This window comes from Hyla sarda, chromosome 5, assembly GCF_029499605.1.
Source record: "Hyla sarda isolate aHylSar1 chromosome 5, aHylSar1.hap1, whole genome shotgun sequence".
Lineage (NCBI taxonomy): Eukaryota > Metazoa > Chordata > Amphibia > Anura > Hylidae > Hyla > Hyla sarda.
In genome coordinates this window covers 244219455-244291543 of record NC_079193.1, presented here as the reverse complement: position 1 = coordinate 244291543, position 72089 = coordinate 244219455, and positions in this window count along the sequence as shown.

Below are 72089 nucleotides of genomic sequence, written 5' to 3'. Positions count from 1 at the left end.
TGTATCGCGGGACGCGCCCACATGCGAGCCCCAGTCTGTCACTCACCTGGTGCTTCTCCTGCCCTCACCTCTCTGCTCAAACGTGTGTGTCTCTGTCCCCTAGGGCACGTGCGTGCTGGAGCTTTAAGATTTAAAGGGCCAGTGTGCTCATTAGTGTAATTCACCTGTGGCTCATTGATAAATTCCTCCACCCTCCTCACTTCCCTGCCAGATCTTTGATGCCTTGTGCCTGAGAGAAAGCATTCCTGAGAGTTGCCTTGCTGTGTATCTGATCCTTTGCTCTGTGACTTGACCTTGCTCCTCTGACGCCTGCCTATTGACCTCCTGCTATGTCCTGACTACGCTACTGTGCCGCCTGCCTTGACTTTCTGCTATCCTGACTACGAACTGCCTTATCCCTCCTGTGCCTTGCATCTCCTCAGCCGCCTGTGTGGTCGAGCTGTGCCAGGGGTAGCGACCTGGGTGCCGCCTGCCGCAGCAAGTCCATCCCTCTAGCATCAAAACCTTGTTTGCAGTGGCCTCGGTACACAGAGAGAATGTCCTTGTTCTAGCTGGCATGAGGGGGGCCTTACCTGTGTACTTTAGGTTGGCAGAGCAAAGAGCTAAAAGCTCCCAATGCTATTTTGGGGCACTGAGGGGGCCTAGTTACTACATGGGGTCACAGGGGGGCCTAGTTGCTCTATACGGGGACAAAGAAGGCCTAGCTGCTATACAGTACACAGAGGTGACCTAACTGCTATATGGGGGCACAGAGGGGCCAAGCTGCTATATGGGGCACAGAGGATGCCTAACTGTTACATGGGGGCACAGTGGGGCCTAACTGCTATATTGGTGTACAAAGGGAGCCTTAACTGCTACATAGGAGCACTATTACTACATTAGGGAATACTAATAGGGAAACTGTAAGGAGGTGAGGATGGTGCTGAAGCGAGGAGCCTTGTTTGTCTGGCAGATTCTGCAGAGAAGAGTCTTGGCCAGGAGAAGTCTTTATGATGCACAGGACAGATGTAGCAAAAAAAGGAAAAGTGAACTTCTTTAATCAGAGAAGATATATTTTCTGTGATTTACCAGGTGTAACAGAACTGTGATCACTTATATAGCACAGCTAGTATCTACCACAATATGGGCATTGTATGTGGGAATATTGGTCTTTGTATTGGTGATTTCATTCAGTAGCAGTCTGGTGGTATTAGTTATTCTGTGGTGGTAGTGGTCATGGTGTGGTGGCATTCTAGTATACAGGATTTTATCAGTAACAATATGGTAATACGTAACAGTATGATGGTTGTCAGGCCCAAGGCCTGATTATTAAAATCCTATATGTGTATTATAAATTATAACTGTGTGTGAGGTGTTATCCAAGACTTGGGGGGTGTTGGTCATTCAGACTGTGGGTTTGTGTATTGCATTTTATTGGGGGTCTGGCTGTTCGGTTTCTCCTTTGCAGTTATGCACTCTGGTCCCATCATATAATCAAACAGATAAGGGGTTAGGAAGAGAGAAGACCCCCTGGTGTGATCAAAGGGGAGGGGGGAATGGAAACTCCCTCCCAAGAAAGCAGATATAATATTTAAACAATGCTAGACTCAGGGTGTTCAATGCTGTGCAACAAGCTGACAAGACCATCCTAAGAACAGCTGGAACTCACTCTCATGGACTGCTATATCATCATGCTGTAAGAACTTCATCTTTTGTTTTCTGAACTTGTCTTGCAAAACTCTTTAAATAGTTTTATACCTGTATGTCATTTGTTTCTGTATATATACATATATATATATATATATATATATATATATATATATATATATAGCACTGTGATACCTTTTATCAGATTAAATGTTTAATTAATCAGCTCTGGTCTCTAAAAATATGAGCTCACCTTTCTGAAGGCAGCTCTGGTGGAAACACGTTTATCTAAGGGTTAATTTGGTGACTTGCTGGGACTAGTAGTGGATACCCAGAGGTCTGGCGGCTTTAACCCTTGCACCATCCCACTCTCTCTAATGTCTTGGCTGGACCGATAGGGTGTGATCGTGACAATGGTAATATGTACTGGGATATTATTCCTCCATGTATACTGGTATTCTTAGTAATATTGGTCTCAGTATACAGGATTTGGTCATCAACAGTATGATGGTAATATGTATAGTGATAATCGTTTGGTGACTGTATGACTTATTTAGAGGTAAACAATGTTATCATGCATGCAAAATTGACATATAAATTGACAATGAACACAATTTACATATATGTGTGTGTACTGTACATTTCCCTATGCTATGCCTGCGTGTTGTGGCTGGCACAATGACACAATGCTGTTGGGCTGGTATGCAATTATTTCCAGGGTTGGTTTCTATCCCCATTCTGGCTCTGCAAATAGTAAATGCATTAGTGGAACAAAACAGTGCTTATGGTTCTGTCATATGAAAGTCTCATTCTGCAAATCACAATACCACTGGCTGAAAATGTTAATACTGGGGAATATTCCAGCTCAGTCCATTTATATGCATGCCAAACCTTGTAAATCCTGGTGAGTGAATAGCCGAATAGTAACATACTGTACAGAGGCAGCTGAGGAGAAAGCTACTCCTATGGTCAGATGCTGAATTGCTGGCTACAGTACATACCAAGGATTAACAAAATATGCAAAAAAATCAGAGCCCAAGAAGTAACCACAAAATCTCCTTACTAACCAAACCTGTAATAACAGATTGTATTAATAATTTCCCTGTAAATTATACAAGTATTGTTATAAAGCCAAGCAAGGACTAAGTATTTAGGGAAAGACTATGATTGTGAATAGTACAGGAATGTCATAAGACAAATACTGAGGTTTGATGCGTTGTAACTCTTCTTGTGACACTCTTGTGACATTCTGTAACAAGAAGTTATTATTTTCCTGGTAATCTGCGGCAATGGCCCAATGATGGGTACATTTGCTTGGGAACATGCAGGCCTTGAGTTTTATCGCAACCACAAGCACAACCAATTCACATACTTTCTCCTGGTTTAATGAGAAAGCTTTTTCAGCCATAGTCTGCCTAGGAAATTACATAGGAAATAGACTGTAAACGCAGCTTGAACATGGACTAAAGGGCATTAACATTCTGTTCATTGTTGCATAATCTGACCCAGCTGCAAAAATGCAACAAAAAAAGTATACAATCTAATTGGGGTATTAAGGAATATAAAAATACAACTGTCTTCCAAAAACAGCACCACACCTGTCCTCAGGTTGTGTGTGTGGTATTACAACTTGGCTCCATTTATATTAAAGGAAATGCAATACCACAAACAACATGAGGACAGGTGTGGTGCAGTTTTTCAACTTGGAAAGTTTTTCTATTCCTGGATAATCCTTTTATGGTCTATTCACACGTACAGGATCCTGCACAGATTTGATGCGCAGAATTTGTAACTGAAGATTAGGTGTGTGTGCTCAGTCATTTAGTTTACATTGAAATCTGCAGCAGAAAATTCTGCGCATCAGATTGGCACATGATACTGTACGCATGAACACACCCTTAAAGGGGTACTCCACTGGCCAGCATGGAACTAAATGTTCCGAATGCTGTTTTTGCGCTGTGGGGGTCAGCCCCCCCCTCCTTGTGATGTCACGGGACTGTCTCACCTGTCTCACCTAAATTGGGACAGTTGGGGGGCATGGTGTTTTTACTCCTGTAGCAGCTTTTATAGGGCCACCATTTCAGGGCTTCAATAGCCCTTAAAGCTGTGTGTCACTGCAGCTGAATTGCACAGAAGCTATCTTAGGGAAAACCTGCTCTACTCATCTCTATGATCAGTGCATGGAGAAAACAGAAAGTTACAGCCAAGGCAATGCTGGAGTCTGAAGAGTTAAATAACCAATGGACCCCAGGTATGTAGGATTCTTACCTCCAGCATAGTGGAGTTTCAATTTGGGCAAGGCACTCCCCCTCATTAGCAAATTTGAAGATGTCATACTGAGAGGAGAACATTTACAGTTAACAATGTGTTTTTGGGCCATGTGCAGTGGTATGGAAGATTCATAGATGATCTCCTCCTCATTTGGAGGGGTAATATGTCTTTTATACCACTGTTCATGGATTATTTAAATTCCAAACATTTAATTTAAAGTATACACACAATGTTGATTTGGTCACTGTTAGTTTTTTGGATTTAAAGTGCACAGGAATTACTGGTCAAAAAATCCAGACATCTACTTTCAGAAAACCAATATCAAGAAACACAGTATTAAGGGCAGATAGTAATCATCCCCCACAGACGATCCATGCAATACCAGTAGGAGAAGTAAACAGGTTGAAACGTAATTGCACTTAACAAACCATCTACTTAGAAGAAGCACAGTCCCTTGAGAACCAGTTATACAAAAGAGGGTACAGTCGTGGCCAGATTAGTAGAGCTAGGATTGTGAATAGCAAGGAACGTCATGATTTACCATTATCAAAAGAAGACAGAATAAGAAATCCTCCTAACAAGAATCCCAGCAAACCAGTTTTGGCCATAACATACAACTCTCATTTCAAAATCATCTACAATATACAGTACACAAACATCTGCATTTATTGAAAGAAGATGACAAACTAGCGAATATATTAGCGCAAGGAGTCGCGATAGTACCAGAATGAGCTAATACACTTAGAAATAGTTTATTTCCGAAACTCAGGGTGTGAACACATGGCTAGCAAATGCTGGCTTTTTACATGGAGCCACCTGGTGCAAAACCTGTGGAGTGACTAAAGTTTGCAAAGAATTTGCAGATGCTGCAAACAGTCATGTACACAAAATCAAACAATACATGAATTGTAATTCTATTAATGTAGTGTACACGAGTGCACAGCCTGCAATTTAAAATATATAGGGTGCACCTCACAAAAGTTAAAAACTAGAATTAGGGAATACCTGAATGATGCTACGAGAATAGATGGCACCAGAAATAAATCGGGGGCATCCACACATTTTTCTGAAGTACCGTATATACTCGAGTATAAGCCGAGTTTTTCAGCACGATTTTTCGTGTTTAAAACGCCCCCCTCGGCTTATACTCGAGTGAACTCTCTGCCTGTCAATCCCTTCATCAGTGGTCTTGTTGCGGGCTGTCCATTTTCACCGGGGGGGCCTCTTCTTCGCGCTTCGGGCCCGGCCCTGGAGTAGTAACGTTGCCTTGACGACTACGCACAGGGACGTTCATGCGCAATGACCCTGTGCGTCGTCGTCAAGGCAATGTCACTAGTCTGGGCCCGAAGTGCAGAGAAGAGGCCCTCCCGGTGAAAATGGAAAGCCCGCAACGACTAATCCTCCCCACCAGACGGTCCCTGCAGCATTGATGGCCCGGACCAGCTCACCCTAACTTCCCGCCGAGGCGAGGTGAGTACAAAACAAAAGGGGGGAGGGGGGCTGGGTGATGACGAAGGTCGCAGTGGTCTTCAACCTGCGGACCTCCAGAGGTTGGGGCATGCTGGGAGTTGTAGTGTTGCAACCACTGGAGGTCCGCAGGTTGAAGACCACTGATGAAGGGATTGACAGGCGGTGATGATGAAGTGGGGGGATGATGACGGGGGTCTGAATGATTACATGGGGGGGGATCATGTATTTCCCTCCCTAGACTTATAGTTGAGTCAATAACTTTTCATGGGTTTTTGGGGTAAAATTAGGGGCCTCGGCTTATATTCGGGTCAGCTTATACTCGAGTATATACGGTATATGGTGGATAACTTTAAAATGTGTGGAATTGAGAAATTGAAGATGGCCATAAAAGGGGGAGATCTGTATGACAAGCTCCTTAGTCGTGAGGCGTATTGGCAGTTTACACTACAAACAAGAGCCCCGAACGGATTAAACAAGAGAAAAGAACTCATGTTTCACTACTAGCAGCCAGAATGTCCCAATAGATGTAGTTGCTAGACCTGAATTATTATGTGTTGGAAAACTACACAGGGGACACATGATCAATATAATTGAAACTTATATATACGTTTCCCCATTCATCGAATCATGCATCAGCACTTTGAACCTGTTATGTGTTTTAAATTATATATGTATTTTACATTCACAAGTTTTGACCCCTCCCTCTGGGTTGTGTATCTAGAGAAGGAGGGTTGCACAGGTGTTGTGGTGAACAAGAGTGTGCATGCGCTCGAAACACGTCAATTTGGAGTGTGTTACCGGCTAGGTGGTGTGATGTGTGTATCTCCTGCAACTTTTAACCATTTGGAATAAAGCATTGAAGTTTTAAAGGAATTGCTGGATCATCTACCATTCTTTACTGACCCGTATGACGCGCAAGACCAAGTGGAGGTGATTTGAAGAGGTTTTTTGCATGTAAGATTAACCCTCTCTCACTCATATACTAGTGATCCTTAAATTAACTCATTCACAACACTAGACTGTCAGAGATCCTTATATTAACCTCTTCACTGCCCTATACTACTAGGGATTTTTACATTAACAATTTTTCACTAGTCAGGGATCCACTTGTGACTAGATTCATCATTCATCTACACAATATAATGTAATGCACAAGAAATTCATTAACCCTCTGCAGAAGCTGCCCCCAGTGAACATAGTATATACTCGAGTATATTCCGAGTTTTTCAGCACCATTTTTTCATGCCGAAAATGTCCCCCTCGGCTTATACTCGAATGAAGAGGAAAAATTAAAAATCGCAGGCATACCGGTGGTGGTGGTGAGGGGATGGGCTGGGCCATCCATTGTCGCCCATCTATGCTGCAGGGATCGTCCGACTTCCAGTGGGGAGGGTGAGCCGGTCCAGGCCATCCATCTTGACCAGGAGGCCCTCTTCTCCGGGCCGGCCCTGGACTAGTGACTCTGCATTGACACCGCTGTGCAGGGTCGTCCGTGTGCAGCAGACGTCTGTGACGTCAGGGGCGTCCCTACGTGGCATCACTAGTCCGGGGCCAGCCCGCAGTGGAGAAGAGGGCCTCTCAGTCAAGGTGGATGGCCTGAACCAGTTCACCCTCCCCACTAGACGGTCCCTGCAGCGACATTGGACAGCTGCTAGGGAAGGACAGACAGAACTGCAACTGGGGAGGTGAGTGGAGAACAAGAGAGGGGGGACTGGATTATGACAGGGGGTATGAGGGGGATCTGGATAATGATATGGGGGGCAAGGGGGATCTGTATGATGGGGATGAGGGGGTCTGGATGATGACAAGAGGGATGGGGGGGTCCGGATGAGGACAGTGGAGTTGGGATGATGACAGAGGAGGGCGGGATGATGACTGGGGGGGGGGGGATGATGTATTTCCCACCCTAGGCTTATACTTGAGTCAATAGGTTTTCCCGGGTTTTCGTGGTGAAATTAGGGGCCTCGGCTTATATTCGGAATGGCTAATACTTGAGTATATAAGAAGAAAATATTATACGGCTGCACCGATTTTCACCTGGTAAGAAGAGTTAGAAACAGGATCACCTACACTATCTACCTGTACATTTAGGTTAGTACCAGTGACCCTACTGGACAAAAAAGTAGAAGTGCCATACCAGATTGCGGATTTTCTAGTAATATGCTATACTTCATACTTTTGGTTTATTTAAATAAATCGTACTGAGCATTATATAACTGTGGTTCATTTGAGTACCTCTATTTAGTTCCAACCTTTCTAGTTATACATTTCACCCTCCTAACTTTTAATTATTCCACAGTGTCTATTCATTAAGCTTTTTTAGTTGTACATTATTAAAATCAACCTTATTGTTTATATACTTTTTATCAACCTTATACTGTATACAGTAGAATCTCCCAATAACGGACACTCACGGGGAATAAAAAAAGTGTCCGCTATTGAGAGATGTCCCTTATTGGGAAAAAGGCTAAAAATTCTTCCTAAATGATGGAATGCTGTACGGTACTCAGTCACTGTAATTACCTATAAAACACAATAAAAAGTGATATTACAGTAGAATCTCCCAGTGTCGTTTAATCTACCCTTATCGCCCCCTGTATCATTTCATCACCCCTTTTATACCTTGTGAGATCTTATTCCCCTGTGCTTTGTGGAAATTATCCCCCCCCTTACCCCCTCAGGGATGGAGGGGGTAACATAGTAACATAGTTTATAAGGTTGAAAAAAGACCAGAGTCTATCAAGTTCAATCTATAACCCTAATGAGTCCCTACTCAGTTGATCCAGAGGAAGGAAAAAAAAATTATATTATATTATAGAGGTAAAAATTCCTTCCCGACTCCAAATATCACAGTTAGAATAAATCCCTGGATCAACTTTCTGTCCCTATAAATCTAGAATCCATAACCAGCAATGTTATTACTCTCCAAAAATGCATCCAGGCCCATTTTGAACTCTTTTACAGAGTTCACCATGACCACCTTCTCAGGCAGAGAATTCAACAGTCTCACTGCTCTTACAGTAAAGAACCCCTGTCTGTGCTGGTGTAGAAACCTTCTTTCCTCAAGACGTAGAGGATATCCTCTTGTTATAAATACAGTCCTGGTTATCAACAGATCATGGGAGAGATCTCTGTACTGTCCCCTGAATATTTATGCATAGTTATTAGGTCGCCCCTAAGCCTTCTTTTTTCTAAAATAAATATCCCCAATTCTGATAATCATTTTGGGTACTGTACTCCTCCCATTCTCCGTATTACCCTGGTTGCCCTTCTCTGAATCCTCTCCAGCTCCACTATATCTTTCTTGTACACTGGTGCCCAGTACTGTACCCAGTATTCTATGTGTGGCCTGACTAATGATTTGTACAGTGGTAGAATTATTTCCTTGTTGTGGGCATTTATGCCCCTATTGATGCACCCCATGATTTTATTTGCCTTGGCAGTAGCTGCCTGACACTGGTCACTACAGCAAAATTTACTGTTAACTAAGACTTCTAAGTCCTTTTCCATGTCAGTTGTCCCAAGTGTGCTCCCATTTAATACATAATCCCAGCCTGGATGTTTCTACCCTATGTGCATTACCTTACATTTATCAGTGTTGAACCTCATGTACCACTTCCCAGCCCAAACCTCCAACCTATCCAGATCCATTTGTAATGTTTAGTATCATCTGCAAAGATTGCTACTTTACTATTCAACCCCTCTACAAGGTAATTAATTAATATATTAAATAGAATAGGACCCAAGACTGATACCTGTGGTACCCCACTAGTAAAAGTCACCCAATCAGACTTCCAATACAGCGTTTCGGAGGGTATCTCCTCCTTCATCAGATTGGCATGCCAATCTGATGAAGGAGGAGATACCCTCCAAAACGCATTATTGGAAGCTAATAAATACAGTGCTTTGGCACTTTTTCTTCTACATTTTGTGCTGTATACTTTGGTCGGGAGCAGCGCCTCCATAGGGTCCATCTTTTTCCTTGGTTTCCTGTCTACTCCCAGTCTTTGCTTGATAAAGAGTTCTGTTTGTCTCGTAGCTAGTTTTATACTGTATCTTTGGTATCTGGAATTTTGACACTTTGGCTCTGCTCTCTGACTTTTCTCTCTGGTATTAGCATTTTTGTACTTCGGGCTCTCCTGGTTTAGACTCGACTCTCTGACTACGTATTTTTGTGTGTGCATGTTTAGTTTTGTTTTCTGTTAGTTGTGTGCCTCCAGCCTTTCACGACCTTTTGTCAGTTTTGAAGTTAATTGTTTTGTTCTTTTGACTGCCCCTCACTTATTTAGGAAGGGACCATCACCGAGGTTACGGAACTGTCGTCTAGGGCAGGTACGTAAGTAGGTATGGACAGGGAAGTGGGCGAGAATAGTGTGCACTCCTTCCCTGACGTGACACTCACTTTCCTGTGTCTGACTGTAAGGGTGTGTTCACATGGCAGAAGGTCCGTGCGGAGTCCCATTGATTTCAACATGACCTAAAACAACTGTCTTAAAGGTGTACTCTGCCCCTAGACATGTTATCCCCTATCCAAATGATAGGGGATAACATGTCTAATCGTGGGGGTCCAGCTGCTGGGACCCTCTGCAGTCGCCAGGCTGGTGCTGCAATGTTACAGACACAGAAGCCTGGCGTTGCCATGGCATGACATCACGCCATGGAGGGGCCTGGAGGGGCCATTGCGTGACATCACGCCATGGAGGGGCCTGGAGGGGCCATGGCATGACATCACAGCATTGCCCCTCCATTCATGTCTATGGAAGGGGGCATGACAGCTAGAACAAAGCCGTCACGCCCCTTCCCATAGACATAAATATAGGGGGAGTGGTGTCACAATCACGGAAGCCCCAGGCTTCAGTGTTCATAATGCAGCAGCGCTGCCCAGAGATTGCAGGGTTCCTAGTGGCCAGACCCCCCTGCGATCAGACATTTTATCCCCTATCCTTTGGATGGGGATAACAAGTCTATGGGTGGAGTACCCCTTTAACCTCTTAAGGAACAAGGACGTATGAGTACGTCCTTGGTCCCGCTCCCGTGATATAACGCGGGGTCCCACGGTGACCCCGCATCATATCACGGCGGGCCCGGCGTCATAGTGAAGCCGGGACCTGCCGCTAATAGCTCAAAGCTGAGCCACGCGGCTAAAAGTGAAAGTAAAAAGTGCCGGTTAGCTCAGTGGGCTGTTCGGGATAGCCGCGGCGAAATCGCGGCATCCTGAACAGCTTACAGTACAGCCAGAGGGTCCCTACCTGCCTCCTCGCTGTCCGATCGCCGAATGACTGCTCAGTGCCTGAAATCCAGGCATGAGCAGTCAAGCGGCAGAATCATCGATCTCTGGTTTCCTATGAGAAACTAGTGATCAATGTAAAAGATCAGTGTGTGCAGTGTTATAGGTCCCTATGGGAGCTATAACACTGCAAAAAAGAAAAAGTGAAAAAAAAAGTGAATAAAGATCATTTAACCCCTCCCCTATTAAAAGTTTGAATCACACCCCTTTTCCCATAAAAAAAACACAGTGTAAATAAAAATAAACATATATGGTATCACCACGTGTGGAAATGTCCGAATTATAAAAATATATCGTTAATTAAACCGCACGGTCAATGGCGTACATGCAAAAAAATTCCAAAGTCCAAAATAGTGCATTTTTGGTCACTTTTTATATCATGAAAAAATGAATAAAAAGCGATCAATAAGTCCTATCAATGCAAATATGGTACCGATCACGGCGCAAAAAATGAGCCCTCATACCGCCCCATAAGCGGAAAAATAAAAAAGTTATAGGGGTCAGAAGATGACAATTTTAAACGTATTCATTTTCCTGCATGAAGTTATGATTTTTTTCCAGAAGTAGGACAAAATCAAACCTATATAAGTAGAGTATCATTTTAATTGTATGAACTTACAGAATAAAGATAAGGTGTCATTTTTACCGAAAAATTTACTACGTAGAAACAGAAGCCCCCAAAAGTTACAAAACTGCGTTTTTTTTTTCAATTTTGTCTCACAATGATTTTTTTTTCTGTTTCACCGTAGATTTTTGGGCAAAATGACTGACGTCATTACAAAGTAGAATTGGTGGCACAAAAAATAAGCAATGATATTGATTTTTAGGTGCAAAATTGAAAGAGTGATGATTTTTTAAAGGCAAGAAGCAAAAAACGAAAGTGCAAAAACGGAACCCCCCCCCCGTTCCTTAAGGGGTTAAGCATGAGCCTCCCTTCTCTTTGCAGTAGTTACTAACCAAGAATGGAGCAGTTTTAGCAGATTAAAGGGGTTATCCAGGATTGGAAAAACATTGCTGCTTTCTTCTAACAGCACCACACATGTCCTTAGGTTGTGTGTGTTGTATTACAGCTCGGCTCCATTCACTTTAATAGAACTGTGCTGCAATACTTCACTCAAATTTAGGTTAAAGTATTGTGGTATCTGGAAGAAATCAGCTATGTTTTCCTAATTCTGGATAACCCATACAAGTTTCTTACAAGGCTAATGAAGAAAATGCTTCTAACTAAGAAACAGTGAGGGCATTTATATTGCTATTTATTTATCATTCATTTCATTAGGTTTATTCATTCCTTACGCAATACTTCTTTTGTATGTTTAAGCATCGCAAATAGTATTGAAACTGAAATAAATGTAAACACCGAAGGACATAAATAACAAAATTAAAGGACTATGTGATTCTCTAGCAGTTTAGGATTAAATAAAGTTGTCATCCTGTCAGTATGTAAACATTGCTATGATTGATCTGCTCAGTAATGATGCAACATTAGTGGCCTCTAAACTCAATTGGAAATCAATTTTATGGCACATAACCTACATCTCTGATCTGTTTCTAGTCCTCCATTTACAAGTACATTTTCAAGTCCCTTGTTGCTGCTGAGTTCTTTGTTGAGTCACGAAAAACGTAGTGTGAAAGCAAAGTACTTTACACATGTGGTAACTATTAACTACACTCACAATGTCACATTTATCAGCCGACTATTACATAGTCCTAGACTGGTAAATGTAGAGCACGGAAGTAAAGCTCACAATTTTGGTTCATAATAGATCAGGAAATATACTTTTACTAGCACATAGCAATATACATGCAGGGCTGTATTTACCACTAGACACTGGGGGGTCAAGTGCCTAATGGTTGGCGGTGCCAGCTGCAAGTCATTACATTACAATTTTTTTTTTTTTGCCAGACTTTTTAGTAAAACAGGAGTCTTTTCAGAAAAGAGAAATTAAAGGTTGAAAGCAGTTGGGAAAAAGAGAGAGACAGAAAGAAAGGAAGAAAGGGAGAGATGAGTGGTGATTGGTGGAGCCGTTGTCAGAAACCAGCACAGCCTGCACACACCACGGAACTGCCTGTGTATGTTCCCCTTAACTGCTTTACGTCACCACGATAGTCAGAACAGCTATGCAAAGGTGTCAGAGCTTCCTTTCTATTAAAGGGGTACTCCACCCCTAGACATCTTATCCCCTATCTAAAGGATAGGGGATAAGATGTCTGATTGTGGGGCGCCCACCACTGGGACCCCACTGCAATCTCTGCTGCTGCACCGCCGGTGCATGGAGCGAACTTTGCACTGTGTCTGATGAATAGCAATGTGATGCTGATGTCACGGCCATGCCCCCTTGCAGCGGTGGGTCCGCTGCGGTTAGACATCTTATCGCCTATCCATAAGATGTCTAGGGGCGGAGTACTCCTTTAAGGCTGTGTGTGCAGGCTGTGCAGATTAGTGGCAGCAAATAGAAGTCTGTGCTTACTTCTGCTCCCCCAATAGTACTCACTTCTTGCTACCAATAAATGGCAAGTTTAACCCTTTAAGGACCAGGCCATTTTACACCTTAGGACCAGAGCGTTTTTTGCACATCTGACCACTGTCACTTTAAACATTAATAACTCTGGATTGCTTTTAGTTATCATTCTGTTTCCGACATTGTTTTTTTTGTGACATATTCTACTTTAACATAGTGGTAACATTTTGTGGTAACTTGCATCCTTCCTTGGTGAAAAATCCCAAAATTTGATGAAAAAATAGAAAATTTTGCATTTTTCTAACTTTGAAGCTCTCTGCTTGTAAGGAAAATGGATATTCCAAATACATTTTTTTATTCACATTTCCAATATGTCTACTTTATGTTTGAATCATATAATTGACATGTTTTTACTTTTGGAAGACACCAGAGGGCTTCAAAGTTCAGCAGCAATTTTCCAATTTCCTATTTTTCAGGGACCAGTTCAGGTTTGAAGTGGATTTGAAGGGTCTTCATATTAGAAATACCCCACAAATGACCCCATTATAAAAACTGCACCCCCCAAAGTATTCAAAATGACATTCAGTCAGCATTTTAACCCTTTAGGTGTTTCACAGGAATAGCAGCAAAGTGAAGGAGAAAATTCACAATCTTCATTTTTTTACACTCGCATGTTCTTGTAAACCCAATTTTTGAATTTTTACAAGGGGTAAAAGGAGAAAATGTATACTTATATTTGTAGCCCAATTTCTCTCGAGTAAGGACATACCTCACATGTCTATGTAAAGTGTTCGCCGGGCGCAGTAGAGGGCTCAGAGTACGTTTTTCAGAAAGGGTTTTTGCGGGGCATGTTGCATTTAGGAAGCCCCTATGGTGCCAGAACAGCAAAAAAAAAAAACAAAAAAACACATGCCATACCATTTTGGAAACTAGACCCCTTGAGGAACATAACAAGGTATTAAGTGAGCCTCAATACCCCACAGGTGTTTCACGACTTTTGCATATGTAAAAAAAAATGTTTTCCCTAAAATGTGTTTCCCCCCAAATCTCAAATTTACCCCCCAAAATTTGTAACCCCATCTCTTCTGAGTATAGAGGTACCCCATAAGTTGGCCTGAAGTGCACTACGGGCGAACTACAATGCTCAGAAGAGAAGGAGACATATTTGGCTTTTTGAGAGCAAATTTTGCTCCCATAGGGGCTTCGCATGACGCATTTAGGAAGCCCCTATGGTGCCAGAACAGCAAAAAAAAAAAACACATGGCATACCATTTTGGAAACTGACCCCTTGAGGAATGTAACAAGGAACAAAGTGAGACTTAATACCCCACAGGGGTTTCACGACTTTTGCATATGTAAAAAAAAAAATATTTTTCACTAAAATGTGTGTTTCCCCCCCCAAATTTCACATTTTTGCAAGGGTTAATAGCAGAAAATACCCCCCAAAATCTGTAACCCCATCTCTTCTGAGTATGGAGGTACCCCATAAGTTGGCCTGAAGTGCACTACGGGTGAACTACAATGCTCAGGAGAGGAGGAGCACCATTGAGCTTTTGGAAAGAGAATTCGTTTGGAATGGTAGTCAGGGGCCATGTGCATTTACAAAGCCCCCCGTGGTGAACCCCCCCACATGTGACCCTATTTTGAAAACTACACCCCTCACAGAATTTAATAAGTGGTGCAGTGAGCATTTACACCCCACTGACGTTTGACAGATCTTTGGAACAGTGGGCTGTGCAAATGGAAAATTAAAATTAAAATTTTCACGGATCACTGTTCCAAAAATCTGTCAGACACCTGTGGGGCGTAAATGCTCACTGTACCCCTTATTACATGAGGGGTGTAGTTTCCAAAATGGGGTCACATGTGGGGGGCTCCATTGTTCTGGCACTATGGGGGCTTTGTAAACACAAGTGGCCTTCAATTCCGGACAAATTTTCTCTTCAAAATCCCAATGGCGCTCCCTCTCTTCTGAGCATTGTAGTGCGCCAGCAGAGCACTTTACATCCACATATGGGGTATGTTCTTACTCAATAGAAATGGGGTTACAAATTTTGTCATGGACAACCGCGATCCCCCCCTCTATTCCGGGTCACCATAGACCTGTATGACCCAGAATCGGCGCAAATCGAAAGTGTAAATTCACTCGCGATTTGCGCCGATCGCCGACATGGGCATGTGCACGGCATGCCTGCTAAAGTATTTCAGCAGGAATGCCGTTCCGATCTCTGCCCGGCAGGCGACAGAGACCGGAGAAACACCAGGACGTCCTTGGTCCTTAAGGCACAGGGTGCCAGGACGTCCCCGGACGTCCTTGGTCCTTAAGAGGTTAATGTGTTCTGGTTGATGTGTGGTGCACTGGAGCTTGGAAGGTTTCTAGTTCTACTCAGGTAAACTTATTCATTGTGGAACTTCCACAAAAGGATTATGTATAAAGGTGCGTAACAATCTTATGTCCCTACCTCTCATGCTGCTGCCCTTGGACTGCTGGTCAACTGTGCGGCAGTGCCAATTAAAGGGGTATTCTGGAATTTTCTTTATTTGACTATGCTACATGAGCTGTAAAGTTAGTGTAGTTCATAATATAGTGTCTGCATGTCTGTTTCATTGTGGTCTCTCAATTCTTCTGTGACTTTTCCCAAATGTGTATTTTCAGCAGCATACAAAATTAGCATTGTCTCTGTTTTTCCCAGGTTGCAGTGCGGCCCGAGACATTACATCACTAGTCAGGTGATCAGAGGGAGCCCACCACTGGGTGAGAGTGACCACTCGGTGAGAGGGAGATCATTCTGCAAGAACTGTGGTTTTGCAACAGCTGGGGGCGCCCTGGTCAGAAAACGCTGGTCTATTGCATGGGCAGGATCACAGGTGTGTTTCAATGGATGGGGTGGCTAATGTGTGGGAGGGAAAAAAGTGACCTCACACCTACAAACAAGGAATTATGGGAATTGTAATTTAAGGGAACAAACTCCAACAGGAAATAGCCAGTTCACAAAAAGATAGCCTCAGCTTTATGGTAATCTCACAACATAGCCAACACCAAGACAACGGATCCTTCCTAAGCATGTCTATTACTGTCGGGTAGGTAAGTACTAAAATCACCTTATGGTGTATAACCCCTTTAATATATGAAAAATATCAAAATGTATACAATCAATGTAAAAAATATCCCTGCTAGCCCCTATATGCCAAGCTGTAAAATAATTATGTCTTGTGTAAGCATTTATATAGCATGTGTCTACATGCATATATGCGTGAATGTGGGTATTAGTTGTGTTTGTATGCATTTATTTAGTAAATGTGTGTGAGTTTGTGTATTTATTCAGTGATTATACATATTTGTTTGTGTAGATTGTGCATTTTATTTAAAATGTTGTGTTTAGTTTACTTTATGCTAAATACTTACTAGATACTCACTTCTCCACCTCTAGAAGTATTGTAGGAGATCTGTATGCAGCTAATTTGGGTCTATGCCTGGTCGAAACATGAGTAGCAGCCAGTTTCTTGAGCCAATCAAGGTCATCACCAATGCCGTACAACCTTAGTAAAGACACACATGACCGCCGTATCATATAGATCTGTAAAAAGTTGAGTGAGATGTGAGGTAGTAGGCCTGATAAATGTTCTGGTGATGGTGGCATTCCTCCTAGACAGAGGTCCTTCAGAGGAATTGAGGCAAGAAACGACCAGGTCCCATCTACTGTGTCCGTGTCAGGCGAAAGTATATATGGAATCAATGAGCTTGGTAGTGTCGGGGGGAGAATTGGTTTAATTGTCTGATGAAGGGGAGGATCTATTATAAGCTTTTTTAATTTGAAGGGTACCCTTCAACAAAGAGTTATCAATGTGGGCCAATAATGATCACGGGGGGAGCCAAATAACTCTATGAGCGACAACCTGTGGGCTGTTCAATTGTGATAGTTCCAAGGGATTGCCCTGTAGCAGGCTTGTGGAGGAAAAAATCTCGGACCATCGTTGCATATGGACTACCTTGTACCATTGCTCTACATTGGGGATGCTGAGGCCACCCTGTTGCTTTTTCTTAATAAGCAGGATATAAGGGAGACGAGGCTTCTTCCCAGATCACAAGAAGCCAGTGAAGAGTTTTTTTCATTGGAGGAGATATGAAGTCGGTAAGCTAATAGGGAGCATACGCAGGATGTACAGTATTGATGGCATAATGTAAGTTTGCAGCAAATTCTTCCTGCCCATCCACAATAGGTATGGTAGTTTGTACGACTCTAATTGAGTTCTCATTTTCTGCAATAGGGGGGTGTAGTTAAGAGAGAATAGGTCGGAGAGAGAAGTGGAAAGGTCAATGCCCAGGTATTTTATACTGCGTTTCAGCCATGTAAATGGGGATTGTGATTGGAGTTTGAGCGCCCACTGGGGAGGTAACGATACATTAAGTATTTTGGATTTTGAGTAGTTGACTTTAAAATTAGATACCGTGCCATAAGCATTAATTAGGTCATAGGTGTCGCAATGCACAAAGGGTACATCTTTGTGAAGAGCTATTGCAACTCCTCTAGAAGAAGAATTGGTGCTGCCTCTATGAAACCAAGAAGAAAAGAAGTTTAGTGGTAATTTAGGAAATCTCCCTTTCTTAAAATGCGTTTCTTGTAGGAAGGCAACTGATACATTTTCCTTCTGCAATAAAGAAATCAAATCATGGCGTTTGCCAGGGGAGTTGAATCCCTTTACATTGTACGTGCTCAATTTTAAGTCTGCCATAATCTTGCAATATATATGCCCTGTACGGATAGGATGGGGTATAAGAGGGGGGGGGGGAGAAGACACAAGGGCAAAACGCTAGGGTAGATAGAAGGGGAAGATCAAGAAAGAACAGAGAGGAGAGAGGTAGAGAGAGAGCAAAGAAAAAGATGCAGAGGGAATTAGTAAAGCTGAGAGTAGAGAAGCGCTGTATGCCTGAAAGGTGCACCGCATTACTAGCACTAACAAAAATGAGAAATTGAGAGGCTCAAAAGGGTTCAAGAGAAGAGAAGTACAAGACAAGAGAAGAAAAGTACATGTAGAGAAACAGCAGTCTGAGAGATCAGACTATGGAGAACAGAAAATATCCTGGGCCGCCAGCCAGCCCCACTCGCCCATATTAAAACAACATATAAAGGCAATAGTTAGTTTACATCTCCACACAAAAGATGACAAAATAGAAAAGTGCAAGAGACCAGCAGTAATAGTGCAAGCGTAGTAAGGCATTGGAGAACATGACTTAAAGCTCACAAACTTCCAATAATATCAGTAACATGAGGACCCTAATGATCCTAAATCCAGTAATCCAATAAGCGGTCCATAAACAATGGTGTCAGCATGAGCACATATTCAAGCAGACCACAATCAAAGGTAGTGAACAAAACTACACACGGGGCATTGAAGGGAGGGGGGGTATACATAGGTAGATAGATTGATGGGGGCGGTGGGAGGACGGGGGGGGGAAGGCGATTTGCAATATGACCACCTAAGAAGCAGATGACATAACCCAGTGAAGGAAATCAGTGCAGTTATTGAAGAGAGGAGGTGGCTCGTGGGGCAGGGCCCATTCAAAGTCCAGGGTAGCAGAATCATAAGGGACATAAGTACTGGGCATCATAGCGTCCACAATAGCTAGGGTACCATAAACAGATAAACAGGGAGGGAGGGGGGGGGGGAGGCGGGGAGGATTGAGGGTGAAGGTAGCGTAGAGGTCCAAGGTATTAGGAATGGCGGACCTGTAAGATGGTATGGTATGTCCGCTAGATGAGTGCAGGGACTGCACGAGCTACACAGAGTCATAGACCATCTAGTCCATGTAGTAGATAAAGTGAACGGCAAACATGGCAACCTTCAAGGTAATGATCCAGGGATCAAAGTCAATAATAGAAACCAACAGGAATACTTATCACAGGAAGGTCTCAGATCCAATCCCATTTCAGGTAGGTTCCAGTAGCTTTTGGGCTTTCGCTGCTTGCTTACAGGCTTTCGGGGATTTCACCTAGTCAGGCTTCAGGCCATGCTTTAGTTTAGGGAGCGGTGGAAGAGTGTGGCACATATCCACAGACAGCCCGAATGGTATCCCATCATCAGAGTCTTCCTCCTTCTCTGCGTCGGTAGCTGTGCTCGGCGCCATCTTGGAGAGCCTAGCGGGACTCTGCTGGGTCCTTTTCTTCAGGAATTTCGCCATGTCTGCCTGATTCTTTTGCCCTTTGGTAGTGCTGGGGATACTGCCCATTTTGGAATCGTAATATAAAGGGAGAGGAAAAAAGAAAGAGGGGAAATTGTGCCCCTAGTGAAGAACGTTTAAAAATTGAGTTTACACGTATTCAAGGTTAAACTCACCGGAGGGCGTTGCGCTCAGGGCACAACACCTAAAGAGCGTGGTATGGTAACAATTCCCAGGTCCGCAGCCTTAGTCCTCTGGTAGCAGGCACGCTGTCCCAGTGTAACGTAATAGCAGGTATTGGAAGAAAATGTGGACGAATTTTGGCGCTGGAACTCTGGATATTAAGAAAATCAGGAACACATCCGCATTCCTTTAAGAGGCTTTATTGTGAATACATAAGCTACGCGTTTCTGGTCCAAACCGGACCCTTCGTCAGGCAAGGTATATCATATACCTTGCCTGACGAAGGGTCCGGTTCGGACCAGAAACGCGTAGCTTATGTATTCACAATAAAGCCTCTTAAAGGAATGCGGATGTGTTCCTGATTTTCTTAATATCAAGAGTTCCAGCGCCAAAATTTGTCCACATTTTCTTCCAATGCCTGCTATTACATTTTGGAATCGTGGAGAGTATAGCAGAGGCAAGTAAAGGCTGTGGCTGTGGAGAGCTACTACATTAAGCAGCCATCCAGCTCAGCGGTCAGGCTCCACCCCAGCCCCACCTCCTTGACTCTTGGTGAAGGAATAAAAAATTTGATTTTAAATATTTGAAAATGCCCATAATTTCTATGAAAGGTACAGTTTTCTTTTATACTCTTAGCTATCTAACAGTGTTCGCAGATCCTAGAAGCAAATACAGATGACAGATTCTCTTTAAATTAATATCTTTACACTAAATATCTACCTTTTATAATAAAATGTATACTGTAGTGTCAGATATATAATGGTGTTATTTAAAAAAAAATACACAAGCATGGACTAAGTCTGCTTTACTAAAATGGAGGAGAATAGGAGGGGAATATTACAGACACAACAAGGCATAGTAATCAATGGCAACAGCAGAGGGAAACACAGATCAGGATTCTAAATCAATAACAGCACTAATATTTACAATGGCACTAACTATATACATTACAGACCTACAAAGACGAAGCCCTGCGTCCGGATTGGGATCCCATTGGAGCTAATAAAAAATTTGTGGCGCGCGGGTGGTAATAAGTCCCACAAAATTCTGCACAGTCCTGCAAACCTCTTAGATGCCAGAGGGGGTGATGGAATGGCACAAGGGGGTGATGGAATCGCACAATGGGTGATGGAATGGCACGGTGATAAAATGGCACAAGTTGGTGATGAAATAGCACGGGGGTAATGAAATGGCATGGAGGGTACTATTTCTAAAAGTTGTGACAAAATGTTGTGGGAACAGGCGGGAGAGGAACTCACATGTTGCAGGATAGGGCTGGAGAGGAACACACACCTTGTGGGTAGTGTTGAGCGGCATAGGCCCTATTCGAATTTGCGAATATTCGCGAATATATGGACGAATATTCGTCATATATTCGCAAAATTTGCATATTCGTAATATTAGCATTTTATTTTCGCATATGCGAGAATTCGCGTATGCGAAAATTAACAAATTTGCACGCCAGTCTCACACAGTAGTATTAAAGCCTTCTTTACACCACACAAGCTGGAAGCAGAGAGGGGTGATCACTGTGATGTGTACTGTGATAAAAAAATAAAAAAAAAACAATATTCGTAATTACGAATATATAGTGCTATATTCGCAAATATTCGCGAATTCGCGAATATGCGATATTCGCGAATAAAATTCGTATTGCAAATATTCACGAGCAACACTACTTGTGGGAGTAGGCGGTAATGGACAGAAATCCAACAGAGAAATGTATGTATGTCTTTTTTCAACCGTACTAACTATGTAACTGGGTAACATGTCTTTCTATACCTGATGCCTATCTATTAACCTACCTAGGCAAATGCTTTTTAATAACTCTTGCTTTCAAAACTTCTGTGCTACATTTACACTCATAAATGCCTTTCCTTAGATCATCAAAGTTCCTATATTACATACCTTTACTACACGTTTATTCAGGGAGTTTTTGTTAAATATATTATTGGATCTATAACAACAGGCCCCAGGGCACATATAACACTGATCTAATTACCTATAACTCTTCACCCAAATCTGTCATACACCTTTTATGCTGATTTACTTTATCTGGACACAGATACCAGCTGGGTGACACTACCAGTTGTTCATACAAATTACTTGAAAAATCAAATCTTTGAGCAGTAGGCTCTATTTTAGTGGCCTTGGGGTCTCTCTGTGTCTCTGTCTGCCTGTCTCTCTTTCGTGACTCTTTCTGTCTTTCTTGTCATATGGTCATGTTAGACTCAGATCTGTGTCACACTACCTATATTCAATTACTTACCACCTGCATCACAAAACATCCCCCGAACAGCCCAAACACTTATTGTTGCTATGTTTAATTGTCATCTTAACTACTTGAACTTTTTACCATCTACACCCCCCCCCCCCCAATCTTCCTATCAAACCTCTCCCTGTGTCAGTCACAGCACTGGTTGTCCATTCACTACAGAATAACAATTTAACACCTGATCTTTCACCCACAGAGTTCTCCACAATGCTACACCTTCCTGCATCTTCTCCCTCATCTCAGTCTACCACCCTACTTGGGCTCTACATTCTGCCAATGATCTAAGACTAGCATCTTCCTTAAAGGGGTATTGCAGCAAAAAGTAACTTATCCTTTATCCACAGGATCTACTGCACAGGCCCTGGCTCTCTGAGAGGTGTGTGTGCTGGGTATAGTATGTGCTCCATTTATTTCTATGAGACTGCCGGGGAGATTCAGGTCTCTTTGGCGCTCCCATAGAAAATGAATGGAACGCGTGGTAACCCCAGCACATGCTCCTGTGGATAGGGGATAAGTTACTTTTTGCTGCAGTACTCCTTTAAGATGAACCTCTAACTCTCATCTCCAAGACTTTGCTGGTGCTGCACCATTTCTTTACATGGCAATGCCCCAAAAAATCTGACACGATTTTAAGTGTACCCTAAAAACACATATTTCATTTTCTGTACACGCAGTACAGATATCAGATATTAAATTATTTTGTATATTGTTCGTCTCTTCCCCATATATTCTAGAAATCTTTGAGACTCAGTTTATGCATGTAATATATAGGACAACTTTTACTTTATAAGTACTGGCATACAAAGCGTTATGATATTAGAGGCTCCCAATAAAAAGGGCAGATACGCCGTATCTAGTTTAAACAAGTGAGTCTGCATGCATAGTGCTCAAAACAGAGAAATGTTCTTTAAATCATGAGACTAGATAAGAGATGAAGCTGAGCAGAAGGCACAAGAATAGTTGAGATAAAGAGCGAGAGGATTCAATAAAATAACCCGATGTATCTGCATGTCCTTCAGATAAGGGCAGACATGTTTTCTTTTCCTCAACTGCATGAGTTTAAATGGGTTCGCAAAAAATGTATCTAAAATGAATCATGGAGCGACTGGTTACATTCACTGCCTCTGCTGCTATTTAATGCTTTTTAGGCGGATTTTCTGTGCAAAGGGGATAGGGATGTGAAACTTAACAATATCTACAGTTTATATGTCTCATTCTACTTTATTTTAATATGTAATTTCTTTAAAAAGTTTTGTATTATTTATGATTAGTAATTGTTATTAGTTATTTGGCTTCACAATAGGATGTCTCTCCTAGAGTTAGAGGCATCCCTACTGTTATGCCGATCGCTCCGGGTCCCTGCTCCTCCCCGGAGCGCTCGCGGCGTTCTTCAGCGTGCAGTTGCCCGTTCAGACCCGCTGACCGGGAGCGCTACTCTGTTATCACCGGTGGGGATGCGATCCGCGTGGCGGGACGCGCCCGCCCGCGGGTCGCATCCCAGTCCTCTCACCTGTCCCGTTCCCCTGCTGTCATGTCCCGGCGCGTGCGGCCCCGCTCTCTGAAATTTAAAGGGCGAGTGCACCACTAATTGGTGCCTGGCCAAATCAGTGCAAATCACTGCTAAACATATAAAAACCCACTTCCCCTTCCTGTCCTTGCCGGATCTGGTTGCCTAGTGCCCTGAGAAAGCGTTCTGTGTGTTCCCAAGCCTGTGTATCCAGACCCTTGTCGTTGCCCCTGACTACGAACCTTTGTCACCTGGCTTGATCTCTTGCTACGTCCGACCTTGCCTTCACCTTGTCCTTGTGTACTACGCCTATCTCAGCTGTTAGTGAGGTTGAGTCGCTATCGGGGGATACGACCTGGGAGTTACCGCCGCAGCAAGTCCATCCTGCCTTGCGGTGGGCTCTGGTGAAAACCAGTAACTTCTTAGAACCGGTCCCCTGCTATGGCCCACGCCATCGCCTCACTAACACAGATGATCCACTACCCGCTTCCAGTCTGGTTCCTGACAGTAGATCCGGCCATGGATCCCGCTGAGGTACCACTGCCAAGCCTCGCTGATCTCACCACCGTGATCGCCCAGCAGTCCCAGCAGATCGCTCAATAAGGACAGCAGCTGTCTCAGTTGACTGTTATGTTCCAGCAGCTTCTACCTTCACAGCAGAAACCATCTCCTCCGCCAGCTCCAGCATCTCCTCCACAGCGAGCTGCCGCCTCCACGCCCAGAGTCCGCCTGTCTCTACCTGACAAGTTTGATAGGGATTCTAAGTTCTGCCGTGGGTTCCTGACCCAGTGTTCGCTGCACCTGGAGATTATGTCGGACCACTTTCCCACTGAATGGTCTAAGGTGGCATTCGTGGTCAGTCTGCTATCTGGAAAGGCCTTGTCCTGGGCCTCACCAATTTGGGACCGCAACGATCCTGCGACTGCTACCATCCAGTCCTTCTTCACCGAACTATGCAGTGTCTTTGAGGAACCTGCCCGTGCCTCTTCCGCTGAAACAGCCCTGCTAAACCTCGTTCAAGGAGACTCTACAGTGGGCGAATATGCCGTTCAGTTCCGTACTCTGGCCTCTGAGTTGTCCTGGAATAATGAGGCTCTTTGCGCGACCATCAAAAAAGGTTTATCCAGCCACATCAAGGATTGTCTGGCCGCACGAGAGATACCTTCTTCCCTGTCTGATCTCATTCATTTGGCTACCCGCATTGATATGCGCTAGTGTTGCTCGCGAATGTTCGCAATTCGAATATTATTTGCGAATATCGCATATTCGCGAATTCGCGAATTTCACGAATATAGCGCTATATATTCGTAATTACGAATATTCGTTTTTTTTGTTTTTTTTTCTTCACAATACACATCACAGTGATCACCCCTCTCTGCTTCCAGCTTGTGTGGTGTAAAGAAGGCCCTAATACTACTGTGTGAGACTGGCGCGCGAAAAATCGCATATGCGAAAATTCGCGTATGCTAATATTCGCATATGCGAATTTTCGCGTATGCTCATTTTGTATATGCAAATTTTCACATATGTTAATTTTCGCATACGCGAATTTTCGCGTATGCGAAAATAAAACGAGAATATAACGAATATGCGAATATTCGCGAATATATGACGAATATTCGTCCATATATTCGCGAATATTCGCGAATTCGAATATGGCCTATGCCGCTCAACACTAATATGCGCTACATTGAAAGACGCCAGGAGCTTCACCAGGAAAAAGATCTTGTTCGCACCAGGTGTAATCCGCGCCTGGCTCCTCTCTTTCAGCATCCATTGCAATCTGTTACTGTGCCTTCCGCCGAGGAGGCCATGCAAGTGGACCGGTCTCGCCTGACCCAACAAGAGAGGACTCGCCGTAGGAACGAGAACTTGTGTCTATACTGTGCGAGCTCTGAGCATTTCTTAAAGGACTGTCCTTTTCGTCCTCCGCGTCAGGGAAACGCGCGCACCTAGTGAATGTGGGAGAGGCGTTACTAGGTGTGAATTCTTCCTCTCCACATCTTACTATTCCTGTATGGATTTCCTTGCCCACTAAGTCCTCCTTCTCTGCTGAGGCCTTTCTGGACTCTGGTTCAGCAGGAAATTTCATCGAGGCCTCACTCATCAACAAGTACAATATTCCTGTTACCCGTCTCGTCAAACTTCTCTTCATTGCCTCGGTGAATGGAGAGAGACTGGTCTGCACCGTGCGTTATCGCACTGAACCCCTGCTCATGAACATTGGAGTTCACCATCTTGAAAATATCAAATTTTTCGTATTGCCCAATTGTACTTCAGAAATTCTTCTTGGCTTGCCCTGGCTCCAGCGTCACGCACCTATCCTCAACTGGGCCACTGGGGATGTTAAGAGTTGGGGACCTTCCTGCCACAAGCGATGTCTTAAGTCGGTTCCTGTCAATCAAGTCTCCATTGCTCCTCCATTGCCAGGTCTTCCTAAGGCCTTTCAGGACTATTCTGATGTCTTTTGTAAAAAGCAAGCAGAGGTCTTACCTCCACATAGACCCTATGACTGCCCTATCGACTTGCTCCCTGGTACCACACCGCCCCGTGGTAGGATTTACCCACTTTCTGCCCCGGAAACACAAGCCATGACAGAGTACATTCAAGAAAACCTCAAAAGAGGTTTTATCTGGAAATTTTCTTCTCCAGCCGGAGCTGGATTTTTCTTCGTTGCCAAAAAAGATGGATCTCTACGCCCCTGTATTGACTACCGCAGTGTTAATAAAATTACAGTAAAAAATCGCTATCCTCTGCCTCTCATCTCCGAACTCTTTGACCGACTGCGTGGAGCTAAGATTTTCACCAAACTTGATCTAAGGGGCACATATAACCTCATCCGTATTCGTGCAAGTGATGAATGGAAAACCGTCTTCAATACTACAGATGGTCCCTTTGAATACCTTGTCATGCCCTTTGGACTTTGCAACGCCCCAGCAGTCTTTCAGGTCTGTGTTAATGAGATTTTTCGGGACATGCTGTATTCCTGTGTGGTAGTCTACCTTGATGACATCCTCATTTTTTCCTCCAACCTAGAGGAACGTCGCCTTCATGTCCGTCAAGTGCTTCAGCGACTACGTCAAAATCATCTTTACGCCAAAATTGAGAAATGTCTATTTGAACGCAGCAGTCTCCCCTTCCTGGGATGCATTGTGTGCGGTCAAGGTCTTCAAATGGACCCTGACAAGCTATCGGCGGTAGTAAATTGGAAAAAAATGTAAGGAATTAAAACCCACAAAGAAACCTACACTCCACTCTTAGTAAATCAGGGCCATTATCTTCATTTTTTTGTCCAGCATTATTACAACAATACCCAATTTTTATAGTTTCTGTCATGCTTTACTACTTTTTAAAAATGTTAAAATGTTTTAGATTTTTTTAATTGCCATTTTCTGACCCCTATAACTTTTTAATTTTTACATATATGGGCCTAATTTTTTGTACTGTTATGTCTACTTTATATTGGTATCATTTTTTATTATTTTGATCACTTGTTATTCTCTCTTTTTTCTGAGGCTTGGTATCTTTTGAACATTTACTATATTCAGCACGCAGAATAAATAATATTATATTTTAATAGTTTGGACAAATCGGCATGCAGTGATACCAAACAATTTTTAAGTGCCTTAAGGGGACTTGTATGAGAAATCATTAGATTCCTCATACAGATTAGTGCAGCTCTATTGAATTGCATTGATCTCTTGTGCTCTATTGCCAGACAGTGGATCACGCCCCCCCCCCAATACCAAGATTGCACTGTGGGAGGGAGAATCCACACCACACACTAATGTGGTATCTTATTTGTTATAAAAATTATGAAAATGACTGAAGTTTCCCAAATATTTTAAACATATACAGTCATGGCCTTAAATGTTGGTACTCCTGAATTTTTTCTAGAAAATGAAGTATTTCTCACAAAAAAGGATTGCAGTAACACATGTTTTGCTATACACAAGTTTATTCCCTTTGTGTGTATTGGAACTAAACCAAAAAAGGGAGGAAAAAAGCATATTGGACATAATGTCACACCGAACTCCAAAAACGGGCTGAACAAAATTATTGCCACCCTTTCAAAATTGTGGAAAAATAAGATTGTTTCAAGCGTGTGATGCTCCTTTAAACTCACCTGGGGTAAGTAACAGGTGTGGGCAATATAAAAATCACACCTGAAAGCAGATAAAAAGGAGAGAAGTTCACTTAGTCTTTGCATTGTTTGCCTGTGTGTGCCACACTAAGCATGGACAACAGAAAGAGGAGAAGAGAACTGTCTGAGGACCAAAATTGTGGAAAAATATTTCAAGGTAACAATTCCATTTCCAGAGATCTAGATTTGGTTTTGTCCACAGTGCGCAACATTATCAAGAAGTTTGCAACCCATGGCAGTGTAGCTAATCTCCCTGGGAGTGGATGGAAGAGAAAAACTGATGAAAGGTGTCAACGCAGGATAGTTTGGATAGTGGATAAGCAGCCCCAAACAAGTTCCAAAGATATTCAAGCTGTCCTGCAGGCTCAGGGAGCATCAGTGTCAGCGCAAACTATCCGTTGACATTTAAATGAAATGAAACGCTATGGCAGGAGACCCAGGAGGACCCGACTGCTGACACAGAGACAAACAAGACTACATTTTGCCAAAGTAAGCTAAAATCCTTCTGGGAAAACATCTTGTGGACAGATGCGACCAAGATAGAGTTTTTGGTAAAGCGCATTATTCTACTGTAGAATAAGTGTGTAAAGAATAGTGAGTAGAGTAGAAAAAGAATGAAAGTATGAGGGAAATAATAAAGCGATGAAAATGATTATGGGATTATGAGGAATGAAAATGATAAAAGGGATTATGAGGAACTAACAGTTACCTATACAGTTTTGCACCATTAGCATGAGTCATTCCGGGTTACACATGTGCAAGTTGAACAATGCTTCTTTATCCAATCCATTCGTTATGTTTTAATTTGCCTTTTACTTTTAGTTCCTCATAATCCCTTTTATCATTTTCATCGCTTTATTATTTCACTCATGCTTTCATTCTTTTTCTACCCTACTCACCTTTCACTATTCTTTACACACTTATTCTCACTTTTCTGCTTTTATTTCATTTTATCCATTCATACACTCCCTTTTACACATTGCCCTTAGTTTTGCCCATCACTGTCATGGCTGCGGAGTCCATCCGGCATCTTCGCGCATGCGTGACTGCACGACTTCCGGTTGAGCTCCTGAGCTTCCGTTTTATCTGTGCGCTCCGAGCTTGCATCTGTCACAGTGTGATGATGCTGCCGGCGCTGCCATTCGGCATCACGCAGGTCCCACCCAGAGCTTCCGTCACTGTGAGTTTTATTTATGTTTGTGTATGTTCTTTTTACACTGTATTCACACGATCTTGTACACTAGCTATGCTATATATGAGTGTCAATTGCACTGCACTGTTGTATCTCATTGTAACTATACTGATCTTGTGATCTCCTTTTTGTTTTGGTTTTTATGCAAATGCATGATGTCACTGATATATATATATATATATATATATATATACACAAAGTCCAGGGTGAGCAGCACCTCAGTATAGAAAAGTCAGTCCTGTGCAGGCAATGGTAAAGGCCCAGGTCCGGGGCCCACAGTAATCCACAAGAAAATATGGTTGCAGCACACAGGAGTAGTGGTTCAAGGTGGCTTTATTCCAATTTGCTACGTTTCAGCCGCCCATGCAGCCTTTCTCAAGCATGATGCTTGAGAAAGGCTGCATGGGCGGCTGAAACGTAGCAAATTGGAATAAAGCCACCTTGAACCACTACTCCTGTGTGCTGCAACCATATTTTCTTGTGGATATATATATATATATATATATATATATATATATATTATAATTTTTTTTTGCATATTGTTTTTTGTGACCTGCAATCAGAGTTAATGCTGTGTGGCTAACACATTACAGAGGTTTCTTCAACGTAAGGCCTGCACATAGGGTATTGTTCCACAGAAATGTGAGTAAAGTTTAGGTATCTGCCCCACAATAAGCCATTTCACTGCCCGGCTGCCCCCCCCCCCCATCATATATATATATATATATATATGCTAATATCTTCGCCCTCATGTCACTAGGATGTGAGAACCTACTAATGGAGGTAGAGCACAGGCAGCGTTGCGTTGATACAATGGTAATGGTGCCTGCGTTCTGCTCAAAAAACATAGCGCTCACCCCCACCAGCAGGCTTGTGAAAAAATTTGCATACTCATGATGGGGACAGACCAGGCAGTGAATATGGAGGAGACAGGGAAGCTTGACGAGCTGGCTCCCATCCTCCATTGCCCAGAGGAGCACAATAACTATGGAAATTTAAATGCCAGAACTCCCGAAATACTTAGCCAAAAAATGTGAGTAACCCTTCTTTTTAAAGCTATTCACCTGCCCTATAACTCAGCATACTCGATTTAGTGCAGGTGAACTAGCTGTAAGTTTCTCTTCAAAGCAGCTCATATAGGGCCAGTGGCCAAAACTTCACTCATTTGTTTAAAATTTGTAACAACTCTTTGCTTAGGGAATTGTTCTTTAGTTGGTCTTGCGCAAAATCCTACCTAACAAAATATTACATCTAAATTCATTTACATAACAACAGTTGAAATCTGACATTTTACTATGGGAAGCCCATTATGAGTGTATCTGTTTAAATGGACACTGTCAGATCTGAAAACATTTTATATTTTATTTGTTGTTACTGATGAAAATGAAAGACCTTTTGTAATATGGTTGTTGTATTATATATTTTTTGAATATTTAATAAAGAAAACGGCTCCTGAAAATCCTACCACTAGGGGTCCCCATACCTACTGGGACACTAACCAATCCTGTAGTGGCATCAGGCTTGTCCATGAGTCATGGACAAGAGATGAGTCATGGACAACACCAATCACCTCCCACCACCACAAGGTAGGGACATGCCCCCCTTCCCCTAAGAGGATTTTTAACACTCTGAGCTAATAAAAAGAGAGATTTTTATAATATATATATAGGAGATAGAGGCATAAATATTAGATTTACATGGTCAGGATTAGGTACTGAGTAACATATTATTATTATTTTTTTTTTTTGTGTGTGTGGCATCTGACAGGTACGCTTTAAATCAGTGTTTCCCAACCACTGTGCCTCCATCGTTTGTAAAATGATATCTCCCAGCATACTCGGACAGTCTGTGGCTGTCTGGGCATGCTGGGAGTTGTAGTTTTGCAATCGCTGGAGGCACATTGGTTGGGAAACAGTGGTTTAATTCATAGCATGATCTATTCTCTTACACTATTAAGTAAATCCTGACTTTTTTCCCCAAGTTTCTTTGATTCTCCACAGTCTGGAAACTTGTAAAATATAGTAGACACTGTTGAGACAATGCACAGGCATCATGTAAGGTACAGATAAAGATGGGACAACAAAAATTACAAATGGTTGAAGAGAATTTGTGTGGAAAGGTGATTGAAAAGTCACCGTGTGCCTTTGGGGGCAAATGGAAAGTGAAAATGAGACAGAAGAAAGCAGAGAAAAAATGAGATAGGAATGTATCTATCAATGTTGACTGCACATGAGGGAGAAAGCTGTAAACTGCTGGCCGAGAGCAAATAATATTTCCTGAGATTGAGATAATATGTCCCAACAACTATTTACGGCTAATTCCCAAGCCCATCAAAATCTGTTTTATTAACCCTTGTAGGTAGAAATGAAAGGGAACATTGTTTTCTCTTTTATGAACAGTTTCATGGCTGTCACGCCACTTTATCTGTAACTGACGGAAGATGAAGTATTATTTTGTTTGCTTCAAAAACACAGACTTAAATAACATTCACTAGCTGTCTGCTGCACAACTGTGTATTAAAGATTCTCTCTCTTCACAGCTCTGTATAATCCACATCATCATCATAGTGCCTTGGCATTCTCAGCTCTAATCTCTCAAATACCAGTTCTGTGTTACAACTGCTTGAAAGTGTGGAAATTCTTTCCATGAAAGGATTTCCCTAAAGGAAACAAAAGCTACTTCTCTATTCCTTTCTCTCTAAAGCATCCACATTGCCAATCTTCTCATTAGGCCTGACCTGTCATCCAGGGCTCTGCAGTATCGCAGCGTAAGGTGACAAGTTTGCGGTGAATGACAAAATCTCTTTACTTGGAACAGAACAGTCAATCTGCTAACTTTGTTTCAGAAAAAGGACACTATTTTATGCCAAACCATATATGTCTGATATGATGATTTCTACCATCTATCCTACCCGTGTAAATGTGACCCTCAAATGCAGCATCTTGTTCTAATACAATAACATTTATAATCTGGAAACACATACTCTCCCAAAGTTATGAATTCTTAAATGGAGAAGTAAGAAAATAAATAAAATGTATTTTATATTGGAGATAATAGGAATTATTAAGAAATCAGGTTACTCAGTACCTAATCCTCATCATGTACATATAAATTTTACATGTCTAGGACCTATATTTCTCAAAAATACCCGCTATCTGTTGCTCATTTGCTTTGTCATTCTGTGCTTTGGAGGGGGTGTGTACTCACTTTGCATGACTCATCTTCCTCCCCGAGTGCTGGGTCTCTTCATCCAATAACTGCAGGCTGCTCTGTTACACCCACCCATCCTATGCAGTGTGATAGGATAGGAGTGAGCACAGAGGATTGCTATTCCCACCTTCCCTTACTGGGCTTTTCCGTGCCTGTGAACAAAGAAGTTAGAAAATAAAGTACATTTAAGGTTGGAGATCCTCCAGATAGATCACTAGTATATGAATTATTAGGTAATCAGGTTACTAAGTACTTAATCCTTATCATGTACGTATGATTTTTACATGTCTAGGACCTATATTTGCGCATTTACCTTCTATCTGTTGCTCACTTGGTTTGTCATTCTGTGTTTTGGATTTGGAGAGGGCATGTCCTCACTCTGCATGACTCTTCTTTCTCCTCTTGATCCCTCCAATGCCATTTCATTCCTTCCCCCTTGAAACCACTGTGCCATTTCATTCCCCCTTTCCACCCTGTGCCACTTTATTTGCCCTGTGCCTAATCATCCCCTGTACCCTCTGTGACACCTAATTTCATCTTGATCCCCCCTGTGCCATTATATTCCCCCTTTATTACCCCCTGTGCAAATTAATCACCCCCTCTTTACCACGCCCTGTACCATTTCATTCCCCCCTTTATCTCCTGTGCCCTTTCTTCCCCCACTGTGCCATTTTATTCCCCCTTTATCCCCTGTGCCACTTTATTCCCCCTGTGCCAAATCATCCTCCTCCTACCCCTTGTGCCACATCGCTTTTCCCCTTTCCTCCTCCTCCAGTTGTTCTTCTTACCTGGCCAGTAAGCTCAGATACAGGAGCTCTCAGCAGGTGTTACGTTCTCCTGATGTCCTCTGCACTGTACTCACTGAGAGGCTGTGAGCAGTGGCGGCTGCCAGCAGTGACAAGTGATGCTTCTTAAATCAGTGCCCGCAGCTTCTGCTGCTGTTGCTTTCAGTAAGTGCAACGCAGAGGATGTCAGGAGAATGTTACCCCCGCTGAGAGCTCCTGCACCTGAGTCTACTAGCCAGGGGGGGTGACGGCGGCCCTGCGTACAAGGTAGGACCAGCACATAAGCCTGGTTGTCCCCTATTGGGTGTGGTCTGTCCCCTATTGGGAGTGTTTTGTCCCCTATTGGGTGTGTCCGTGTCCGCTATTAGGAGTGTTCCCTATTCAGAGGGTTCAAATACATTAAGTCTTATGGGACTCTTGGGAATAAAAAAAACGTCCACTATTGGGAAGTGTCCGCTAGGGAGATTTTACTGTATCAAATTGAATAATAAAACCTTGTCCCTTTTTGCAAGAATATTTAAAAAAAATCAGTTTCCCACCAACACATTTTAAGCGGACTGCTCTTAATTATGGCATCATAGACAACAGGTACCATACAAATACCTGAATAATAGCAACATTCAATTTCAAAAGGGTATATCTCTCAGATAAAGCAAATATTAAAATTACACGTAAGCAGAAAAATGGAAGAGTGACTTAAATCCTTCCATTCTCATGTGTATACTGTCCATGCCAATTTTGATCCTAATTTCTATGCCATAATATTGCCATAAAGGTGAGCATAAACATATATATTCTCATAATAAACATTGTTATGAAAGTATACATTTGCAGTGTCTCACTATGTGTGGTGTGTGCTGAACACTTGTTGGTAAGGTGTTATACACTCCTAAAAAAAAAATAAAGGGAACACTTAAACAACACAATGTAACTCCAAGTCAATCACACTTCTGTGAAATCACACTGTCCACTCAGGAAGCAACACTGATTGACAATAAATTTCACATGCTGTTGTGCAAATGGAACAGACAACAGGTGGAAATTATAGGCAATTATCAAGACACCCCAACTAAAGGAGTGGTTCTTCAGGTGGTGACCACAGACCACTTCTCAGTTCCTATGCTTCCTGGCTGATGTTTTGGTCACTTTCACATGCTTTCACTCTAGTGAATCTATAGCCCACACAATCGGCTCAGGTAGTGCAGCTCATCCAGGATGGCACATCAATGCGAGCTGTGGCAAGAAGGTTTGCTGTCTGTCAGCGTAATGTCCAGAGCATGGAGGCGCTACCAGGAGACAGGCCAGTACATCAGTAGATGTGGAGGAGCAACAATCAAGCAGCAGGACTGCTACCTCTCCCTTTGTGCAAGGAGGAGCAGGAGGAGCACTGCCAAAGCCCTGCAAAATGATCTCCAGCAGGCCACAAATGTGCATGTGTCATTTTAAACACCATGCAGGACGTTTTGCATTTGCCAGAGAACCCCAAGATTGGAAAATTTGCTTCTGGCGCCCTGTGCTCTTCACAGATTAAAGCAGGTTCACACTTAGCACATGTGACAGATGTGACAGAGTCTGGATATGCCATGGAGAACGTTCTGCTGCCTGCAACATCCTCCAGAATGGCCTGTTAGGTGGTGGGTCAGTAATGGTGTGGGGTGGCATTTCTTTGGGGGGGCCGCACAGCCCTCCATATGCTTGCCAGAGGTAGCCTGACTGCCATTAGGTACGGAGATGAGATCCTCAGACCCCTTGTGAGAACATATGCTGGTGCGGTTGGCCCTGGGTTCCTCCTATTGCAAGACAAGGCTAGACCTCATGTGGTTGGAGTGTGTCAGCAGTTCCTGCAAGAGGAAGGCATTGATGCTATGGACTGGCCCGCCCATTCCCCAGACCTGAATCTGATTGAGCACATCTGGGACATCATGTCTTGCTTCATCCACCAATGCCACGTTGCACCACCACAGACTGTCCAGAAGTTGGCGGATGCTTTAGTCCAGGGACATCCCTCATGAGACCATCCGTCACCTCATCAGGAGCATGCCCAGGCGTTGTAGGGAGGTCATACGGGCAAGTGGAGGCCACACACACTACCGAGCCTCATTTTGACTTGTTTTAAGGACATTACATCAAAGTTGGATCAGCCTGTAGTGTGGTTTTCCATTTTGATTTTGAGTGTGAATCCATATCCAGACCTCCATGGGTTGATAAATTTGATTTCAATTGATCATTTTTGTGTGATTTTGTTGTCAGCACATTCAACTATGTAAAGACGAAAGTATTTCATACGATTAGTTCATTCATTCAGATCTAGGATGTGTTATCTTAGTGTTCCCTTTATTTTGTTGAGCAGTGTATTATTATTGCAGTAACTAGTGTCTGTTTGCTCTTTTGTATTATTCTCATGTAGACTAATGATATACAAAGCAAAGTCTCTTTTTCTCATGTTCTTACTCTACACTTTTACACTTCTGTGTTACTTGCACCAAGTTTCTACAGAAAGTGGAAGGGTTGAAAGACACTATACACAGGTCTGTGCATTTAATCTAGAGAATCAAATATATCCTGGAGTTTACTCTAATCCAAGTCTGTAAGCAGAGAAGCAAAAGAAAAAGTATCATCTCAAAACTACAAAGCCTATTAGCAGGTGCCGGTGGGTTTGGGATGCTCATGAAACACCCTGCAGTGAGATTGCGAGGGATTGAAATGGTGGAGTAGGTTACACTTAGCCTCCTTCTGCAGGCCGTATCGTTGCTCCAATACTTCACCATGGCAGATCCAAGCTGTATCAGTGGAGCATGGACCTCCCTTTGCAATGCTATGCAATATTATAGCATTGTACAGTGAATTCAATCTAATGATTACATATAATATGGGGACTAAATAAAGTGAAAATAAAAAACTTTTTTTTTTTTAAACAAGTGTTTATTAAAGATATGAAAGAGATAACAAAAATGAAAAAGCCATACACAATACAGAGAGGCAATATACAAGCATAAAGAACATATTCTGTACAGCACAAAAATGGAGTGAGCACATAATCAAATAGTACAACAGGAATAAGCAAATATAACAGAGAACCTGAGAGACAGTAGAAGTGCGTGTAGGGCCCCATCTCTGCTAAAGCTAGGATGCAGGCAATTACTGGTGCTGCATTAACATGTTTTTAAAATGTTATCTTTTCTCTCATCCTGACCTCAGGGCTGGAAGGGGAATCAATCTAAAAATTTTCAATAAATATATTGTTTAAGGGTATGTTGACACGCTTACAGATTGATTGTGGACCCATTGAAGTTAATGGTAGGGAAACTCGCAGCAGGTTTCTCGCAGCGGATGTATATGTGTGAATGTATCCTTAGTCGTTGATCCATGTTTCAGTACACAGATGCAAGTTTAGAGGTTTGATGGCAATTTCATTGTACACTGAACAGGTTTGTAATGCTAAGGGCTAAGAGAAATAAAACTGTACAGATAATGTTTTAAAGACTATTGGGGTTTGTTGCTCTGGTTGGGGAATAGTTAAAAGCATGCAAGAGTTAGAGAGGACCAGGGTCATGAGAAATGTTGTCAGCTGCTAAAAACTGGAGAAAAGGGAAAGAAAGCAGATGGTTGTATGATTTATAGGATTTATGTTGCTTAGGTTAGGTGGATATACAGTAGGCACTGTGAGACTGTGATCAAATGTAAGCATTTTCTAGTAGCCAAACAGGGGAGAAGACAAGGAAGAGAAACTGTCTGGTTCAGGAGAGAGTCGTCATTACGATCAGCATAATATAACACAATATAGCAAGATAGTCATAGCACATGGGGTACAGTTTTTAGAGAACACAGTTAATAACATTGCCCTTTTTTGCCTAAAAATTAAACTGTTCCTTTTATTTCCTTTAGAGGGCTTGAGACTTCAGTCCCTTGATCACATGCTCGTTAGGCAAACCAGACTTGGGGGTCACTAGCACCACCCCATCATTCCACACTTTAAATAGTACCTGTCATGATACTTTTTATAATCCTCCCAGTTTATTGCCCCATCATAATAAACGACTCCCTGCCTTTATTTTTATTATTTGTTAGTTTTCTACCTTGATATTGCTCTGTATTTTCTGCTCAGTCTCAGTAAGATTCACAGACTGGGAAGGGGCGTTCCCAGCAGGCGTGACATCATCTGAAGCCGTACAGGGGAGAACTTCCTCCCTCACTCTGCTACACACAGCCCAGAGCAGTTCAGTGTGAAATGAGCTATGATTTGTTAAGGCTGTTCACACCACCCTTAGCACTCCAGACTGCATTTCCTGATTTCAGCCAGGCCAGTAGGAGTCCACAGCCTGTGCAAGAGATAGTGGGAAATGGGCTCTGGACTAGTGGCAGCTTTTTTTTTTAACACAAATGAAACATAGAAAACTAAATTTTTTTAAAACAAAATACGTGCCCATTTAAAACAACTTGCATGCTGCAGTACCTATTGAGCAAGGTACCACAGAGCTCCATGCAATGTCTACCACCTGACCACCGTGCCGATTGTCTATACCTCCATTCCAGGCTCCCTCCTACAGATGCCTTGGCAAAAGTCCTTATAAAAATGAAAAATCTGGGGACAAGCCTTATTCTATCATTTGAGGTGAAACAGCAACACAAAGACTTCTCTTTCTTTTTTTGTGCAGTAAAATTCCATCCGTGAGGTTAGACACTGATGTTGGATGAGATGGCCTGGTTCTTCAACACCCAGCTATGCCTATAAATACTTTTCTTTGCATATCATTAGTGACAATACTGATTATCTAGGCCCATAAAGACTACCAAATCGTTGACTTTGATAAAAAGATACTTATCCTTGGGACTTTTCCATTCATAAATTGTTTAATGAAGCTACAAGAAACTTCTTAATGTTTCTAGAACACAATACTATTTGATGTATGCCTAAAAACATAAGTTTTGTTTGAACATTAAAAAAAAAAAAAAAAAAAAAACTTCAATAAAAATTAGTTGGAAGCATACAATTGTGCAAAATATCTTGTTATGCTCAAGCAATTATAAACTCCTTCACTTTTTTTTCTCCTCACATATTCAAAGGTCTCTTGTGCTAATATGAAAATATGTGAGAGTTCATTTTCGTGCCACTTTCGGGCCACCATATTGAACTTTTTGTGCACCAAAATGGCAGAGTTTGGCGCCAAATTCTACATCCTGGAAAATTCTGGAGGAAGCATCTCATGTAATAATATTCCATGATTACTAGTGCCTAGACAAGTAGTAATAACTGTATAAATAAAACATTTCTGGGGCTTAAATGTGTGTTCAGGTGCACAATAAGGCTGGGTCCACACTACGTTTTGTCCCATACGGGAGCGCATACGGCAGGGGGGAGCTAAAAGCTCGCGCTCCCGTATGTGACCGTATGCGCTCCCGTATGTCATTCATTTCAATGAGCCGACCGGAGTGAAACGTTCGGTCCGGTCGTCTCATTTTTGCGCCGTATGCGCTTTTACAACCGGACCTAAAACTGTGGTCAACCACGGTTTTAGGTCCGGTTGTAAAAGCGCATACGGCGCAAAAATGAGCCGACCGGACCGAACGTTTCACTCCGGTCGGCTCATTGAAATGAATGACATACGGGAGCGCATACGGTCACATACGGGAGCGCGAGGTTTTAGCTCCCCCCTGCCGTATGCGCTCCCGTATGGGACAAAACGTAGTGTGAACCCAGCCTAATAAACCTTTTTCAAAACTGGTGTGACTAGTGTAAACCTTGGAAAATTCTCATGTAAAACACTATGAATATCTGATGTAAACTTTTTCGCACCAAAATTTTGACGCAAAATGCAAAATTTTTGATGTGAAGAGTTTTGAATATGACCTCCTATTTCTTCTGTACCAAATATTACATATGGCACAATGCTGTCAGGCAAGTTATATCCTCTTGAGGCTTTGCCAAAATACATCTCATCCATTAGACTTCTAGATAGAGAAATGTTATTTTCCGCTCCACACAACACATTACTACTGCTCCAGAGTCCAGTGATGGTGTACCTTAGACTCTTCCATCTAATGCTTAGCTGCAACGATGCTGGATGTGGATCCTCTGACCTGTGTGGCAGATGACACGGGCCGTATCGGTGAGCGGAGTCTAAGGTGCCGCTGGTCTTCACCAGAGCCCGCCGCAAGGCAGGATGGGCTTGCTGCGGCAGGCGACACCCAGGTTGCTACTGTTACGCCGAGCGCTCCAGGTCCCTGCTCCTCCCCGGAGCGCTCGCGGCGTTCTCCTCTCTGCAGCGCCCCGGTCAGACCCGCTGAACGGGAGAGCTGCACTGACATTCGCAATGGGGATGTGATTCGCATAGCGGGACACGCCCGCTCGCGAATCGCATCCCAAGCCACTTACCCGTCCCGGTCCCCGGCTGTCATGTTCTGGCGCGCAAGGTTCCGCTCTCTAGGGCGCGCGCGCGCCAGCTCTCTAAGATTTAAAGGGCCAGTGCACCAGTGATTGGTGCCTGGCCCAATCAGTCTAATTAGCTTCCACCTGCTCCCTGTGTATATTACCTCACTTCCCCTGCACTTCCTTGCCGGATCTTGTTGCCATTGTGCCAGTGAAAGCCTTCCTTGTGTATCCCTAGCCAGTGTTCCAGACCTCTTGCCGTTGCCCCTGACTGCAATCCTTGCTGCCTGCCCTGACCTTCTGCTACGTCCGACCTTGCTCTTGTCTAATCCCTTGTACCGCGCCTATCTCAGCAGTCAGAGAGGTTGAGCCGTTGCCGGTGGATACGACCTGGTTGCTACCGCCGCTGCAAGACCATCTCGCTTTGCGGCGGGCTCTGGTGAAAACCAGTAGCAACTTAGAACCGGTCCCCCGACACGGTCCACGCCAATCCCTCTCTGACACAGAGGATCCACCTCCAGCCTGCCGATCCTGACAGCTATCCCCGATACGACTCAACCACACAGATAGCTAGACAAGAAGAGATACAGATGCATGAGGCAGAGGCGTAGTCGGACTTAGCAGAAGGTCAAGGCAGGCGGCAAAGATGCGTAGTCAAATAACATAGAGGAAGGGTCAAATATATGGGTAAGGCAAACAGACAATAGGGAACGCGTAATCTCAGGCTAGGGGCACTGAAGATCCGGCAGGGAAGAGGGGGAGAAGCTGGCGTAAATAACATATCGGAAGGACCAGGCACTAGTTAGTGGTGCGCTGGCCCTTATAACCTGGAGAAGCCGGCGCATGACAGCCCTGTGAGGCGGGAGCACACGCGCAGGGAACCAGAGAGCTGGGCAGCAGCAGGTAACAAATGGGCCATGATTTGCATGCGATGCGAGTTGCATTCCCACCGAGGGAAGAGGCACAAGTACTGACGGTCAGAGCGCCGGACCAGAGCACTCGCTGTGACATTAGCATTGTGTTTAGTCAAGTAGGGCTTGCATGTAGTTGCTTAGCCATGGAAACTCATGCCATAAAACTCCAAGGCAAGACAGTTTTTGTGTTGAGTTTAATGCCAGGGGGTGTGGAAATTGGCAGGTATTGAGCAAGCAGAACATCGGTAAATTTTATTATGGTACTGCACTGGAATTAAATGAGTACTACTATGATCTATTCTTTCACAAGTGTTTGTAAAGACAACTGCATTGGTACATGCTTTTATACAGCAATGGGACTGAATGAAACAACAGATTTCAATAATTAGGAGGGGTGTCTCAATATTTTTGCCCATATATACTTTTGAACTCATATACCATATATAATCTTGACTAGTATACATAGCTGCAGGTTTCCAGAAACGCATTACAGCGCTGTTTACAGGTCAACATCCTCTTCCCCTGGGCTGGTAGATGGGCAACTGCTGGCAACAGGGACTGACCTTAGTCTATTTTTCCAGCATGGTATCAAAAGCAATATTGATTATGTGGGTATAGGCTTACCCATTTTTTGTTGTCCAGAAAAAAGTGTCAAGTTCTGATCTCCGCTGCTATTGCAGAACCACCAATGCTATCACTGTAGTAATCTGGAAGAACAACCAAATCTATGCTGCATAATTGATATTTTACTTGTGTACTAGTGTATACTTTTTTTTTTCCCTGTGGGCCGTCATTAATTTATTCCATGTTGCATGTGTCACGATGCCGGCTGGCAGGTAGTGGATCCTCTGTGCCAGAGAGGGATTGGCGTGGACCGTGCTAGTGGATCGGTTCTAAGTCACTACTGGTTTTCACCAGAGCCCGCCGCAAAGCGGGATGGTCTTGCTGCGGCGGTAGTGACCAGGTCGTATCCACTAGCAACGGCTCAACCTCTCTGGCTGCTGAAGATAGGCGCGGTACAAGGGAGTAGACAGAAGCAAGGTCGGACGTAGCAGAAGGTCGGGGCAGGCAGCAAGGATCGTAGTCAGGGGCAACGGCAGGAGGTCTGGAACACAGGCTAGGAACACACAAGGAAACGCTTTCACTGGCACGATGGCAACAAGATCCGGCAAGGAAGTGCAGGGGAAGTGAGGTGATATAGGGAAGTGCACAGGTGATCAGACTAATTGGAACCACTGCGCCAATCAGCGGCGCAGTGGCCCTTTAAATCGCAAAGACCCGGCGCGCGCGCGCCCTAGGGAGCGGGGCCGCGCGCGCCGGGACAGGACCGACGGAGAGCGAGTCAGGTACGGGAGCCGGGGTGCGCATCGCGAGCGGGCGCTACCCGCATCGCGAATCGCATCCCGGCTGGAGGCGGTATCGCAGCGCCCCGGGTCAGTGGATCTGACCGGAGCGCTGCAGTGAGGAGAGTGTAGCGAGCGCTCCGGGGAGGAGCGGGGACCCGGAGCGCTCGGCGTAACAGTACCCCCCCCCCTTGGGTCTCCCCCTCTTCTTAGAGCCTGAGAACCTGAGGAGCAGACTTTTGTCTAGGATATTGTCCTCAGGTTCCCAGGATCTCTCTTCTGGACCACAACCCTCCCAATCCACTAAAAAAAAGGTTTTCCCTCTGACCTTTTTGGATGCCAGAATCTCTTTGACGGAGAAGATGTCCGAGGAGCCGGAAACAGGAGTGGGAGGAACAGATTTGGGAGAGAAACGGTTGATGATAAGTGGTTTAAGAAGAGAAACGTGAAAGGCATTAGGAATACGAAGAGAAGGAGGAAGAAGAAGTTTGTAAGAGACAGGATTAATCTGGCACAAAATTTTGAAAGGACCAAGATAGCGTGGTCCCAACTTGTAGCTAGGGACACGGAAGCGGACATATTTAGCGGAGAGCCATACCTTGTCTCCAGGGGAAAAAATGGGAGGAGCTCTTCTTTTCTTATCCGCGAACTTCTTCATGCGTGATGAAGCCTGTAAGAGAGAATTTTGGGTCTCTCTCCATATGATGGAAAGGTCACGAGAAATTTCATCCACAGCGGGCAGACCAGAGGGCAAGGGGGTAGGGAGGGGGGGAAGAGGGTGACGGCCGTACACCACGAAAAATGGGGATTTGGAGGAAGATTCAGAGACTCTGAAGTTATACGAGAATTCGGCCCATGGTAGAAGATCTGCCCAGTCATCCTGGCGGGAGGAAACAAAATGTCGTAAATAATCACCCAAGACCTGGTTAATTCTTTCTACTTGTCCATTGGATTGAGGATGATATGCAGAAGAAAAATTTAATTTAATCTTGAGTTGTTTACAGAGAGCCCTCCAGAATTTAGACACGAATTGGACGCCTCTATCCGAGACGATCTGCGTAGGCAACCCGTGAAGACGAAAAATGTGTACAAAAAATTGTTTAGCCAACTGAGGCGCTGAAGGAAGACCAGGAAGAGGGATGAAATGTGCCATTTTGGAGAATCGATCAACGACCACCCAAATAACAGTGTTGCCACGGGAAGGGGGTAAGTCAGTAATAAAATCCATACCAATCAGAGACCAAGGCTGTTCGGGGACAGGCAGAGGATGAAGAAAACCAGCGGGCTTCTGGCGAGGAGTCTTATCCCGGGCACAGATAGTGCAGGCTCGCACAAAGTCCACAACATCCGTCTCCAGAGTCGGCCACCAATAGAAGCGAGAGATGAGTTGCACAGATTTCTTGATGCCCGCATGACCTGCGAGATGGGAGGAGTGACCCCATTTGAGGATTCCGAGGCGTTGGCGTGGAGAAACAAAGGTCTTTCCTGGAGGAGTTTGCCTGATGGAGGCTGGAGAAGTGGAAATCAGGCAGTCAGGAGGAATGATGTGTTGCGGAGAGAGTTCAACTTCAGAAGCATCCGAGGAACGAGAGAGAGCATCGGCCCTAATGTTCTTATCGGCAGGCCGAAAGTGAATTTCAAAATTAAATCGGGCAAAGAACAGAGACCACCTGGCCTGGCGAGGATTCAGCCGTTGGGCAGACTGGAGGTAGGAGAGGTTCTTGTGATCGGTGTAAATAATAACTGGAAATCTTGATCCCTCCAGCAGATGCCTCCATTCCTCAAGTGCTAATTTAATGGCTAGAAGCTCTCGATCCCCGATGGAGTAGTTCCTCTCCGCCGGAGAGAAGGTCCTAGAAAAAAACCCACAAGTAACAGCATGCCCGGAAGAATTTTTTTGTAGAAGGACAGCTCCAGCTCCCACTGAGGAGGCATCAACCTCCAATAGGAAGGGTTTGGATGGGTCAGGTCTGGAGAGCACGGGAGCCGAAGAAAAGGCAGACTTGAGCCGTTTAAAGGCGTCTTCCGCTTGAGGAGGCCAAGACTTGGGATCGGCATTTTTTTTGGTTAAAGCCACGATAGGAGCCACAACGGTAGAAAAATGTGGAATAAATTGCCTGTAATAATTGGCGAACCCCAAAAAACGTTGGATAGCACGGAGTCCGGAGGGGCGTGGCCAATCTAAGACGGCAGAGAGTTTGTCTGGATCCATTTGTAGTCCCAGGCCAGAGACCAAGTATCCTAGGAAAGGAAGAGATTGGCATTCAAACAGACATTTCTCTATTTTGGCATAGAGTTGATTGTCACGAAGTCTCTGAAGAACCATACGGACATGCTGGCGGTGTTCTTCTAGATTGGCAGAAAAAATCAGGATATCGTCCAGATATACAACAACACAGGAGTATAAGAGATCACGAAAAATTTCATTAACAAAGTCTTGGAAGACGGCAGGGGCGTTGCACAGGCCAAAGGGCATGACCAGATACTCAAAGTGTCCATCTCTGGTGTTAAATGCCGTTTTCCATTCATCCCCCTCTCTGATGCGGATGAGATTATAAGCACCTCTTAAGTCCAGTTTGGTAAAGATGTGGGCACCTTGGAGGCGATCAAAGAGTTCAGAGATGAGGGGTAGGGGGTAGCGGTTCTTAACCGTGATTTTATTAAGACCGCGGTAGTCAATGCAAGGACGTAGGGAGCCATCTTTTTTGGACACAAAGAAAAATCCGGCTCCGGCAGGAGAGGAGGATTTACGGATAAAGCCCTTTTTTAAATTTTCCTGGACGTATTCAGACATGGCAAGAGTCTCTGGGGCGGACAGAGGATAAATTCTGCCCCGGGGTGGAGTAGTGCCCGGGAGGAGGTCGATAGGACAATCATAAGGCCTGTGAGGAGGTAGAGTCTCAGCTTGTTTTTTGCAAAAAACATCCGCAAAGTCCATATAGGCCTTAGGGAGACCGGTTACAGGAGGAACCACAGAGTCACGGCAAGGGTTACTGGGAACCGGTTTTAGGCAGTCCTTGGAACAAGAGGGCCCCCAACTCTTGATCTCCCCAGTGGACCAATCCAGGGTTGGGGAATGAAGTTGAAGCCAGGGAAGTCCAAGGAGAATTTCAGAAGTGCAATTGGGGAGGACCAAAAGTTCAATCCTCTCGTGATGAGATCCGATGCACATTAGAAGGGGCTCCGTGCGGAAACGTATGGTACAGTCCAATCTTTCATTGTTTACACAATTGATGTAGAGGGGTCTGGCGAGACTGGTCACTGGGATGTTGAACCTGTTGACGAGAGAGGCCAAAATAAAATTTCCTGCAGATTCAGAGTCCAAGAAGGCCATAGTAGAGAAGGAGAAGGCAGAGGCAGATATCCGCACAGGCACAGTAAGACGTGGAGAAGCAGAGTAGACATCAAGGACTGTCTCACCTTTGTGCGGAGTCAGCGTACGTCTTTCCAGGCGGGGAGGACGGATAGGACAATCCTTCAGGAAGTGTTCGGTACTAGCACAGTACAGGCAGAGATTCTCCATGCGGCGTCGTGTCCTCTCTTGAGGTGTCAGGCGAGACCGGTCGACCTGCATAGCCTCCACGGCGGGAGGCACAGGAACAGATTGCAGGGGACCAGAGGAGAGAGGAGCCGGGGAGAAGAAACGCCTCGTGCGAACAGAGTCCATATCCTGGCGGAGCTCCTGACGCCTTTCGGAAAAACGCATGTCAATGCGAGTGGCTAGGTGAATGAGTTCATGTAGATTAGCAGGGATTTCTCGTGCGGCCAGAACATCTTTAATGTTGCTGGATAGGCCTTTTGCGCTATCTGTTGTGACTGCTGGGCGACCACCGTGGTGAGGTCAGCGACAACTGGCAGAGGAACTTCAGCGGGATCCATGGCCGGATCTACTGTCACGATGCCGGCTGGCAGGTAGTGGATCCTCTGTGCCAGAGAGGGATTGGCGTGGACCGTGCTAGTGGATCGGTTCTAAGTCACTACTGGTTTTCACCAGAGCCCGCCGCAAAGCGGGATGGTCTTGCTGCGGCGGTAGTGACCAGGTCGTATCCACTAGCAACGGCTCAACCTCTCTGGCTGCTGAAGATAGGCGCGGTACAAGGGAGTAGACAGAAGCAAGGTCGGACGTAGCAGAAGGTCGGGGCAGGCAGCAAGGATCGTAGTCAGGGGCAACGGCAGGAGGTCTGGAACACAGGCTAGGAACACACAAGGAAACGCTTTCACTGGCACGATGGCAACAAGATCCGGCAAGGAAGTGCAGGGGAAGTGAGGTGATATAGGGAAGTGCACAGGTGATCAGACTAATTGGAACCACTGCGCCAATCAGCGGCGCAGTGGCCCTTTAAATCGCAAAGACCCGGCGCGCGCGCGCCCTAGGGAGCGGGGCCGCGCGCGCCGGGACAGGACCGACGGAGAGCGAGTCAGGTACGGGAGCCGGGGTGCGCATCGCGAGCGGGCGCTACCCGCATCGCGAATCGCATCCCGGCTGGAGGCGGTATCGCAGCGCCCCGGGTCAGTGGATCTGACCGGAGCGCTGCAGTGAGGAGAGTGTAGCGAGCGCTCCGGGGAGGAGCGGGGACCCGGAGCGCTCGGCGTAACAGCATGCGTCCGCCCCTGCAACCGCATGACATTCTGTCTGTACTTGTAGCTACATTCAATGCCTGTATTAGTTTGTTCTGTGTCATGCGTAAAACTGTTTCTTTTCATCTTTGCTATATAGACTTTTTTAATATAGGATATTAGAAAATTGCATCCTGATTACAAAATGAATCATACAGGGTTAACTGGCTTATAAAGCAAGATATAGGGGGAAATGCAGTGAGAAGTAATATTGTACTGCTACACTGCTTTTACTGCACTAGACTAACCGTAGAAACAGATGGCCAATACAGTATATGTGCTAAACCTTGGAATGAGGTAGAATGCAGAAGTATAAGAGATATAACAGGTAGTTTCTATGAACTGAAGAAATTGCATATAATTAACATATCTGTTTTTTCTAACAGTCCAATAGTGTTTCCATATGGTCTGCTACAATTTCTCAAGGGCTGTTGCTTCGTCTGTATCGCCAGTTTAAGCACAAGAGGGTGCTGTAGTTTTCAAAGTTAATATTAAATGGTCCAAAATCCTGTGAACTTTCTGCAGGATAAAGTAGGAAACAGAACTATGCTTGAATGAAGCCCCATACACCTCCTAAAACAAATTGAAAAGAGCAGCGATGGGAAAATAAAACGTGGGAACTGTACAGTATGCAGTTTTACCAACCTTCTAAATAAATGTTTAGTGAGTCACTGTGGAGAGCTGAAAATCTGTCAGTCTTGAAAGCTCAGGCTTAAAGTTTAGTACAAAACAGTTTCCTTAAGGTATGTGAGTTATATGCAATGCGCTCTCTGATCACTGTGCTTACAGCAAAATTGCCCATTGCTACATTATAGTGTAGATTCATGATTTTACACAGGTTCTATGACAAAGCTATATGGCATGCAATTATAAGTAGGTCCCAGCAACTTAGGGAGCCCTGGTCCACCCAGCTATGTACATAAGGGTACAGACAGAAGCTAAACATGTGCTATTGTTACTGGTCTTTTACGGGGCAGATGTGCCTTGGGAGCCCCATAGGCACCATGGCCCGGTGCGACTGCCTCCTCGGCCCCTTAAATTATGCTACTGGGTACAGGATTATGAAGAGCTCCTGCAATACTGCAATGACTTGGTGATTCTGGTAGACTCGCCGTCTCTCTACAAAGTAATACATTTTAGGCTACTTTCACACTGCCGTTGCGCCCCATCCATAAACAGCCATTAGGATCTTTTTTTTTTCTCATCCTTTAAAGGGGTACTCCGCCCCTGGACATCTTATCCCCTATCCAAAGGTTAGGGGATAAGATGTCAGATCGTCGGGGTCCCGCTGCTGGGGTCCCCCTGCCTCTCGGCTGCAGGACCCACCTGTTGCGGCTTCCGGAAACGTTGGAGGCTTCGGCTCCCGACCACGGTGACGTGAGATCGTGACGTCACGACTCCGCCTCCATGTGACGTCTCACCCCGCCCCTCAATGCAAGTCTATGGGAGGGGGCGTGGCAGCCGTCACGCCCCCTCCCATAGACTTGCATTGAGGGGGCGGGGTGTGACGTCACACGGGGACGGAGTTGTGGCATCACGATCTCCCGTCATTGTGGTCATGAGGCGAGAGGCTGGGGGTCCCCAGCAGCGGGACCCCCGCAATCTGACATCTTATCCCCTATCCTTTCGATAGGGGATAAGATGTCTAGGGGCGAAGTACCCCTTTAAAGGCCATTATCGTGACGGGGCACAATAGGCAATAATGTGTCCCGATGGATCAGATTTACTATAATGGGGTCCATCGGGCGCCGTTATTTTGTAGCAGGAGTAGCGGGAGAAAAAAATGGCACAAGCCTAATGGCAGTGTGAAAGAAGCCTTATAACAGAGAAATGTGATATAACCACTACAAAAAGTCTCTATGTGCACATTGATGTCAGTAAATCTGTCATCAGTTGTGGAAGGTTTGATAGAGAGAATAGCGCTGCATATAGCATTTTTCTTATGTCAAAACTGAAAAAGACGCACAATAAAAGCCTATGGAACCCACTGTTAGTAAATAGGTTCTGACAGGTGGAGGTCTCTGTCATGCAACATATCAAGCTATATATGTTAGTTCTATTTTAAAAAACACACATGTTTAAACAGACCCCTATATTTTGTGGAGGAAAGCACCCAGGAAGCTTGTGGCAAGTTGTTTAAGGCTGCCATCACACAGTGTTTAGTTGTTTCTTTTTTTTTTTGTAAATACTGTCATTGCAGTTTTTGAGCCAAAACCAAAAGTGGATCCATGGGGAAGGAGAAGTGAAAATCCTTCCTTTAGATTTCCCATTTCTTTTAACCTCTTTGGGATGCAGGGCGTATGCATACATAGCGGAGCTGACCGGATGATGCGAGGGTCCTCACCTGCCTCTCCGATGTCCAATCGGCGATCTACTGCTCCATGCCTGCGCAGCAGGCTAGAGCAGCAGATCGCTGGTTACACTGATCAATGCTTTGCAATGGAATAACACTGATCAGTGTATGCAATCAGAAGACTGCATGTTTTAGTCCCCTATGGAGGCAAAAACATTTATTTTTATAAAAGTTAATTAATCCCTTCCCTATTAAAAGTTTACATCACCCCCCTTTTCCCATTTTTTAAATAAAATAATGTAATAAAGAATAAAAACAATCATATGTGGTACAGCCGTGTGCATAAATGTCCAAACTATTAAAATATTAGGTTGGATGGCGTACACATAAAAAAATACCAAAATCCAAAATTGTGCATTTTTGCTCACTTCATATACCATGAAAATATTAATAAAAAGCGATCAAAAAGTCCCATCAAAACAAAAATGGTACCGATGGAAACTACAGATGACAGAGCAAAAAAATTAGCCCTCATATAGCCCCGTACATGGAAAAAAAAAGTTATAGGGTCAGAAGATGCCAATTCTAAACATACTTGATTTTGGTGCACTTTTTTAAGTATTAATATAAAATAAAACCTATATAAATTGGGTATCCTTGTAACTGTATGGACCTACAAAATAAAGACAAGGTGTCATTTTTACCAAAAAGTGCACTGCGTAGAAACGGGAGCCCCCATCATTTTCAAAATGGCATTTCTTTTTTTATTTCACCCCACAAATAATAATTTTTTTTTTCGCCGCAGGTTATATTATAAAATAAGTAATGTCCTTACAAAGTACAATTGGTGATGCAAAAAACAAGCCCTCATATGGGTCTGCATTTGCAAAATTGAAAGAGTTATGATTTTTAGAAGGGAAGGAGGAGAAAACGAAAATGCAAAAACCAAAATTTGCTGAGTCCTTAAAGGGGTACTCCAGCGCTAAGACATCTTGTCCAAAGTATAGGGGATAAGATGCCTGATCGCGGGGGTCCCGCCACTGGGGACCCCCGTGATCTTGCACGCAGCACCCCGTTAGAATCAGCCCCCTCCCATAGGCTTACATTGAGGGGGCAGAGCCGTGATGTCACAACGCTCCGTCCCCATGATCGCTAGTAATCAGACCCGGAGCAAACATGCTTCGGGGACTGATTCTAATTTGGTGCTGCGTGCAAGATCACGGGGTCCCCAGCGGCGGGACCCCCGCGATCAGGCATCTTATCCCCTATCCTTTGGATAGGGGATAAGATGTCTTAGCGCCGGAGTACCCCTTTAAGGTGAAAATAGGCTGAGTCCCTAAGGGGTTAAATACACTTGTAGTTTTGGCTCAAAAACTACAGTGACCGATAAATAAACAAAATAAAATAAACAAAAAAAGTGCAGTGGGATATGAGAGGCCGAAAGATTGGCACTGGATGTGTCATTTAGTATATCATACCTGGCAGCATTGTTTGCTTTGAGGCCCCATATCCATTTTATAAGGGCTGAACATCTGTATTTCATACTGAGGCATAACATTTTTTTTCCCTGTTGGATTCTATACAAATTCAACAATAAAAAATGGCAACATGCATAATTCCATGCTTTATTATGGAACTATATATCTTCAGCTTACAGCCTCTGGTGGAACATGGTAAATGCTAATTCTGCTATGAGGCTTAAGGGTACGTTCACATGGGCAGATTTATTTGCGGGTTTTCCGCTGTGTATTTGAAAGGGGACGGGCTCTTCTTGGCTGTCCGCAGCAGATTTTTCGCTGCGTAATTTCCGCTGCAGTGGAAATTACACAGCAAAAAATCTGCTGCGGACAGCCAAGAAGAGTCCACCCCTTTTCAAATACTCAGCAGGAAACCCGCAAATAAATCCGCCCGTGTGACCGTACCCTAAGGCAATATTTCTGGATTCAATCCCTAAAGTTATCCTACCAGGTCATGTACTGAAGATTTCCTTAACATCTTTAGGAATCAAAGATAAAACATTTTTTTTCCTTTCTGCATTCTGTTAACATAACTGTATGATGCTTTTTATTATATTCGGGATGGGTTATATTTTTGTTGGCACCTTTTTGGGTTAATTCTGCCATTGTATTTTGGATTTTGAGAACATTGTATTAACTTCATTTTACAGGTTACACCAAAACCAAATATGTGTACTTTTTATTTTTTTGTCCCAATGGGTGGCTTAAACATACAGTTTTTTTTATCTCCAAAATAATACACAGTAATACTAAAGTATTGTAATATATTATGCTTGTTAAACCGGGATCTAAAAGACATATAGCCACCACAGATCTGGAGGTCTTTCCTAAGCCCACCAATAGCATGTCATCGGCACTACACAATCACTTTTCACTTATGTACATAGCACTGGCAAAAATCTACAGCATAAATCTTCACTTGCATGTGAATAGGGTTGTGTGAGATGCAAATGCAACTAAAATAACCACTCGTTTTAAAGAAGATATGCAGAATACCTGTAATGTCCGTTTATTGTTATAATTTTTTTTCTGTTTAGGTGTGTATTCACACACTAGTATGTTCAGAGCAGTTTGGTATTCTCCCTAGATAGGGAATAGTTAATGTTCTGAACGAATGAGAACTCGGGTGGGGTTATTTACCCAGAGTTCTTCTGCATTCTGGTGCTGGTTATTTTGTGCAATGAGGCTACTATGATGTCTGTTTGTGCAATATTCTGACTATGTCTGCTTGAGCATTTACCTTGAAGTTATCTTGAGTTTTAGCCATGGTTAAATAATCTTGTTTATTGTAGATTTTAGTCTGTTACATTTGTCGGTTTTAGGATTTGTATGTCCGTTTAGTCTGTGTTCACACTGTGTTAGTCCAATGTTACCTGTGCTCTGTATATAATTATTCCTGTTTGGTATATTGGCGTCTGTTCAGACTCGACCGGTTTTAGTCTATTTTTTCCTGTGCTCTGTAAGTAATAATTCCTGTTTGGTATCATAGAGTCTATTTTGACCGACTATGTATATTATTTGTTTTTACGCCACTGCACGTCCGGGACCGGCTCCAAGTTGTCGATTCACCTCTTAGGGTGTATGGGCAAGTAGGCATGGAGAGTGTCACTAGGAACAGCTTAGGGCTCACTCTCCCTGTCCACCCAGTCGGTTATGACAATACCATCTTGGAAGGCACATCATGTCATACCTTGTAGTGGATAGTCTACAGCAGCAGAGAACCACAAAAGGTGTCACTCCTTTCAGCTGAGAAGGCTACAATTTGCATAGATTTACCAAAATTGGACAAAGAAAGACTGGAAGAACGTAGCCTGTTCTAATGGGTCTTGATATCAGCTGCAATATTTTGTTGGCAGGCTGCTGTTGGTAGTAGAATGGTGTGGGGACATTTTCTTGGTACACTTTGGGTTCCTTAGTGCTAATTCAGCAATGCACCATGTCACAAAGCTCACATGATCTCAAACTGGTGTCTTGCACATAAAAATGAGATCACTGTACTCCAATGGCCTTCACACTCACCAGATCCCAATCCAAGAGAACCTTTGGGATGTGGTAAAACAGGAGATTCACATCATGGATGCACAGCTGACATATCTACTGCAACTGTGTGATTCCATCATGGCAATTTGGAGCAAAATCTCTGAGGAATGTACCTTGTAGATAATAGGCCCCAAAGAATAAAGGTGGTTTTGCAGCCAATAGGGGTCCAACCCAGTACTAGTAAAGGGTACCTAATAAAGTGGCCAGTAAATGTATATTGCAAGGGAAAATATTGGCTCGTGACCACTAAGTCCCTCCATGTTGGTCAGCCAGGCAGGTAAAGATATTCATCCAAAACAGGAGAAAATTACATTTCAGTACCCAACAGTGCCGCAAAGGTTAGGCATGAAAATCTACGTCAATAACATAGTGCACAATATATTACACCTTCGTACTTTTGTTTGTGCTCAGTTGAATCATTGTCTTCTAGACTGACCTTCAGGAAAACTACTGCTGGAGTGCAGCTTACGAAAGCCATAAAGCTGTTTTATGCCATTTTCCAAACAAGGCCTCTTCCAGCCACGGTAATTGTAGTTTTACTAGACCTCTAAATGAGAAGCAGCCACTTATTAAGGTTTGATGTGAAGAGCTGATTAGACAAGTTAAATAGAAAGGTACAATTTACGCTCAGAACCACATGTTCATGTACTGTAGTTCCTCTATTGCTTGTGCTTGGCACTCATTCACATAATAAGTCCTGCCAGCTTCAGTTTTATGCTATTTACTAGTTACAAGCAGTAAAAACGAAAGATGCTGGATTTTTACATGAAATAATATTCATAAATCTTCTCATGGGAAATTACCATACAGCTTAGAGATGCATTAGGCCTATATTTACTAAGTTCTGTGCAATACCCTTGTCACCAACAAAAAACCATGGGATAGATTAGGTAACCTCTCCCCAAACTGATAATAAAAGTCTCTTGTGCCCATCTGAATAATCGGAACATTGACAAGATCTCCAAAATTCAAATAATCAATAAAGAGAATCTAAACAGCAAAAAAAAAAAAAAAAAAATTATACAAAGCGGAACAATAGTGGCAGGCAAATCTTTGTTTAAGACTTTGTAGCCTCAGGATGCGCAGGCAGCTTATAACCATTATGATAACAGCAAAATAAAGGAGGTATTAGGAAATGTCAACGTTTTTAGCTGAAAGCTGAAATGCAACATAAATTTGTACAACAAAACCTAAAACTAAGGGTATAAGAGTGTAACTGAGAACCTGTGAAGATTTTTGTAAATGGAAATTTTGGGAATTTTACTCCGATGATCTAACCGTGGGCTAGGCCATAAATGCTGGATTGGTGGGAGTCTAAGGCAACATATAACCGAGTTGTATCCGTGTCATATGTGTATGAACACAGCCCATACAACAGAGTTCCAGTATCTCTGTTAACAGTACTAAATAGGACACAGGTGTATAGGGCAAACAACGGTCTCGCCGGCAACTAGAGTTCAGGTGAGTGTACACATTAATGATAGTGACTCACAGTTTAGCAGAAAGACTTTCTTTCACGTTTATTCAAGTAGTTTCAAGTACATTGTCTCGCAGGACATAAGGTTTAGCAACGGTATTTCATAGCAGCATAGGTGATAACATGCTCCGTGCTCCTTTCAGTCTGGCCCAACGTTTCGGGGCACGCCCCCTTAGTCATGGCGCATAACTAAGGGGGCGTGCCCCCGAAATGTTGGGCCAGACTGAAAGGAGCACGGAGCATGTTATCACCTATGCTGCTATGAAATACCGCTGCTAAACCTTATGTCCTGTGAGAAAACGTACTTGAAACTACTTGAATAAACGTGAAAGAAAGTCTTTCTGCTAAATCGTGAGTCACTATCATTAATGTGTACACTCACCTGAACTCTAGTTGACGGCGAGACCGTTGTTTGCCCTATACACCTGTGTCCTATTTAGGATTGGTGGGGGTCCCATCATGAGGGACCCTCTATGAAACGCACTACAACAAGGAAGTAGTATTCATTCCTTTGTGTCCGATGCTGAAGCCTGACCATGTTCTGATGTAGTACCAGACACAATCTGTCAGCTGTAATTCATGTTCCAAACTGCCAGTGTAATGAAGAAATTTGTGTCCCTGTAGCGGAATGTGACCCTCCACACAGGGACACAGTTTTCTACTTTACAGCCTGATCCCTCACACTTCATCCCCACTACTCTCTCTCACGGGGATGGGGACATAGTTTCCATCCATCTCCCAGACTTTCTCCCACCCGCGCAGCACATCCACCATATGTTTGCTTGCTGTGGGCATGCTGTGGGAGTTGTAGTCTTGCTACAGGTAACAGGCAGATGACAGATATGCGGGCAGGTGGGAGAAAGGCTATGGAGCATTCCTCTGGCTGTGCTCCACAGTTTGTCTAAGCGGCGGGAGATTTGTGGAGAAACAGTGTCCTCGACCCCCTGAGAGAGGGTAGCCGGGATGAAGTGAGAGGGAGTGGGATTTAAAGGGGTACTCTGCTGGAAAACATTTTCTTTTAAATCAACAGGTGCCAGAAAGTCAAAAAGATTAGTAAATTACTTCTATTAAAAAATCTTAACCCTTCCAGTACTTATCAGTTGCTGTATGCTCCAGAGGAAGTTCTTTTCTTTTTGAATTCATTTTCTGTCTGACCACAGTGCTCTCTGCTGACACCTCTGTCCATATCAGGAACTGTCCAGAGCAGGAGCAAATCCCCATAGCAAACCTATCCAGCTCTTGACAGTTCCCGACATGTACAGAGGTGTCAGCAGACAGCACTGTGGTCAGACAGAAAAGACAGATTTTCTCCTACTCAGGACAGTTCATAAAATGGACAGAGGTGTCAGCAGAGAGCACTGTGGTCATGATGTCACCACAGAGCTCTGAGTTCCAAAAAGAAAAGAACTTCTTCTGTAGCATTCAGCAGCTGATAAGTACTGGAAGGATTAAGATTTTTAAATTTACTAATCTGTTTAACTTTCTGGCACCAGTTGATTTAAAAGAAAATGTTTTCCAGTGGAGTACCCCTTTAAAGCAGAAAACTGTGTCCCCGTGCGTAGGGTCACATTCCGCTACAGGAGAGAGAAAAAAAAAAAAAAAGTGGAGAGAGGACAGCGCCTCGTGTGATACCGTAAAAACAACGGACCCCAGTTGAAAACCCTGACAGGGTAAACTCTCACCTGGTGACCCTCTTGAGGGTTATGCGTATCTCCCCGTTTCCAGGGGTGTTGGAAGTGTCCGTGCTGCAGCCGAGGTGCCTTGACTGGTATCCTATGCAGGAACCCGTAGGATAATGGATTTTGGAGAGAAAAAGGAGGCCCTTAGGTTCGGCGCTGCTTGGTCCACAAAGGTTCAGTCGAAATAGTGATGGAGGTTAAAAGTGGTTTATTTAAAATTAATAAATAAAACAAATGTCCAAATGCATGCGAGCAATAACGCGTTTCGGGATTAGCATATCCCTTCTTCAGATTGCAGATGTGTTCTGCAATCTGAAGAAGGGATATGCTAATCCCGAAACGCGTTATTGCTCGCATGCATTTGGACATTTGTTTTATTTATTAATTTTAAATAAACCACTTTTAACCTCCATCACTATTTCGACTGAACCTTTGTGGACCAAGCAGCGCCGAACCTAAGGGCCTCCTTTTTCTCTCCAAAATCCATTCCGCTACAGGGACACCGATACATGATAGATAGATGAAAGGTATCATATGTCTCCTTGTCCTAACAGCTATCCAACAGCTGACAGGCTCCCGTTTGGCATGAATGTTGCTGTTACGCCGAGCGCTCCGGGTCCCCGCTCCTCCCCGGAGCGCTCGCTTCTCTCTCGCTACCGCAGCGCTCCGGGCAGCTCCACTGACCCGGTGCGCTGCGATACCGTCTCCAGCCGGGATGCGATTCGCGATGCGGGTAGCGCCCGCTCGCGATGCGCATCCCGGCTCCCGTACCTGACTCGCTCTCCGTCTGTCCTGTCCCGGCGCGCGCGGCCCCGCTCCCTAGGGCGCGCGCGCGCCGGGTCTCTGCGATTTAAAGGGCCACTGCGCCGCTGATTGGCGCAGTGGTTCCAATTAGTGTGTTCACCTGTGCACTCCCTATTTATACCTCACTTCCCCTTCACTCCCTCGCCGGATCTTGTTGCCATTGTGCCAGTGAAAGCGTTTCCTTGTGTGTTCCTAGCCTGTGTTCCAGACCTCCTGCCGTTGCCCCCGACTACGATCCTTGCTGCCTGCCCCGACCTTCTGCTACGTCCGACCTTGCTTCTGTCTACTCCCTTGTACCGCGCCTATCTTCAGCAGTCAGAGAGGTTGAGCCGTTGCTAGTGGATACGACCTGGTCACTACCGCCGCAGCAAGACCATCCCGCTTTGCGGCGGGCTCTGGTGAAAACCAGTAGTGACTTAGAACCGATCCACTAGCACGGTCCACGCCAATCCCTCTCTGGCACAGAGGATCCACTACCTGCCAGCCGGCATCGTGACAGTAGATCCGGCCATGGATCCCGCTGAAGTTCCTCTGCCAGTTGTCGCCGACCTCACCACGGTGGTCGCCCAGCAGTCACAACAGATAGCGCAGCTGTCTCAACTGACCGTGATGCTACAGCAGCTACTACCACAGCTTCAGCAATCATCTCCTCCGCCAGCTCCTGCACCTCCTCCGCAGCGAGTGGCCGCTTCTGGTCTACGACTATCCTTGCCGGATAAATTTGATGGGGACTCTAAATTCTGCCGTGGCTTTCTTTCTCAATGTTCCCTGCACTTGGAGATGATGTCGGACCAGTTTCCTACTGAAAGGTCCAAGGTGGCTTTCGTAGTCAGCCTTCTGTCTGGAAAAGCTCTGTCTTGGGCCACACCGCTCTGGGACCGCAATGACCCCGTCACTGCCTCTATACACTCCTTCTTCTCGGAAATTCGAAGTGTCTTTGAGGAACCTGCCCGAGCCTCTTCTGCTGAGACTGCCCTGTTGAACCTGGTCCAGGGTAATTCTTCCGTTGGCGAGTACGCCGTACAATTCCGTACTCTTGCTTCAGAATTATCCTGGAATAATGAGGCCCTCTGCGCGACCTTTAAAAAAGGCCTATCCAGCAACATTAAAGATGTTCTGGCCGCACGAGAAATCCCTGCTAACCTACATGAACTCATCCATCTTGCCACTCGCATTGACATGCGTTTTTCCGAAAGGCGTCAGGAGCTCCGCCAGGATATGGACTTTGTTCGCACAAGGCGTTTTTTCTCCCCGGCTCCTCTCTCCTCTGGTCCCCTGCAATCCGTTCCTGTGCCTCCCGCCGTGGAGGCTATGCAGGTCGACCGGTCTCGCCTGACACCTCAAGAGAGGACACGACGCCGCATGGAGAATCTCTGCCTGTACTGTGCCAGTACCGAACACTTCCTGAAGGATTGTCCTATCCGTCCTCCCCGCCTGGAAAGACGTACGCTGACTCCGCACAAAGGTGAGACAGTCCTTGATGTCTACTCTGCTTCTCCACGTCTTACTGTGCCTGTGCGGATATCTGCCTCTGCCTTCTCCTTCTCTACTATGGCCTTCTTGGATTCCGGATCTGCAGGAAATTTTATTTTGGCCTCTCTCGTCAACAGGTTCAACATCCCAGTGACCAGTCTCGCCAGACCCCTCTACATCAATTGTGTAAACAATGAAAGATTGGACTGTACCATACGTTTCCGCACGGAGCCCCTTCTAATGTGCATCGGACCTCATCACGAGAAGATTGAATTTTTGGTCCTCCCCAATTGCACTTCCGAAATCCTCCTTGGACTACCCTGGCTTCAACTCCATTCCCCAACCCTGGATTGGTCCTCTGGGGAGATCAAGAGTTGGGGGCCCTCTTGTTTCAAGGACTGCCTAAAACCGGTTCCCAGTACCCCTTGCCGTGACTCTGTGGTTCCCCCTGTAACCGGTCTTCCTAAGGCCTATATGGACTTTGCGGATGTTTTTTGCAAAAAACAAGCTGAGACTCTACCTCCTCACAGGCCTTATGATTGTCCTATTGACCTCCTCCCGGGCACTACTCCACCCCGGGGCAGAATCTATCCTCTGTCCGCCCCAGAGACTCTTGCTATGTCGGAGTACATCCAGGAAAATTTAAAAAAAGGCTTTATCCGTAAATCCTCCTCTCCTGCCGGAGCCGGATTTTTCTTTGTGTCCAAAAAAGATGGCTCTCTACGTCCTTGCATTGACTACCGCGGTCTTAATAAAATCACGGTAAAGAACCACTACCCCCTACCCCTCATCTCTGAACTCTTTGATCGCCTCCAAGGTGCCCACATCTTTACCAAACTGGACTTAAGAGGTGCTTATAATCTCATCCGCATCAGAGAGGGGGATGAATGGAAAACGGCATTTAACACTAGAGATGGACACTTTGAGTATCTGGTCATGCCCTTTGGCCTGTGCAACGCCCCTGCCGTCTTCCAAGACTTTGTTAATGAAATTTTTCGTGATCTCTTATACTCCTGTGTTGTTGTATATCTGGACGATATCCTGATTTTTTCTGCCAATCTAGAAGAACACCGCCAGCATGTCCGTATGGTTCTTCAGAGACTTCGTGACAATCAACTTTATGCCAAGATAGAGAAATGTCTGTTTGAATGCCAATCTCTTCCTTTCCTAGGATACTTGGTCTCTGGCCAAGGACTACAAATGGATCCAGACAAACTCTCTGCCGTCTTAGATTGGCCACGCCCCTCCGGACTCCGTGCTATCCAACGTTTTTTGGGGTTCGCCAATTATTACAGGCAATTTATTCCACATTTTTCTACCGTTGTGGCCCCTATCGTGGCTTTAACCAAAAAAAATGCCAATCCCAAGTCTTGGCCTCCTCAAGCGGAAGACGCCTTTAAACGGCTCAAGTCTGCCTTTTCTTCGGCTCCCGTGCTCTCCAGACCTGACCCATCTAAACCCTTCCTATTGGAGGTTGATGCCTCCTCTGTAGGAGCTGGAGCGGTCCTTCTACAAAAAAATTCTTCCGGGCATGCTGTTACTTGTGGTTTTTTTTCTAGGACCTTCTCTCCGGCGGAGAGGAACTACTCCATCGGGGATCGAGAGCTTCTAGCCATTAAATTAGCACTTGAGGAATGGAGGCATCTGCTGGAGGGATCAAGATTTCCAGTTATTATTTACACCGATCACAAGAACCTCTCCTATCTCCAGTCTGCCCAACGGCTGAATCCTCGCCAGGCCAGGTGGTCTCTGTTCTTTGCCCGATTTAATTTTGAAATTCACTTTCGGCCTGCCGATAAGAACATTAGGGCCGATGCTCTCTCTCGTTCCTCGGATGCCTCGGAAGTTGAACTCTCTCCGCAACACATCATTCCTCCTGACTGCCTGATTTCCACTTCTCCAGCCTCCATCAGGCAAACTCCTCCAGGGAAGACCTTCGTCACTCCACGCCAACGCCTCGGAATCCTCAAATGGGGTCACTCCTCCCATCTCGCAGGCCATGCGGGCATCAAGAAATCTGTGCAACTCATCTCTCGCTTCTATTGGTGGCCGACTCTGGAGACGGATGTCGTGGACTTTGTGCGAGCCTGCACTGTCTGTGCCCGGGATAAGACTCCTCGCCAGAAGCCCGCTGGTTTTCTTCATCCTCTGCCTGTCCCCGAACAGCCTTGGTCTCTGATTGGTATGGATTTTATTACAGACCTACCCCCATCCCGTGGCAACACTGTTGTTTGGGTGGTCGTTGATCGATTCTCCAAGATGGCACATTTCATCCCTCTTCCTGGTCTTCCTTCAGCGCCTCAGTTGGCTAAACAATTTTTTGTACACATTTTTCGTCTTCACGGGTTGCCCACACAGATAGTCTCGGATAGAGGCGTCCAATTCGTGTCAAAATTCTGGAGGGCTCTCTGTAAACAACTCAAGATTAAATTAAACTTTTCTTCTGCATATCATCCTCAATCCAATGGACAAGTAGAAAGAATTAACCAGGTCTTGGGTGATTATTTACGACATTTTGTTTCCTCCCGCCAGGATGATTGGGCAGATCTTCTACCATGGGCCGAATTCTCGTATAACTTTAGAGTCTCTGAATCTTCCTCCAAATCTCCATTTTTCGTGGTGTACGGCCGTCACCCTCTTCCCCCCCTCCCTACTCCCTTGCCCTCTGGTTTGCCCGCTGTAGATGAAGTGACTCGTGATCTTTCCACCATATGGAAAGAGACCCAAGATTCTCTTTTACAGGCTTCATCTCGCATGAAAAAGTTTGCCGATAAGAAAAGAAGAGCTCCCCCCATTTTTGCTCCCGGAGACAAGGTATGGCTCTCCGCTAAATATGTCCGCTTTCGTGTCCCCAGTTACAAACTGGGTCCACGCTATCTTGGTCCTTTCAAAGTCTTGTGCCAAATTAATCCTGTCTCTTACAAACTTCTTCTTCCTCCTTCTCTCCGTATTCCTAATGCCTTTCATGTCTCTCTTCTTAAACCACTCATCATCAACCGTTTCTCTCCCAAATTAGTTTCTCCCACTCCTGTCTCCGGTTCTTCTGACGTCTTCTCAGTGAAAGAGATACTGGCCTCCAAGACGGTCAGAGGAAAAAGGTTCTTTTTGGTGGATTGGGAGGGCTGTGGACCTGAAGAGAGATCCTGGGAACCTGAGGACAACATCCTAGACAAAAGTCTGCTCCTCAGGTTCTCAGGCTCTAAGAAGAGGGGGAGACCCAAGGGGGGGGTACTGTTACGCCGAGCGCTCCGGGTCCCCGCTCCTCCCCGGAGCGCTCGCTTCTCTCTTGCTACCGCAGCGCTCCGGGCAGCTCCACTGACCCGGTGCGCTGCGATACCGTCTCCAGCCGGGATGCGATTCGCGATGCGGGTAGCGCCCGCTCGCGATGCGCATCCCGGCTCCCGTACCTGACTCGCTCTCCGTCTGTCCTGTCCCGGCGCGCGCGGCCCCGCTCCCTAGGGCGCGCGCGCGCCGGGTCTCTGCGATTTAAAGGGCCACTGCGCCGCTGATTGGCGCAGTGGTTCCAATTAGTGTGTTCACCTGTGCACTCCCTATTTATACCTCACTTCCCCTTCACTCCCTCGCCGGATCTTGTTGCCATTGTGCCAGTGAAAGCGTTTCCTTGTGTGTTCCTAGCCTGTGTTCCAGACCTCCTGCCGTTGCCCCCGACTACGATCCTTGCTGCCTGCCCCGACCTTCTGCTACGTCCGACCTTGCTTCTGTCTACTCCCTTGTACCGCGCCTATCTTCAGCAGTCAGAGAGGTTGAGCCGTTGCTAGTGGATACGACCTGGTCACTACCGCCGCAGCAAGACCATCCCGCTTTGCGGCGGGCTCTGGTGAAAACCAGTAGTGACTTAGAACCGATCCACTAGCACGGTCCACGCCAATCCCTCTCTGGCACAGAGGATCCACTACCTGCCAGCCGGCATCGTGACAGTTGCTGTGTCATTACTGCAGTGAACGGGGCTGCAGTGAATGTTACTGCAGGAAAGGGCAGGAAATCTCCATAATCTGTGTTCACAATATATAAAATAAAGATTTACAATACAATGCTGTATGGCGGAACCATAGACAGGTTTGTATGCTGTTGTTAAAGGAGCTACAGATCTGACATAAGGAAGTGCTTTTAGAAGGAGGGGGGCACAGTTTGACCCCTTTCTGACCCATCAAATTTTTATGTCATGGGTGAGTTAAGGGAATTTCTTGACTAGAGGAGGTCAGAGAAGCAAATAAGCACAGGGAGACTGCTAGGTGAGTAATTGTGGTCCCCACCTGTGACTCTCCAGTTGTTGTGCAGTCCATGCCCCCCATTTCCACTTATCTCCTGACATGCAGCCCCCCAGGGTTGCTCAAAACAGGGGGGGGGCACAGTTCATGGGGGGTATAGTCCATTGTGGGGGGCACAGTTTATGGGGGGGCACAGTCCATGAGAGGCTGAACACCATGGAGAGTCGCAGGCACTTGAAGGAGGGGGACTGACTGTCAGCTTGCAGTAAGTACAGAGCAGCGCTCTCCTGCCCTGCATGCTGTCTTTTTTAAAAGCTCACAACTGAACTTGAAGACTCCCTGAAGACTTTAACACTGGGATAAGGCTTATTACAGGCAATGCAGGAAAGCCCAGGGGCATACCATAGAATCATCTCCACTACTATCACTGCTCATTCAGTTTTAAATGGGCACTCTTATTAAAACAAATTTTTGCTATTGCAAATAAAAAAGTTTTCTAATGTACTTTGTTTTAAAAAATTTAGTTTTCTATTTTTTATTTGTGTTTAAAAACAAATTGCTTACTTGTCCAGAGCACATTTCCCCCCATCTCTTGCACAGACTTTGGACTCCTGCTGGCTTGGCAGAAGTCCAAAAGCAGGAAATGCTGAAAGGGGTGTATGCAGACTTATCCAATCATAGCTCATCTCACACACTGAACTGCTCTAGACTGTGTGTAGCAGAGTGAGGGTGGAAGTTCTCCCCCGTATGGCTTCAGAGGATGTCATGCCTGCTGGGTAATGCCCTTTCCCAGTCTGTGAATCTGACTGAGACTGAGCAAAAAATACAGAGCAATATCAAGGTAGAAAACTAACAAATAATAAAAATAAAGGCAGGGGGTGGTTTCTCATGTTGGAGCAGTGAACTGGGAGGATTATAACATTAACCAAGATCATGAGAGGTAATCTTTAAGGTGAACCTTTAAATATACCACACTCCACTCTTGGGTCTTTTCATAAGGGAAGCCGATATCAATATGAGGCCAAATAAACGGAGGCTTTCACATCAGAAACAAAGTGTTAAACTAATGCACATTCTACAGCATTAACTGCGTTAATATCATGTGATCAATAGTGTTGGCATGCATCCTAGAAGTCTTGTGATCCAATTGGTCCCCCGAAATTACAGGATGCCGATTGGTTGTCAGGACAGCCAGAGGCCTGTACTAGCCCTTAGTGCTGTACTGCCTGTAACAATAGAGATGTAATTAATATACATTATACTAATGTATATAAGCATTTGAACGGTTGCTCCCAGGGGAGGCAAAAAAGTGTTTTTAAAAAAATGTTTTTACAAAATATTTACCCCTCTGCCCTAATAGATAGTAGATTCACCCCTGGTGAGGCTAAATATATGTGTACAGCATGCCATCGGAAATTCTGATTCTTACTCTCATGACAGACTGTTCCTTTCTTGGCACATTGTAACTGGGAGTTATCACATACTGAGGAGCAACTGTCTTCAGCAAATCTCAGTAATGGGGGCTAGGCGGTTGCCTTATTTTAAATAAATACTCATCTGCATATCCAATAGATACTGTATATACAATAGATAGATATCAGCTTATGACTGAGTTGTAATCCATAGTATATTTTTAGAGGAATCAGTACTTTTTGTTGTCATTCCCATTTAATATCAGGAGCTGAAAAAACAAATAAAAAAACCACATCCTTGCATTAGTGGTTACGGGGGAATTTTCTATTCTCTTGGGTGCTCTTATTAAAGTTTCACCTGTTTACCACATTTAGCTAAGAAATGAACAGAACTGGAGTGAATTCAAATCTAAATGGCAGTGAATCTCAACAAGGGAGAATGTCACATTAGAAGTAATTCACAAATAGCGAAACAGAACATGGCCGCACATCCACAACTTGTACTATGTTCTATTTGCTTCTCAGCATAATTTTAAAAACTAACAGGCTGTTAGTGTACCTTTTGATCAAAACGTGCAAGCCCACTTGCCATGTCAGGGCCACCTGATAACCCACCCATTTAGCCCAGGTGTTTTTAATCATAAGAGTTTCATCCCAGTATTCTCCCAGCCCTCTGGTAGGGAGCACATGGTAGGTGTTCACAATGGTTGTGGTGCTATGCGGCGGCCATTGTTGCTGTGGTGCTTTGTCTGTAAGGTGGTGTGGCCCAGATCAGTGGGGTTGCTTGGCCGCTGGGTCATTCCCACTATCAGCTTGGTGTTGCTGCAGCGGTAGTCGCCGCCTGGCGCTACGCCAGTGTTAGTTTAGAGACCCACTCTTATCAAGTGGCTTTGACGTGGTGAGTGGGCTTGCACATTTTTATCAGAAGGTATACTACTAGGTATACTGGTATACTGTTAGCTTTTGAAATTATGCTGAGAATCAAATAGATCATAACACAAGTTGTGGATGTGCGGCCATGTTGTTTCTCTATCTGTGAGTTACATTAGAAGTACTGTAATGTTATAATATTTAATGGAACTGGGTCCCTTATTTCCTTAGGTATCATTGCAGCTGCATGGACTGCTTGTATAAGACATATGTTTTTGCTTGTAGCTCTACAATTGTGGACCCGAAATGTGGTAAACATGCTTGGGTTTATTGTTTTGATAAGATAAGGAGGAGGCTTATTTAAGGGGTTGTATTATCCTGCTCCAGGTACTCCTGGCAAACAGCAGATCTCTCTTGGAAACCATGGCTATCCAGACATTTTCCCTGTACAGGATTTGTAGTGAAATGTGCAGTGGAGAGTGTTAAATAGACCCAGGGTCACTTTGTAATTTTTCTGGTATCCTGCAGTCTGTTATGGAAAAACCTTACTTTTTCAATAATTAATAATAGTAAAAATACCATAAGATTTACAGTAAAGTTTCCTTTTTGGATTAGTGTTATTATAGGTACAGAAGGCTTCATAATCTCAATAATCTCTGCTTTCTTGTACTAAGGGCTCATGCACACACCCAAACCTGAGCAGCAGTGCATTGGAGGCTGCACTCATTCTCTATAATATAGCATTCAATACATAGTTACATAGTTACATAGTTAGTATGGTTGAAAAAAGACATACGTCCATCAAGTATACAATGTGCTAAAAAATTTTTTAGTATAAGGGATTATCCCAAGATCAAAAGTTACCCCATATTCACAGGATAGGGGATAATTAGCTGTTTGGGGGTCCAACCACAGCGACCTCCACCAGTCCTGAGAATAAAGGTCATGCTGTATGTCCCCTAAATTAACAGGGCAGCAGTGCACATGCATAGCTAGCACTCCATGCTAGAAAGTACTTCCAAATATTGCCAAGTTTAGCTAGTAATTTACTATCCTGACAGTTCAGCCCTGGTAATAGCTGGGAGCATATGTTTGCTCCTCTCCCACCATATTCCTAAGGAGACTGATTCCTGTGAGCCTAGGTATAGCTAATGCCAGGCATACCGCCAATTAATAAGCCACATTCTTACTTGTCCTGTCTGCAATCAAAGTCAAACCGGTTGCAAAGCTGGACAAGCCCTGCTGTAAGAAATAATAATCTCTATTCATTCCAAGGGGTATAGTGAAGATAAGTTGCAGAGGGCCTTTGTTTTCTTCACACTGGACTTAGTTTTGCCTCTGATCAGACCAGTGCCGATATGCTTAAGAGAGCGTTGTGTCGCAGTTTGCCACAGAAGTAAGAGGAACAAATGCAATCAGATGAGAAGGAAAAGAAAACGGCAACTCACCACTGTCATCTTCAGTCTTTATTCCAAAATCTTGCGGTAAAAACATGCACGCAGCGCAGTGGGGACTAGCCTGACGAATCATGCATTGATGTGAGAAATAGCTGTTGCTGATTAGCCTCCCCGGCCTGGTCTGAGAAGCTCCCTGCTGCAATTATGTTTTTACTGCAAGATTTTGGAATAAAGACTGAAGATGACATTACAGTGGTGAGTTGCCGTTTTCTTTTCCTTCTCATCTGATTGCATTGGATTGGCCAGTACATAGAGCGAGCACCACCTACACTGTTTGCAGCTTCATTAGACACTCTGGCGAGTATTAGTGTATAAGACCTGAGTACTTCAGTGCCGCACAGACTTTTATCTTTTGTGGATGTTGTAAGTGGAACAAAGTTCTGCACGTTCTTTAGCCATATTATAGCATCCCATGATAATCCTTAATCAGTTATTTAAAGGAGTTAGGTACAAGAGTAATATATCTTTCTATGTTTTCATTAGACATGTGCAAAAGCACCAAACGTAAGCTTTGTGACTAGATTCTACTCCTCCTTAAACTAAAGTTATACTCTAAACTGAACCAATTCAAGTAAGTGTATGTATTATACAAACAACTGGCTTTTTCTGGGCTTTGTGTAAGGAAAAAAACGTAATTTACCAAAAGATATGGTGGGGTTACCAAGGAACTCTGGGTTGCACTTCTCAGCCAAATTACACATCAAAGACCCAACCTTCACCATGAACCCCCTCATCACCTCCCCTAGCACACCACATTAATACTGTGCTACAAAAAAAAATAGGCAAAAGAGATGATCTCAAGAAGAGTTCTGTATCGTGTAACTTTAGCTTGTGATAACCTAGCAAGTAATATATTTCAATATACACTGAATGATTTCTACTAGATATGTGCTAATTTTTATTATACAGTGCTCTTTTAATAACCAGGGTGTTTTAGACTTTTAAACATATTTCCAATAAAATTGCTGAGTATGCTTAGCAGGGTGTACAATAAAATTGCAACATTATGTGTTAAAAATCTCATATTTTCTATTTCTTGCAGTTATGTCCCTTGCACCCAGCTAAGATGGCTTCTAATAAAACCCAAGTAGGATGAGAGGCTAATTACTTCATTTATCACCCATGTCATTAATGAACTACACTTCTCAGCATACTATGTACGTTTAACTTTTTTAACCCTTTAATGACCAGAACAAATTTCATTTAGCATTTTCTTATTTTCCTCCCTGCTTCCATAAGAGCCATAACTTTTATTTTTCACAGCTGGTGCCATATGGGGACTTGTTTTTTGAAATAAAAGAAATTAACTTTTCAATACCATCCTTCATTTTACCATAACATATAATGCAAAACCACAAAAAATTTTTTTTTGAAAGGGGCAAAACTGAAATACATGCAAATCTGCAACTTTTTAAAGGTTTTACTTCTATGTTTACTGTGTGGGAAATCCCACATGTTATTTAGATTCTTTAGGTCAGTACTATTATAACAATATCCAGTTTGTAAAATTTTTCCTATGTTTTACTGCTTCAAAATTGCTTTGCTTCACCCTATTCTGATCTCTGTAGGTTTTCTTTTTAATTTTTATTGGTCAACAGAGTTGTGTGAGGGAGAGGAGAGGGAGTCCCCACTAAAAAGGCTAAAGAGGGTTTCCTGGAAGACTGCAGTTTGAGGAGGTGCAGAGGTCAAAAGACTGCCTCTGAAGCAAGGGTGAAGAGCGTTGGTGCTCGAGGCTGCAGGAAAACAGGTGGGGCACTGCTTTAATGGGGCAATCAGTTGAAAAAACATCTTATCCCCTATCCAAAGGAGGGGGCGTGATGGCTCGTACAAAGTTGTCACATGAATGGAGGGGGTGTGGCGGCTGTAGTCTCAAGTCATCTGGCATGTAGCGAAGTTCGCTCCATGCACAGATGACTGGGGTGCCGCACCGGAGATCCTTTGGATAGGGGACAGCGGTGTACCCCAAAGTGTTCAAGACCTGAGTGTCCACTGAAAGACTTTATAATGTGCACCTACTTGTCAGAAGAGTAGAAGAAGAGGATATGACATTCCCCAGGTTACCATTAGGATTACATAACGGTGAATAGGTGTGGACTGTAAATAGACTTAAAAATGGCTGCCATTCCAAATGGACTGTTCCTGTTCCTTACATATGTGGCAAGTACTGTGCCCTCCTATGGGGAAAAGCTGCAAGTGCGTACTTTTAGTGTACCGTACAATTTGAACTGCTGTCTTTTTCCTCCTTCGTTTCCACCTGCTATTATTTTCATGCAGTCGCATCACCTGAACTTTGCAGTCCTGAAAGAAAAAAAGTGTTAACCTCTTCAACATCCGCAATGATCCAGCACTGATGCTCAGTGGATGCCTAGCTTTAGTAGTCATGTGTGGTACTTACTGAACAACACTTTCAAATGTAAAAAATGATTGTTGTCACCCTAGATCAGTGGTCTTAAACTGTGGCCCTCCAGATATTGCAAAACTTCAACTCCCAACATGCTGGGAGTTAAAGTTTTGCAACACCTGGAGGGACACAGTTTAAGACCACTGCCCTAGATAGTGTTTTAGGGTATGCTCACACAGGGTTGGTGCAAGGATTTTTGCCACCCTAGGTGAAAGCTGATTCTGCCACCCCCTTAACCCCATCCATTATCTCCAACCTTTGACACACCCCCCCCCCTTACTACTGGGGTGACACACTGTAACAGGGAAATGGTGCTGGCTGTGAGTGGGTGGTTCATATGTAGTTTCTTGCAATGGGCAGAGCAGCGCCCCCCCTCAAGTGGGCTCTCTAGGCCGCTGCCTATTTTGCCTATAGGCAGAGCCTGCCCTTTGCTCACATGTACTTAATCTGCTGCGGATTGTGGATTTTAGACTTTTGATTTCAGCTATGTATATTGACTAAATCCAAAGCACAGTATGATCAAAATATTCTTTATATGCCACCTGCTTTATCTTCCACAAAATGTATATAATTTATTGTATTTGTGTCAGTATTAAAGATAAAATATGTTTAAAAAAAAAAGATAAAATGTACCATAATGTTGCATGATAAAGTGCCATGCATGCAAAATCTACTCTTTCATACCACTCAACTATATGACTATGCTATCTGTATTCCTGTCTGCAATTTATAGCAATTCACAGGGTTTATTATATCTTAATTTTTCACAAATACAAGAAGTGTGAAATCATAGGATCTAGCTGCTTGAATTTCTAATGATTTTCCTTTTTTTTTTTGCTCTTTTGTTTAATTTCTTATCGCTTTCCCTATTGTGTACAATAAATCTTATCATCCATTACCTCTGCGAAGAATCATTGACTAAATTGCGCTGCAGACATCATACTTGAGTTGTGAATAGACATTTTGTGATTTAAATTACAGATGTATGAGGTTTTAAGCAGCATAAGATCTATCAAAGCATTGATAAGCAGCACTCTATTTACTTTCTGTGTATAAGCACCTAGCATTATACAATGATTCTTTTCTTCACTGGCAGGTAGTATACCATTTCTAATGTGTGTATCAGTACTAGGAGATATGTTTTTCCATCTCTTTTTTTCTCTACTGACAAAATGTAATTTTTCGACTATTTCAAAATGTAATTTTTCAACTATTACACATAAAACATTTTATTTTCTTCCTAAATAATTTAATAGTTGTTGTGGGATCAGAGCAATTTAAAAAAAGTGGAAAAAAATATTAAATAGATATCCAAGATTACCAAAAATATTTTAACCCCTTCCCGCTATATGACATATGCACATGTCATAAGCGGGCTCCCGCAATAGAGCGCGGGGTCATACTCTGACCCCGCGTCATATCGCGTCTGTCCCTGCGGCCATCAATGGCCGAGATGCGCGGCTAATACCGGACATCACCGATCGCGGTGATGCCCGGTATTAACCCTTCAGACGTGGCAATCAAAGTAGATTGCCGCGTCTAAAGTGAAAGTAAAAGTTGCCGGTTAACTCACTGGAGCTGTTCGGGACTGCCGCGATGAAATCGCGGTGTCCCGAACAGCTTGCATGACAGCTGAAGGATCCCTATCTGCCTCCACATTGTCCGATCGCCGAATGACTGCCCGTGCCTGAAATCCAGGCAGGAGCAGTCGAGCGGCGATAACATTGATCGATGCCCGGCTGTTGCCAGGCAGTGATCAGAGTATAACATCAGTGTGTGCAGTGTTATAGCTCCCTAGGAAATAAAAAGCGATCAAAAAGTCCGATCAAAACAAAAATCATACCGATAAAAACTTCAGATCACGGCGCAAAAAATGAACCCTCATACTGCCCCCTCCGCGGAAAAATAAAAAAGTTATTTGGGTCAGAAGATGACATTTTTAAACGTAAACATTTTCCTGCATGTAGTTAGGATTTTTTCCAGAAGTACAACAAAATCAAACCTATATAAGTAGGGTATCATTTTAACCGTATGGACCTACAGAATAAAGATAAGGTGTTATTTTTACTGAAAAATGCACTGCGTAGAAACGGAAGCCCCCAAAATTTCATTTTTTCTTCAATTGTCGCACAATGATTTTTTTTCCGTTTCGCTGGGGATTTTTGGGTAAAATGGACAATGTCATAGCCAAGTAGAATTGGTGGCGCAAAAAATAAGCCATAATGGGGATTTTTAGGTGCAAAATTGAAAGCGTTATGATTTTTAGAAGGTGACGAGGAAAAAATGTAAATGCAAAAATGGAAAATACCCTGCGTCATTAAGGGGTTAATATATCTAAACCTAGAAACAAAATACCAGACAACTTATTAAGTAATTGCATGTAATGTTTGTGCCAAACTGAAAGGGACTGTCTGAAAGGGATGTTCTATATAATTGGTCTGTGGTGCGTTAAAAATAACAAGGCTGTATACTCACCGTAACCCACTTCCCTGCCACTGCTGGTTGCCCAAGCACCTGGTCTCTTCCCCAATCCTCTTCTTCACTATTTCTGCTGACATTTTATGCTGAAGGGAAATGCCCACTCAGTGGCTGATGGAAATTACCCCTTAATGACCACGGACGTATATTTATGTCCGTGGCTGGCTCACGTTACGTACCTGCTGGGTCAGGTGGCTATCAGCAACCAGGACCGGCGGCTAATACTGGACATCGCCGATAGGACTGATGTCCGATATTAACCCTTTAGACGTCACGATCAAAGTTGATAGCAGTGTCTAAATAGGGAGAAAATACTGCCGTTTCGCTCACCGGAGCAGTTTGGGACTGCCGCAGTCATCGCCGCAACCCCAACAGCTGAGAAGACAGCAGGAGGCGCCTTACCTTGCTCCTTGCTGTCTGATCGTTGCTCCATTGCTCAAAGCCTGAGATACAGGCTGGAGCAATCGAGCTCAGATTACACAGATCAATGCAAGGATTGAATTACTCCCTTTTCCCGTAAAAAAAATAAATAAATAAATAAATAAATAAATATATATATATATATATATATATATATAATAAACAAAAGTGAAAATAAACATATGTGGCGTGTGTAAATGTCCGAACTATAAAAATATAATGTTAATTAAACTAAACGGTTAATGGCGTACACGTATAAAAATTCCAAGGTCCAATTGCGTCACTTTTTATACCCTAAAAAATTTATAAAAAGTGATCAAAAAGTCCAATCAAAACAATCATGGTACCAATAAAAACTTCAGATCATGGCACAAAAAATGAGCCCTCCTACCACCCAGTATGTGGAAAAATAAAAAAGGGTCAGAAGATGACAATTTTAAACATACTCATTTTGGTGCATGAAGTTACAATTTCTTTAAAGTTGTAAAAACAACAAAAAAACAACAGCTATATAAACAGGGTATCTTTGTAACCATATGGAACTACAGAATAAATATATGGTGTCATATATTTTGTAGTTTTTTTTTGTGTCACATGTGTAGTATTTCCAACAAAGATTCCATAAATCCTCCTAAGTGTCCATTTTACTCAGAAAACTCTAAAAAGGGGTGTGGCCATTGGGAAAAAGGGTGAGGTCACAAAAGGGGTGGATACCTGGATGTTTTGAAAAATCTCAAAAATTTACTAATGTTCCCACAGAAAATGTGAAGATGTAGATTTGAGCTCCCGAAAATGGTAAAATGGCCACTGGTCATTGTGCTCTACAGGTCATCATCTTTGGTTGACCAGCAGATTGTAATGAGCTATTTGGCTCCTTTTGTTGTATATAGAGAGAGTCAGACACAGGTTTTTTATTGTGTAAATATATGGTTTACCGCTCAAGACACAATCCACATGGCTACGTATTTTACTTCCAGCTCAAAACACAGGAAAATTTACCTATGAAATCAATGGGGAAGTTTCAAAATAATATGTTGATCCTTTGTTGCTACAAATTGCATACCATTTATGTTACTCATGTAAGTAATGGATTTTTTTATTTCCCAGTTGATGTTTCATGTGTTCCTATCAATGATGTCACCGAGCAGCATATATTCAAACATGTCATTCATAAAAAAGATATTCCTGGCATAGTGCATTAAAAGGTCTGGCCAGATTAGGGATGATAGCACATGAAGTAAGGGTAGGTTTCTTCTTACATCCAGATGGATCATGTTTGTATCTTGGCAGGAAATTCAATGTGATTGCTTTTAGATCAAATGCTAAGTTTCTTAAGGACAAGGATTTCTAGGCAATTGGCAATTGTACTGCTATTGATTTAGAGATTTGCTCCAGTTAACTACAGGAAGCAATGATAGTCCAGTCAACACCCACAAAAAAACAAATCGTACTCGTATTTCATTATTAGTCAGTTAAAACTTAACTTATTACAACAAATGCACAGATACTAGATTGTATTTAACCTATTCATTAGTTATGACAAGAAAAATAAACTGAGCTGAAGATGAATCAAGCTTCCTCTTGGTTATTTACTGTACATCCTTAGCAGAGATTTAACATTCTTTAAATTTTTTCCCTGGATTTAGAGTGTGGATAGAGTAATCCCATCTGAGAAAGTAAGGGATATTTATGTACAGACCAAAGTTTGAACAGATTGTTTCATTGT